Source organism: Dipodomys merriami, unplaced genomic scaffold (assembly GCF_024711535.1).
Source record: "Dipodomys merriami isolate MVZ:Mamm:240054 unplaced genomic scaffold, mDipMer1.0.p SCAF_27, whole genome shotgun sequence".
NCBI lineage: Eukaryota > Metazoa > Chordata > Mammalia > Rodentia > Heteromyidae > Dipodomys > Dipodomys merriami.
In genome coordinates this window covers 9,400,888-9,472,796 of record NW_027204159.1, presented here as the reverse complement: position 1 = coordinate 9,472,796, position 71,909 = coordinate 9,400,888, and the positions used below count along the sequence as shown (strand labels likewise).

At 45.1% G+C, this 71,909-nt stretch overlaps 1 protein-coding gene across 1 annotated transcript; it reads left to right on the top strand.

Moving 5' to 3' along the window:
• The first annotated feature begins 22,212 nt into the window (after positions 1-22,212).
• Spry4 (sprouty RTK signaling antagonist 4) lies at positions 22,213-36,669 on the top strand. The gene is made up of 2 exons (XM_070036286.1): positions 22,213-22,368; positions 32,267-36,669. Exon 2 carries the CDS (start codon positions 32,314-32,316, stop codon positions 33,211-33,213), a length of 900 nt encoding a protein of 299 aa, XP_069892387.1. The 5' UTR covers positions 22,213-22,368; positions 32,267-32,313; the 3' UTR covers positions 33,214-36,669.
• Positions 36,670-71,909: the final 35,240 nt, after the last annotated feature.

Below are 71,909 nucleotides of genomic sequence, written 5' to 3'. Positions count from 1 at the left end.
AGGGGCCTTGTCAAAATGCCTCAGCCTGCAAAAGTACTGTAGGAAGGTACATCAGCAATACACAATCCTAGTAGAAATCATAGCTTGAATTTTGTCTTTCCTTTGAGTAGCAATAAGATCCTCTTCCATGATGCTAGAAATCGGAGCTTCCAGCCAGGGAACCCATCACCATCCCAGACCACCCATGGTATAACACTGGGACTGCCAAACTATGGGCCTGAATTTAGGGTCTTGCGTACTCTCTCTCTCTCTCTCTCTCTCTCTCTCTCTCTCTCTCTCTCTCTCTCTCTCTCTCTCTCCTCTCCCCCTCTCCCCCCCCCCCTTTTCCCCCACTCTATACTGGCACTCTATCACTTGAGCCTTACTTCCACTTCTTACTTATTGGAGGTAAGTATCTCGTGGACTTTCTGCCCTGGATGGCTTCAAACTGACATCTTCTGATATCAACCCCCTGAGTAGCTAGGATTATGAGCATGAGTCACCAGCATCCAAGCTGGTTAGGTATTTGAAATACATCTCTGCTTATAGTGGGTTTTTCGGGATATAACCACATCATGAATCAAGACACATCTGCAGTTTTGTATGTTATTTGATTTTGTGGAGTTTTTGTTTGTTTATTGTTTTGCCAGTCCTGAGGCCTGAACTCAGGGCCTAGGCACTGTGCCTGAGCTTCTTTTGCTCAAGGCTAGCACTCTACCACTTGAGCCACAGTGCCACTACCGGCTTTTTTCTGTTTATGTGGTGTTGAGGAATCGAACCTAGGGCTTCATGCATGCTAAGCAAGCACTGTACCACTGAGCCACATTCCCAGCCCTATTCATTTTTTTTTTTTAGAACAGTGACTTTGACAGTTTTGTTTTTTGAAAAGTAGCAAAACACCTTCTAAAAAGAGGCAGAAAAAAATAGATTAAATAGATTTAAACTATTGCTTTCTTTTCTTTTTCTTTTTTGTCAATTGTGGCATTTGAACTCAGGGGTTGGACACTGTCCCTGAGCTCTTTTGCTCAAAGGTAGCACTCCAGCACTTTGAGCCACAGTGTTGATTTTTGAGGGATTAATTGGAGGTAAGAATTTCATGGGGACACCAGGTGTCCGTGGCTCACGCCGTGATCCTATCTACTCAGGAGGCTGAGATCTGAGGATCGCGGTTCAAAGCCAGCCCAGGCAGGAAAGTCCATGAAATTCTTATCTCCAATAAACACTCAGAAAACCGGAAGTGGCGCTGTGGCTCAAGCGGTAGAGCGCTCACCTTGAGCTGAAGAGCTGAGGGACAGTGCCCAGGCCCAGAGTTCAAGCCCCACAACTGACAAAAAAAAAAAAAAGAATTTCATGGGGACTTTTTTGCCTGGGCTGGCTTCAAACCTCAATCTTCAGATCTCAGCCTCCTTAGCAGGCATGAACCACCAGCACCCAGCTTAATACTATTGATTCTTGTTGAAGTCAGTTATGATGTTGCTCAAAGGAGCCCCAAGGATTCAAATTTGGGAGGGGGGGGGCAGGAATCCTCTATTTTAGAACATCTAACATTGTAGCTGGGTTATCAATCTGTGTTAGAACACTTGTCCTTGAATGTATAAGGCCCTGAACTGATCCAGAGTAAGTCCTATGCCTTCTTCTACCCAGCACTGTAAAAACAAAAATCAGATATTATAATGAAACCCAGACTCTTCACCATGCCAATGCAGCCAATTTTGGTATAGCCCTTGCCTACCTGAGATAGTGTAATTGATCCTGATTAGTTCTTTGCTTTCTTGAGGTCAAGTCTTCCACTCAGTTCCTAGAAAGAAATACAGAGGAAGTAAAATTTTCTGACTGTGCATATCAAAACAGTCTTCACTTGTATTCCTTAGTTACTCTTATTTTCTTGAAAAAGGGTCTCACTATGCCCTCTAGGGTAGGCTCAATCTTGCAAGTATCTAGGACTATAGGTGTGCACTAACACACCTGGAATTCTTCACATTCTTTGACTGATAAGTTTGCTAGGTATAAATTCTAGATTGTATGTTAATTTCCTGACTCTACTTCTGCTCCCCAACAAGCTTGTCTTTCCAACATCTAGGCCTTTGAAATAGAAGTTCCTTCTGTGTGCAACATGAAACATATTCCCCACCCTACCCTACCTCTGTGCCGCTGACACTTGTAAGAATAACTAACTGCCTCATTAGTACATCAGGGACACAGCAGCCAGACCAGCCACCTGCCCCACCAGAGCTGAAGAGGTGTGCTTCCTGGGAACTCCCTCAATACTTAGTACTTCCCTCCTTTCAATACACTAGCTACATCATATTATCACCCCTGGGAAGTGGCACTGTGGCTCAAGTGGTAGAGCGCTGGCCCTGAACTGAAGAGCTTAGGGACAGTGCCCAGGCCCAGAGTTCAGGCCCCATGACTGACACCCCCCCCCAAAAAAAGACATTATCACCACTGTTTAGTTTTCTCTATCCTCTGAGTTTTGGAAGCATGAGGTCCACAGTGCCACTCAATAAATATTTGTAGGAGGGAAAAAAAGAAGGAAGGAATGAATGGCAGTGGATTTGTTTTTCTTTTAATTAAAAGATATGATCCAACACAAAGGCCTCTAATCATATAAAACTATTGATCAAAACGAATTTCGGGGATTGGAATTCTTTGTTGTTGTTTTTCCTGGTTTTTTTTTAATTTGTTTTTGTTTTGTTCATTTATCTAGCTTTGGGAGGGTAAGGGGGCACAAAATGGAGGGACAAAGGGTGAACCAATGCAGCAGTAATACTCACTGGACACTACTATGTTGAAAATGAACTATACAACTTGTGGGTGAGGATGGGAGGGAAAAACTGGAAGAGAGCAAAGGAAGGAGTGATATTTTCCAAAAAGAAATATACTCTTTACCTGACATATAACTGTAATCCCTCTGTACATCACCTTTACAATAAACTTATTAAAATTTTTTTTGCTTTTTAATTTTTTTATTGTGAAAATACTGTACAGAGGGGATACAATTACATGGGCAAGATAATGAGTACATTTCTTATCAAGCATTGTAGTCTCCTCCTTTGTTTCCCCTTCCCATCCTAAATTTTTTTTTTTAAAGATATGAGCTGCACCAGCAGCTGACAACTGTAATTCTAGCTAGTCAGAAAGCTGAGACCTGGAGGCCATCCATGGCAGAAAAATCTATCGTTTATCTCCAATTAGCCAACCAAAAACTAGACTGGTGGCATGGCTTAAGTAGTAGAATGGCAGCTGTAAGAACGTGGAACCACCTAGGGGCCCCAAGTTCAAGTCTTGGAACTAGAAATGAATGAATGAATGAATGAATGAATTTTTCAAAACATGATTAAATGTGAGGTATGATGGCACAATTCTGTAATACTAGCATGAAGAAGCTTAGGCTGGAAAGTTTTGAGTTTGAAGGTAACATAGTAATACTCTTTCCCCGCACCCCCCCCAAAAAAAAAGGTCCAATCCACAATAAAGTATTTTCAAATGCTCTTACCAGTTGGTGCATGCTCCCTCCAGATTTGGGGGGAGAGGGAAAGAAAGGCCACCTTGCTATTAGGAACATAGAAAGAACTCTGGTCATTTCTTGATCATGTCTGTCTTCTCTGAGCACAGAGACTAGTTGTACTCTGCCTACAGCTGGGTTCTAACCATAAAGACCATCTGCCTTGTAGGCACAAGAGGCCCTGGGTTCCATCCATAGCACCACCAAATAGAAAAGCTGTTAAACTGGCCCACACAAAACAAGCAAATCCAAAAAAAGTCCCCACACTGTCTTTATGGAAAGAAGAGAGGTTTAGGATTACAAACACGGAATTTTCTCCCAAGTCCCTATCCCAGAAATGGACATTCCCCTTTGGACACACAGACTTGGTTTATTTGCCTGCCTGCCTCCTTCCCTCCCTCCCTCCCTCCCATCTTCCTTTTTTCCTTTCTTGATAGGTGGACTTGAAGCCCTGGATTTATTGAATCCTGACCAGGTCCTTGACCCTCTCCTCCATATTCTTATCTCTTTTCAGTCTCTAGGTCCTGTGGTCTTCTCTTCCCTATAATGTGGGTCACACGGACACTCCTTTTGCATTTCCATTGTTGCTCTCCCTTTGAGACCTCTCTCACCAGTACCCCATGCTCCCTCCCTCCCAGCCTCTTTCCAAGTCACCTTGACTTTGTACTCAGACTCATCTCTTTGAAACACCACTTGCATTCATATCTTTTGTGCACAGGGTAAAACACTGTCAGAGGCCTTTTCTTTCTCATTAAATTAATTCCTTTCTAGTTTTTACACTCTGGAATGACTCTGTAGGTGTGTGGGTGGGGAGGGAGGGGCACAAGTGTGCACACTAGTACTAAGACTTGAACTCAGGGCCACACTCTCTCACTTGGCTTTTTTGCTCAAGGCTGGTACTTTACCACTGGAGCCAAACTCCACTTCTGGTTTTTTGGTAGTTAAGTGGAGATAAGGATCTCTTGGATTTGTCTGCCTGGGTTGGCTTGAAACAGCTATTTTCAGATCTCAGCCTCTGAGTAACTAGCATTACAGGTGTGAGCCACAGACACCTGGCTCACTCACCGTGTGGGCACAACTTTCCCACCCATCAGACAAGCTGCTTCAGTATCTTAAAAAGAGTACAACAGATTCCATGCATTCCTTGTGTACTCTCTTTTCTAGGACAGTCTCCTCACATCTTTCTTAATCCAGTTCATGCTTCCAGATCTGCTTTAATTTTTTTTTCTCCACTAAGTTACTTTCATTAAAAAAGACTTAAATAGATGAGTGGTGGTTCACACCTGTAATCCCTGCACTCAGGAATTTGAAACAGACTGCCAATTTCAGACCAACCTGGTCTACTTAAGAAGATCTTGTCTCAACAAAACAAAACAAATTCAAAAATCAGAATCAGAGTTTACTGTACTTCGTTTGGGATCAAAGACATGGCTCCATTGGTAGAGAGAGCACCAGCCAATGAGAGAAAGCATCAGGTACCAAGTCTGAGTACTGATCTCCGCCACACACACATAAAGCTACTTTCATCCATAGCAGCCTTGCCAACTGTCCTCAGCTTTAAAATCCCAACAGTTCTCAGCATCTCTGCAGTACAGTTAAACTGTGGTGGGTGTGTTATCTTAGACACTACCCAGTCTATGTAGATTAATGTGCCTCCCACTTTCCCAGCCCAGCAACTAGGCTGGATGCTCCCTCATGGCACTTACAGACAGGAGCATTCTGTAATGAGAGCTGCTTTCAGAGGCCGACAGATCTGGGTTAAACCCAGATCTACTTACTATTAACTGTGTCCATTTGGGTGAGTGATTTAAAGCCTCTGAGCCTCAGAGTTCTCATCTGTCAATTGGGGTTGGTACAGTGCTACCACATGGGGTGGTTGGGGTGGTTACATCATACCACACTGGGAAAGGGGTTCTGCCCAGGCTGGACATACAGGTAAGGAGTTACTAACCAGCAGCTGTTGCTAGAACAGATACCCCAAGCCCTGTTCTAGGAGTTGAACTTTGGCCTTGGCTTTGTTTTATTCTTAGTGTCACTGAGTCAACCTTGCGAATGTGAATTCCTGCCAGTTCCTGCCACTGCATCCACTTTTGTCTGGTCAAAGCATCCTCAGCAAGCAGCGTTCTACTAGGCAAGGCCATCATTTCAAGTCCTGCTTTGTGGTTCCTCCTGCCCTCAGCACTAGTGGATACCAAGTTGAGTGGTTTGGGTGCTTTGCCTGGTGAACCTTCTTATTTTGTTTTGGCAATACTGGGGCTGGACTCAGGGCGTGGTGCTTTCTAGGTAGGTGGGCTAACACTTGGGCCATGCCCCCTTCCCTTTGTGCTTTACTTACTTTTTATGTTAGGCCTTGGGTTTTTGTCCAAGGGCAACCTCAGACTGTAATCTCCTATCTAGGCTTACCTTTGTAGCTGGAGTCATAGGCACATCTACTTCTCAAATATCTGGGATTACAGATATGAGTCTCCATGCCTGATGGGTAAACCTTCTTAAGCGTTTCTTTGTCCCACTTTATCATTATCATAAAGGCAATGGTGCTCATTATTTTTTTTAAATCAAATATAAAAGAATATAAAATACAGTGAAAATTTTACTGCCCACCCAAACCTCCATTCCTGTGGAAGTAACCAGGTAAGAGTTCCTGGAAAGCTGTGTGCTGATGCCTCACACCTGTAATCCTAGCTACTCAGGAAGCTGAGATCTGAGGATCAAAGTTCAAAACCAGCTGGGCAGGAAAGTCTGTGAGACGTTAATTTCCAATTAACAACCAAAAAGCCAGAAGTTAGAACTATGGCTAAAGTCATATGGTACCAGCCTTGAGTACAAAAAGCATAGGAACAACACCCAGTCCATGAGTTTAAGCCACAGGACCAGCACACACACACACACACACACACACACACACACACACACACACACACACACACACACACACACACACACACACACACACACGAAAGTTTTCTGAAATCATCTCTGGCTATAGAAACCTGTGTGCACGCACGCAAACATATACAAAAGCATGCCCTGTTCTGTTTGCTCCAATCACTTCACAATCAGTTTTGAAAGCCTTACTGTGTCTACCCCTAATAGATCTGCTACACCCTACTTAACAGCAGCATTTTTCTTTGCAGAATGTAGCCCTTTACTGCTGGGCATTTAGATTACTGCTAAGAGAACACTGTAAAAACCATCCTTGTTTATATCCCTGATCTGCTAAAGTCTTAGATTAAGTCAAGGCTTAGACTAGTCGGGGCAGTGCCTCAAATGTGCATCTCCTTCCTGGGTCTCTACCTGGACAGTGTTCAGTTCCTGGACTGCTGACTCCCTGGTTGTATGGTCACCTACCCTCTCTCCTCCAAATAGAAGGAAGGGGTCCCTGCACTGCATCTTCATGAGCCCACCCCACAGCAGCTCACAGCAGCAGTTCTGCCTTTTTCTAGAACCACTTGGGAAGTCCTGGGCACTGGGGGATAGGATTGCAGCCCCCAGCTGTGTTTCCAGGTAGCCCCAAGGAAGCCCATAGAAGGGAGGAAACCTATTTTTGGTTCCAGAGACAGTCCCAGCTGTTTTCAATGAGGCCGAGCAGGCTATAAATGTGACAAGAGGGACAGTTGCTGGGACAAGCTTCAGGTGGTGACTGTGAGGAGGGAAACACAGGCTCTTGTCACAGGCGATATAGCTCTATTGTCCCAGCCCACATCCGTCTTCTACACCGTGTTCTTTCTCAGGCCAAGGACAGGATGGACTGCAGGAACTGGGACTGCTCAGCCTGACTCATCCACAACCCCACCCATGGTCTGCACCCTGGAGAAGCCTCAGGAAGAGCAGGAAGAGGGTGGCTCCAAGCTCGGTCTAAGATAGTTAACGATCACTTTGGGACCTGCGGAGAGTTATCAAACCATCCTAGCAGCACAAAAGTCATACCAGTCGTCTCTCACACTGTCCTTGACAGCAGTATGGAGATGACACTGCAGAAGCAGTTACTGGGTATTTGCCTTGCTGGCGTTTTCTTCTGAACTAAAATCCTATTGAACTCAGGCAGTCATTCAATAATATCCATTTATTGGTTTCCTTATTTTTTTGGTGGTACTGAGGACTGCACTTAGGGCTTGGAACTTGCTAGTGTACCACCACTTGAGCCACGATCACAACCTCTTTGCTTTGCTTTTTATATTGCTGAGCTGGCCTCAGATGTTGATCCTCCTAGTTCAGCCTCCTGAGTATCTGAGGATTAAAAATATGTGCCACAACACCCTGAGTTATATTTATTTTCTTTCTTTATTTTTAGCCCTGGGATTAAACCCAGGGCCTCATGCATGTAAAGAACTTCCTTTCTCAATGAGCTACCACTGGTGCTCACACCTGTAAACCAGGACCTGAACACTATCTCTGAGCTTTTGTGCCCAAGGCTAGCATTCAACCACTTGAGCCACAGATCTACTTGTGGCTTTTGCGTGGTTAATTGGAGATAAGAGTCTCATAGAAAGGAGAAACAAAGAATGAACAAATGCAGCAATGGTACTCACTAGACACTATGTGGAAAATGAACTAGATAACTTGTGGGTGGGGATGGGAGGGAAAAACTGGGAGAAAGAAGAGTGACATTTGCCCAAAAGAAATGTATTCATTATCTGACATAATGTAACTGTAACTGCTCTGAAAATATCCTTTATAACATCAATAGAATAATACTAATAATCTCTTTAATTTTCCTGCCCCGGTTGGCTTTGAACCAGGATCTCAGCCTCCTGAGTAGCTAGGATGACAGATGTGAGCACCAGTACCCACCCAGAATGTTGTTTTTTTAAATAAATGAATAAATAAATTGCCTCTTTCTTTCTGGGACACAGGTAAGAAAATTATAAAATAACAGCCCATAGCTTCTCCAACCTCACTATCATCTCATTCTCTTCCATTTTATTTTTCACGGTTGGAGATCAAACAGAGGGCCTTAACACATTAAATAGGCAGGTGCTCTGCCCTCAGACACATGCCCAGCCCTTTCTACTCTCTTCTTCATGGCTATGGCAATCTTAGTGACAAGAGGATTTGGTTTGATCTTCACTTTGTTTTGTGGGTCTTTTTTGAGATAGGTTATCACAATATTGCCCAGATGGACATCAAGCTCTTGCTTTCAAGCAGTCTTCCTGCTTCAGTTCCTGAGTAGCCAAGAATACAGGCGCTTGACTTTATTCTCAAATTAGTTCTTTCTTCCTTTTTTTTCCCCTTTCTCCCTTCCCTTCTTTCCTTTTTTTCTTTTTCTCTCTCTTTATCTTTCAGAATTTCTAGAACTCTCAATAATCCTTCCTCAAACTGCTAGGACTACAGCTATCACCCTCCTGCTGCCATCTTTTCTTCTGCTTTCTCTCTTCTCCTTCATAGCTAATCAGGGAGCTTCAGCTGGCTTATGTCTGCTGGCTTATGCTTTACTTCTATCGTTTACTTCTACCTCCTGCAGATTAAATATGTCAGTATATTCCTATGCTGGTAAGAATAGAATGTCTAGGCCCAGCAGTAGCCATGGTACCTCTCACTTGGATCCACTTCCCACTGTCACCTTGTGACCAAGTTTCCTGACTGATAAAAATGATCATCGGATTATATAGCAAAAACATTTCTCAAAAATAAAACAAATAAGAGGACAATGGAAAAAAATGAATCAGGCCTCTCGAAATTTGAGATAAATAACATGACATATATAGTTTGGGTGAGCAGTATGCATGTGTCCCATTGTAATTTTGTTCAGTGATGTAGCCTACTCCACAATTTTATGTTATAGCTGCTTAGACCTACTGTGCACAGGGAAAACTAGAGTACTTTCAGAATACTGAACCCTGTGTATCCTATCCTGAGCATTAAAGATTCTTCTCAATGGCTGTCTCCTTGGAACCATACAGTCCCAGATGCCAGGATCTGCTATATTCTCTGTGTGAGGGAGAATAAGAAATAAAGCCATGCACAGAAGAGGTGCCAAGGAAAGGAAAGGTGCCAAAGGACACTAGTTTCCTTAGTTTTGATACTTACCGAAGACTGAAAAATCTCCCCTGAAAATTCCAACCTATAAACCAGCCTTTCCATGAGTTTGTAGTTTTATTAATAATATTTGTGTCCCATGTAGTTTGAAACCTTCAAGCAGGAAAAAAAAATATTTTTTAAGTTCTTGCTATGGAGTGTAGGCTAGCCTTGAACTCAAGATCCTCCAGTCTTAGCCTCCTGAGTGAAAATTGAGATGTATTAAAAGGTGATATGTCTTTATTGGCAATTGGGCAGTGCTGTAGGAAATATAAATCAAACATTTACAGTATTCAAGAGAAAGCATGAAATCTAATTTTTGATGAGCAGCATAATGTGTGTACCACTATAGCCAGTCAGAAGTAGAAAATGTAACTAATGCTTTTCTGGTAAGAATAACTCCTAATAACTGATAAAAGCAAATGCAAATGCTTTTGGAGACACTGTAATTTTAACCTATACTACCCTTGCCCACAAGGTTTTAGGAAACTTGAGCCTAGATTAAAATTTACAAATCATTCAAGCCACGTGCTGGTGGCTCACACCTGTAATCCTAGCTACTCAGGAATCTGAGATCTGAGGATCACGGTTAAAGCCAAGCCAGGCAAGAAAGTCTGTGAGACTCTTATCTCCAATTAACCACCAGAAAACCGGAAGTGGCGCTGTGGCTCAAGTGGTGGAGGGCTAGGCTTGAGCTGAAGAGCTGAGGGACAGCGCTCAGGCCCAGAGTTCAAGACACATGAGCCACAAAAAAACAGAAAAAAAAAAACAAAACTTACAAAACATTCAAAGCCAAGAACCACCATGAAAACCAGCAGAAACAGATACACAAAATGTATCATATAGAAATGATGAAGTACAGAATGCATTTTTAATATGGTTCAAGAAATAAATAGAAGATTTCAATATATGAGTTAGGAGAGAAAGATTATAAAAAAAAATTCAAGCTCATTTGGAAAAACTAAGTCAACAACTAGGATATGTTAAATAGTTGATTAAACACTGTTAAAGGCAGACTTCATTAAGTAGAAGATAGATCTGCAGAGATTTACAACATTATCCAGCTACAGAGAGGCTTTTTGTTTTTGTCTTTTAATATAAATTAAGAATAAAATATATGATCAGGTACCAGTAGCTCATGCCTGTAATCCTACCTACTCAGTAGGCTGAGATCTGAGGATGGCAATTCAAAGCCAGTCTGGGCAGGAAAGTATGTGAGACTCTTTGTCTCCACTAAACTACAAAAAAAAGCCAGAAGTAGAGCTGTGGTTCAAGTGGTAGTATGCTAGTCTTGAGCAAAAGAAACTCAAGGACAGCACCCAGGCCCTGAGTTCAAGCCCCAGCCACACACACACACACACAAATAATATATATACTATTGGAAGATAAAAATGTGATCGTACACTTAAGTGTATTTAATAAGAGAAAATAAAGGAAAAATAGGGGAAGTGGTATTTGTAGACAACAGAGAAACTTCAACGGGGTGAGTAAGGCATAAAATTGAGACATAAATGACATGTAGGGTCAATGTTTCATTTGGACAACTCAAGAAAGATAATTTGGAGAAAGTGGGAAAGGAAGAGTGACAGAGAGAGTGAAATTGATTGGAGTATATCGTGTGAAAATGTTAACAATGAGCCCCCTCCCCCTTATAACTAATATAAGCTAATTTAAAAAAGAATGAGCACCTCCATAAATCTTGTACTCTCAATCTTACTAATTTCATACTAGGGCTGGTTCTACCAACAGTTTTCTAAATTGTCATAAAACATCAAACTGGGGTTGTGTGTCCTGAGCCCCAACACTGGTAATATTTTGTTTTGTTCCTTTTTCTTTGGTGCTGGTACTAGGACTTAAACCGAAGGCTTTGCACTAGTTCAGCTTTGTTGCTCAGGGCTGGCATTCTACCAGATAAGTGATACATCCAGGCCTGCTTTTTTGCTGGTTTCTTTGGAGACAGCGTCTCAAGGACTTTTCTACCAGAGTCAACAATGCTCCTGTCTTTTGATCTGCTTCTTCTTTGTCTTTGTCTTTTCTTTTCTTTTTCTTTTGGCAGTAATGAGGTTTGAACTCAGGTCTTGAGCTTGCTAGATAGGTCTTGATCTGTTTCTCAATGTTGGTTACATAGCTGTGCTTGCATTGTAAAAATGCAGTATATGGGCACTTATCTTAATGTACTTAGAGTAAATTACATGAAATTGGCATTTTGTGTGCATTAAAAGTGGTTGAATATTGGAAGCTTCATATGCTTCAACTTACATGTTACACCTCAATGAAGATTAAAGAAAAAACAAACAAATCTTGCTTAGTTAAACTCCTTGGTATTAGGTTCTGTAAACAATGGTTTGGAGAAAATGAGCCCTATACCAAGGGTTTCTTGGCACATGGTAAACAGGCTTGAGGATGGCTGGAAGTCTTTCCGGGAGCCAGGTGCTGGTGGCTCACACCTGTAATCCTAGCTACACAGGAGGCTGAGATCTGAGAATCTCCATCCAACCCTGGCAGACAAATCCATGAAGCTCTTATTTCCAAACGACTATCAAAAAGCTGGGAGTGGAGATGTGGATTAAGTTGCAGAGCACCAGCCTTCAGCAAAAAAGCTAAGCAAGAGCTTGCAGCCCTGAGTTCAAGCCTCAGTATCACAAAAAAAAAAAAAAAAAAAAAATCTTCCCTGGGGATGGACACTAGTGGGCTTGGCTGCCTACTCCATGAAGCTCCAACAAAAAGACCAAGTCCACTGATGGAAACTAAAATGGCCTGGAACACCAATGTTCAGGGACCCAAAGTGTAGGTAGTCTCTGGCCGCAGCAGTATGCCTGACCTGGGGTCTCTCAACCTGTGCCCTCTTTCCCTTGTGTTTGTGGGGCTCCCACTCTTTTGCCTCGAGATTGTGCTCAGAGAAGTTTCTCTTAGCCTACCAGAAGGGCTCATCAACTTCTCCCAGGTGTATTACATCTTTAGGGAATCTGACGATTATCTGAGATAATGGTCAAAAGTTGTTAGGCCGTTCACATCTATACAATGTGCTCGGCTCATTAGACGGTACCCTATGTGGGAGCTCAAGATTCCTCTGACTTAGGCACTGGAGGTCCCTCAGTATCAGGCACAGGATCTGGTACCTGGGTGCTCAATTTTAACTTGGATGAATGAATGAATGAATTAAGTGGAATGAATGAATGAAGTGGCATGAATGGAAGTCGGCTAGAAAAGGCGGAGCCAGCCGGGCGCTGGTGGCTCATGCCTGTAATCCTAGCTACTCAGGAGGCTGAGATCTGAGGATCACGTTCAAAGCCAGCCCGGGCAGGAGAGACCGTGAGACTCCTATCTCCAATAAACCACCAGAAAACCGGAAGTGGCGCTGTAGCTCAAGTGGTAGAGCGCTCGCCTTGAGCTGAAGAGCTGAGGGACAGCGCCCAGGCCCAGAGTTCAAGCCCCACGACCGACAAAAAAGAAAAGCAAAGGTGGAGCCAGCCTTTGCCTTTCCCTGGAGAGTGAGAGTCAAGTGTGGGTCTCCTGAGGGTGGTTGAGATGCTTGTGCCTGTGCAGGAACTGGGCTTCTCCCGAGGAACCTGTGCTGTCGTGTGAAGAGACTGCACTTCTCTAGGGAGCTGGAATCATCATGCCCAGTACACAGGTTGGAAGGGAACTCAAGCGATCAGTGACTCACCTAAGATTCCTCAGCAATCAGGTGGTGGTACCCTGGGCAAAGTCTATCTATGGAGGCTCCAAGCCCCCAAATCATAAATTACTGCAGGTTACTAAGAAGCTTCTGTGATTTGCAAGCAAGGATGAAAGGGACACTCTACCATCGTTTTGTTATTGTTTTTTTAAATTATCTTCTTTTTCTCCTTCTCCTCCAGTGCTATTATTCTATTCTTCTAGTATGCTCTGCTGTGCTATACTATGTTTTCTGATCAAACCCTTTATATTGTCCAGCTTAGCCTTAAACTTGTGGTCCTCCTGATTCAGCCTCCTAAATGGCTGGGATTACAGTGTGTGCCATCACACCCAACTTAATTCTCCTTTTGTTCACTATCTACTGTCAGGTTTAGCCCTCCCATGTGAAACAGTGTGCTTGAATTTTATGTGAATTTTAACTAATGCAAATTTGGACTATGCCCTAACAATATATTCATAAAAATACAGATTCTACTATCAAAGCTAATAGAATATAAATCCAACTACATTCACATCTACAAGAAAATCATTCTTGACTAACAGAGTTCTTCAAGAATGTTTCTTTTTAAACTACGCATGATGCTTCACACCTGTAATTCTAAAGCAAGGTCAAGGACAACCTGGACAATCTAGAGACCCTGTCTCAGGAAAGGGAAGGGAAGGAGAGGGAAAGGAAAAGGGAAAAGGAAAGCAAAAGGGAAAGGAGCTAGTGCTGTTAGCTCACTCTGCCTGTAATTCTAGCTACTCAAGGCTGAGATCTGAAGATCACAGTATGGAGCCAAAAGCACGTGAAACTCTTCTCTACAATTAACCACTAAAAAGCTGGAAGTGAAAGTGTGGCTCAAGTGGTAGAGTACTAGCCTTGAGCAAAAAAAGCTAAGGAACAGTACCCAGCCCCTGAGTTCAATATCCAGTATTGGCATTAAAGAAAACAAACAAACAAGAAAGCTTCTTTCATATAACATTCCACTGTCCTGTTCAGAGAATAAACCAAGTTTGTTTGTTTTGGCCGTTCGTGGGGCTTGAACTCTGGGCTTGGACGCTGTCCCTCAGCTCTTCAGCTCAAGCTCTACCACTTCTGGTTTTCTGGTGGTTTATTGGAGATAGGAGTTGCATGGTCTTTCCTGCCCCGGGTTGGCTTTTTACCGAGATCCTCAGATCTCAGCCTCCTGAGTAGCAGGATTACAGGAGTGAGCCACCAGCACCCGGCTGTTTGTTTTTTAATGGGGCCTGGAGCAGGAAACTGGTGACCTGTCCCTACCAAAAACAAGTTAAGAATCTAACTTTTCACTATGACACACTATTACACACCTCTGATTGCAGAGGATCACAGAAAAAGCTGTGCAGCTGGCTCAGAGCTGTTACTTAAAAATTGTCATGCTATTTGGTGCCCCAAACCATCCTGGACCAAAGGTACAGTATCTGTCTGTCCCCGTCTTAGAGTGGAAGCTTGAAGAGATTAAGAAACAGGCAGGGCTGGGAATATAGCACTTTGGTAGTGCTTGTGCCTAGCATGTGCCAAGCATGCTAGGGTTCAGTCCCTCGAGCACTGAGGAAAAAGAAAAGGAAAGCATTACATGGAGCCACCTCATCTATCAGACACATGTAAGATCCTACTCATCTACCATACAACGGTGTTCACTACTCAGCATTACATCACAGGTTTTTTTTAAGGTATTTATTAATAAGGAAAATTTACTTTGATTTTTGTTTTGAAAGGTATAATGCTGGGATAGACTCTAGGACCTCTTGGCAAGTTAGGCAGATGTTCTAATCCTGAGCTATCCCCCTTCCCACCTTATTATAATAATTAAACCATATTAATTGACTAAATTAATGCAATTCACTGTGATATTTCCATATATGCATACACCCTACACTCGTCATGTCTATTCACCCTTCCATTCTTTTTTTTGGTCAGTTGTAGAGCTTGCACTCAGGGCTGGGCGCCATTCCCTGAGCTTTTCGGCTCAAGGCTAGTACTCTACTACTTTAAGCCATAGCTCTACTTCTGGTTTTCTGGTGGTTAATTGGAGACAAGAATCTTATGGACTTTCCTTCCCTGGGTGGGCTTTGAACCACAATCCTCAGATCTTAGTCACCTTGAGTAGCTAAGGATTACAGATGGGAACCACCAGTGCTTGGATTATTATCCTTCTGTTCTTGAGACTTCTCTTTTCTCTTTTCTATAGCACTGTTCTAAGTCTTGAAGAGTCCCTTCTTGATTTCTTCCCTCACCCCCATAGTATTAGCGATTGAAATCAACTCTCTTGCTAGGCAAGTCTCTATCCTTTGAGCTACACTCCTAGGCCTCTTACCTTATTTGACTTTCAGATATGCAAACTTTGCCCAAGCTGGACTCTAAGAGTGTGGTCCTCCTACCTTTGCTTCCCTGTTTTAGATCTCATTTCATCTTCTGAGTTCTATGGGGGGTTTTGTTTGTTTGTTTGTTTTGTTTTTGCCAGTCCTGAGGACTGAACTCTACTGTCCCTGAGCTTGTTTTGTTCAAAGCTAGCACTCTACCACCTGAGCCACAAAGCCACTTCCAGCTTTTTCTACTTATGTGGTACTGAGGAATTGAACCCAGGATTTCATGCATGCTAGGCAAGCATCGTACCACTAAGCCACATTCCCAGCCCACCTTCTAAGTTTTTTTTTTTTTTTAACACATCTAGATAAAGGCACTCCTCTTAAAATTCCAATTCATCACTTGCATCAAATATGCAGATATGCCTGGAGGCTGAAATCAGGATCAACACCTTGAGATTTCATGTCAACAGAAAGAAGCCAGGTGTAGTGGCACTCATCTGACAATCTTAGTTATAATAAGATGCATAAAATGGACAGACTGCAGTCTAGGCATGGGCAAAAAGTGAGACCTTATTTTAAAAATATGTATATCTACACATATATGTATATATGTATATATGTATGTATGTATGTATGTATGTATGTATGTATGTATCTATCTATCTATCTATCTATCTATATGTATGTATGTATATTATCTTCAGTAAAAAAAAAAATTGAGGCATGGCCCAGTGGTAGAATCCTGTCTAGTAGAGCAAAGCCTCAGAACAAGAAGGAAAAAAGGAAGGAAGCAAAGTAGGTGGATATGTTGGATGAACATCTAGCACATAGCAGTACTTAACATTTCAACACTACACCAGGTGCTGTTCTGAATACTTTATGTACATTACCCCCACCAGAGCTTTACTTGAAACTTTATGGTAAATACCATTCATTTACATATTACAGAGGGGGAAACTGAAGTATACAAAGTTTGGTTAACTTTTCCAAGGATCTGGAGCTGAAGGATGGAATTTAACCCCAGCAATCTGTAATCAGTGTGTGTGCATCTATTTTACAAGCTCTCTAACCCCCAGAGCTGAAAGAGGTGAACACTCTGAGCCACAAAACTTTAGGAGTACAGCTCTTCTCAGCCTGACAGTCCAACTCTGCAACTCTGAGACCCTCACCTGGACTCTGTACTTGGTCTGCATCATTGATATTAATAATAATTAGATCTTTTTTGATCAATGATTCATTTAACATCTGTCCTGTTCCACCCCCTCCCCCTTGCCTGTCTTTTTTTGTGCCAGTACCGGGGCTTGAAATCAGGACCTCAATTGATTCAGCTTTCTTGTTCATGGCAGGCATACTACCACTTCAGCCATTATCTCCAGCCAAGCTTTTTGCTGGCAGATTGGAGTTAGGGACTCATCGTCTTTTCTGCCTGGGTTGTCCTTGAATTTCAATCCTGTAGGATATCAGTTCCTGAATAGCTAGGGTTATAGGTATGAGCCACCAGTGCTTGGCTGTCCCCCTTCTTAACTAGAAACAGCAGTTCCAAAATTTCCATATAGGGGAGACAGGTGAGATGACTGCATCTGTTTGGCTGGGGAGGCTTTGCTTCATTCCTCATTTCAACATAGAAATAAGGGTGTGAGTGGATATTGTAGGGATGCATACCCATGTTCCCACTCTATGATTACTGCTGTTTCCCACAGAGCCATACATACATTGTCTCTTTTGTCATTGTACCCTCAGCACTTGGCACTGTTACCTGATTCACAGGATATACAAAGTGATTTTTGTGTGCAATTAATACATAAGGGAAATGGAGCCTTGGAATTCTTCTTCTCCTGCTGCTGCTGCTTCTTTTTTTTTTTTTTTTTTTTCAGTACTGGGGGTCAAACACAGGTCCTTGTGCATGCTAGCCAAAAGCTTTATTAATGAACTACACTCAGGACACAGCTTTTAAAGTAATATTACAAGGGCTGTAGCTTGGTGGTAGAGCTCTTACCTACCATTCACAAAGCTGTGCATTCAGTCCTCAACATTACAAACGTTTTTATTTTTAAATTTTTAATTTAATTTTTTTGTTGGTGGTAGGGCTTGAACTTAGGGTGTAGGTGCTGCCCCTGAGCTCTTTTGCTCAAGGCTAGCACTCTACCATTTTGAGCTACAGCTCCACTTCTGGTTTGTGAGTGGAATTGGAGATAAGAGTCTTTTCTTTCTGGGCTGGCTTCAAACCACGAGCCTCAGATCTCAGCCTCCTGAATAGTAAGGGTTACAGGTGTGAGCCACAAGAACCCCGCAAATTCAAGCAAAATTATAGCCAGGCAACACAACTAATGCCTCTAATCTCTGCACCCAGTCGGCATGGATGCAAGAGGGCTGATAACTGAAAACTACCGTAGGCTACATAATAAGTTCTATGTCAGTCTGGGTAGGTAGTGAAACCTTGGAAATAAATAATAAATAAGAAGGGACAAGGCATATTGGCACATTCCTTTAATCCCAGCCAGGAAAACAAAAAGCAAATAAGAAAAAACAAAAAAGCAGTATTACCTATGAAACTGTGAGCACAAAGGATTGGCAGAGTAAGTACTCTAAAATGTGTTGTCAAATTGGAATTCTTGCCCCTCCTTACTCACACTAACTCCAATCCCAGAACTGAACCTATGGTCCTCCTATGGCCACCCTCAGGAGGGAGGTAACATCTATATGGGGATTAGGGGGACTAGACTGTCATCAGCATGGGTGGGAATGCAAGGTTGTTAGGGTCAACATTACACTTAGGGAGGACAGCCAGTAGCTTTGGAATTAACACTCAGGTGAAGCCGGGCGCTGGTGGCTCACGCCTGTAATCCTAGCTACTCAGGAGGCTGAGATCTGAGGATCGCGGTTCAAAGCCAGCCCGGGCAGGAGAGACCGTGAGACTCCTATCTCCAATAAACCACCAGAAAACCGGAAGTGGCGCTATAGCTCAAGTGGTAGAGTGCTCGCCTTGAGCTGAAGAGCTGAGGGACAGCGCCCAGGCCCAGAGTTCAAGCCCCACGACCGACAAAAAAAAAAAAAAAAAAAAAAGTAGAAAAAAACAACAACAAAAAACCCCAAAAGCTGGCACTGCCTGTTCTACCAGCGGCCTAACTCATAACAGTGACAGTGCTGTGTTCCACTTGCTAGAAGCAAATGTCTTCCATCACCCCTATCATCTTTCATTCTGCTCCCTCTCCCCCCCCAAAAAAAAAACACAGGCCCCGAGAGGTTTAAAGCTGTGTGTCCCATTCTGCTTAAAACCCTTTGGATGATACCTAAACTCCTCCCTCTCTTACTCATCAGGCTGTGGATGCAGAGTCCTCAGCACAGTTACCCACCCCCTCCCCCCAACTAGGCTTTTCTCCATGTAGGGCTGGGCCTCTAGCCCTGCTTCTGAGTGTTCGTGTGTGTGTGTGTGTGTGTGTGTGTGTTTGTGCGCGCACCCAAGCACATGCAGTGCCTAAACTTTTTGCTTTGACTCTAGTTGACTTTTCTGCCCTGGCTGGCTTCAAATTGTGATCCTTAGAGCTCAGCCTTCTGAGTAGCTAGGATGATAGGTATGACCCACCAATGCCCAGAGTTGAGCTGTCTCGTCTCTAATCTTTCAAGTTCACTTCTCAAGTCACAAGCACAAATTCCTATCTGATGCTTCCTGAAGCCCAAATCAAAATCCTTCTCCACTTACTGGCCTGAACCCCATCCACTCATACATAGCCTGGTTACTTTTATCTCTGGCACCTTATCCTAGCTCAAACAGCACAATCTTGTTGCCTAACAAAATAGCTTCACAAAGGCAAGGAGGGACATTTGTTCCTCAACCCCAGCCCCAATCAATGCAAGCCCCAGCACAAGACTGATATGTGTTTCCTCACTGCTAGTGGCTCACAACTGTAATCCTAGCAATTCAGGACTTGGAGAGGTAAGACAGCAGGAACTGGAAAGTCTATGATATTCTTATCTCCAATCAACCACCAAAAATGCTGGAAGTGTAGCTGTGGCTCAAGAGTACTAGCCTTGCCGGGCGCTGGTGGCTCACGCCTGTAATCCTAGCTACTCAGGAGGCTGAGATCTGAGGATCGCGGTTCAAAGCCAGCCCGGGCAGGAGAGACCGTGAGACTCCTATCTCCAATAAACCACCAGAAAACCGGAAGTGGCGCTGTAGCTCAAGTGGTAGAGCGCTCGCCTTGAGCTGAAGAGCTGAGGGACAGTGCCCAGGCCCAGAGTTCAAGCCCCATGACCGACCAAAAAAAAAAAAGAGTACTAGCCTTGAACAGAAAAAACTAAGGGACAGAGTCCAGGCCCCTGAGTTCAAGCCCCAGCATGCAGGAACACAGATACACTGATGAGTAAATTAATTTCTCCTAATTACTGCTCCAAACCAGTGCATCACTTAGGTTCCAAGCAGGAAGAGTCCAGATACACTGATTACACACTACTTAGGGCACCAGGAACAATTCCTTCTCACCTTAGAGAGGAGTTTCCTCATCTCTTCTTTCTGGTAATCAGAAAAAGGCTTCGAAGTGTCTGCCATCTCTTGGCTAATTCATGATAAAGGAAACAGAACAGCACCCCCACCCCCCATCCTCCAAATTTAAGAAAAGGATTTATTTATTCTCATCCTTTCCTTGTGACTGAGCAAGGACCATGGGAACGCACCAGCTGAAAAACTGCCATTGTTTAACTGCTTAAACGACATGCAAGAGATGGGCTTTTAGATCTGTGATGCTGGGATGGATCTGGAGTGGAGAGAACCGGGTTGCAGTCCTAGAAAATCAGCATTCCATTCACCAGATTCGGGCCTTGGCTTTGATTTCTATGTCTGACAAATGGTGACAGTGAAACCGAGCCTCAGTACCCTTACAGAGAAGTCCTGAACCATTATAAACCTTCCCTCCCTTTTACCCCCTCTCCCCTCTAAAAAGTTGTTCTTGGCTTTACAGAGAAATCTTGGCCAGGGAGGAAGCCTGAGGTCCTCTGTTTTCCTGAGTCTGCTCGGCCCTCCGAGGCTGGATAAGAATCACAGGCAGAGGTGGGTCTGAATGGTGAGAAGGTATCTGGGACTAGGACATTGTGACCTTGGTTTCTGCTCAGCGTTGCCGTCTCTGTCAGCCCCAGGCCAAACCTTAGCGTGGACTGGGAACCTTTTATTGGTTCCTCAGACAACAGCTAAACGCTGTGCAACTGTGGCGTAGTAAGAAAAAGCCAGCCTCGTAACCTTCCTGGGAAGCCCCAAACAGTGGATTCAGACTTGGGCCCAGCTCTTATCCCCTCATCAAAGCCACCCTTTACCCCAGGATCCCGGGAGGCTGGTGGCTCCTCGGTTCCTGGGCGGAGCAGCGCCTGCTGCGAGGGCTCCCAGCCTTCCAAGAGTCAGGCCTAATGGCGGGGGCTTTTCCTTTCGCCAGCTTGGGTTTACTCCCTTCCCCCACCCCTCCCCACCCCACCCCCGCTCCACCCTATTAACGCAAAGAAAGGCTTCTTGGCCATTTCCATTTCCTCCACCGCTGAAGAGCCCTGTTATTTAATCCCGCGGCCACCCCAGCAGCATCCTAGGCGCGCCCGGCTCCACCCATCCACCTGGCCAATTCACCGCAGCTCTCGCTTCCCTTTAGGGGAGGGGAGGAAAACTGGGTGTTGGGGGGAAATCGCTTACAGCAGCCAAGGGCCGAAAGCCTGCGATGGGCAGAGGTTACTCAGGCCAGCGTCCTAGGACGGCTGGAATTGGGATCAGAATAGAGGGGAGGGCACCAAGCGAGGGCAGTTAGAGGGCGGGAAGAAGCACACCGCATTGGGAACATTGCTTTGGGGAAGGGGGGGGGGGGGAAGGCGGGGCGCCGGGAGGTAAGGGTCAGGTCTCCAGCTCTTAAAGACAGAATCGCCCTGGGGGGGGGGGGGGAGGGATGCAGGAGCCGGAAGGGGCCTCAGCCAGTCTCTGTCCACACCCAAGAAGTGGGTGGGGGAAGGGTGGGTCTACACTCCCGAAAGACAACTCTGGGAGCCAGATTCACTCAGCCACCCCCTACCCGCCCCCTTTGATATATACATTTTCTTAATTTTTGGCTAATGCAATTTGAAGGTCCCTACCCCACGACGTCCCGGGGCGCCACTGATTTAAAGGAGGAGAAGGTCCCCAGGAGGGTTCCTCCCGTCCCCTCCCTCCCCCCCCCTTGCCTGCGGCAGCCAGAGATACAGTTAGGTGTGTCCTCCTCCACTCTGCTCTGGACTGGAGGCCGCAACGCCCCCCCACCCTCTAGCGACACCGACGGTCCTGGCCTAGGCCCGCAGCGGCGTGAAGGTGGCCTTTACCTCCTCTCGCAGGCTGGGAGGGGGTGCAGCCCGCGCAGCTGAGCCAGCTGCAGTAGTCGCCGCCGCCCTCCATTCATTAAAAAGAAAAAAACACACACACCAAAAAAAAAAAAAAAAAGAAAGAAAAAAAAACCCAACAACACCCTCCACCCCTCTTTGTAAAAGAACGACGGCCCCTGGAGGAGCAAGAACCAGCCCCAGCAATCACGGGTTAAGTTCTTTTCCGGCCCCCCATTCATAAAAAAAAAAAAAAAAGCGCAGCGCATGCGCGCACAGGGTCTCTTGTGCCCACCCATTCATAGAATCGCAGAAGGCGCGCATGCGCAATGAGGCTCTCTTCCCTCCCATTCATAAAAAAGCCATTTTCCCAGGCAGTGGTTGCAACACCGCCGGGGAGGCAGCGAGCGGAGCTGACAGCGCGGAGCTGGCGCTGCGGAACCCAAGGAACCTTGCCGGTTCCTCTGACTGGCGTCTGCGAGTACAACGGCGGCTGACCCGCCCGGGTTGGAGGAGTTTCCCCGGACCGTGGAGCGATGCTTGTGATTCTGCAGCTCCTCAAAGTAAGTCTACGGCCGGTTTGGGGATCCGAAACTGCCCCTCGGGCTGAGGTAAATGGTGCGCTATTTCTAGCCGCGCCTCCGTGTTCTTTCCCTCGGCCCGAGCCTCCCGGAGTCTCTGCGGAGCGCCGCAGCTCCCTGGCGCCCTCGGCCCTCGGGGTAAGGTGCTGGCGGTGTTCGCGCTCTGGCACCTCCGTGTCGGACCCCTGGGCACTGCCAAGCCTGTGTTCCCCGCCCTCTGCTACTCGGGAAGCCCCGTGCGTGTCCCGGGAGTTTGCCTCTGGCCTGGCCTCTTTTCCTTCTGCCACTACTCGCCTCGGGCGCTGGAACTGGAGGCTCTGGGTTTGGTCCGCAGCCACCGCTAGGTTCTGGGGTGGCGCCCTCGCCTTGGGCAATTCGCCCACCCTGAGGTTCCGTGCCCACCGTGCCAGCTTTGCCGTGGGTCTCCCCTACCCGCCGCAGCGGCCTATGCTCGACGTAGACGTCTCATTCCCCTTCTAGCCTGGACCGACTGGGATTCTTCTTTCTGCTTCCCCTTCGATGGTCAGCGCGGAGCCGGCCAAGGACTGGGCATTTCTGCTCCTTCTCCTTGGCGAGGCGGCTCTTGGCAGTCTGACCTTTGCTCGGCTGCAGCATTCTAAGCTGTGCAACTACCTTGCAGTTCCCTTTTCCTTCCTCGGCCTCTGCGGGGTCCGAGGCTTCTCGGCCATCTCGTCCCTCTCCATCCCTGGGCATCGAACTGTGTCAGGCTCCAGGGCCCCTGGGCCTGGCTAGGGCTGTGGTGGGGGCTGAAGGTGCGTTTACATAACGCCGGGCGTGTGGGAGCTGGAGGAAGAGGTTGCCTGCGTAGGAGAGGTAAGGCTCCTACTTTCCCTCCTTCCTTCTTGGTGGTACCAGGCTTGACAACACGGAGAGGCGAGGATAGAGAAGGTATGAACATTTTTGAATCTGTGAGGCCACGGGGGGGCATTGGGGAGGGGTGAGAGGATTTGGCCAGCCACGGCAGCTGGCGCTTGGCTCCATCACTGAGGCCAGGGCTGTGTCCAGTTACCCCTCCATGCAGACGATCAAAAAGCATTTAGACAGTAGCTGCTCTTGTGCAAGATGACGGTTTCTCAATTCTTTTGGTTGGGGGCTGGGGGTTGTGGGCAGGGGAGGCAAAAGAGGTGGGAAATGGTTGCGTGGCTCGAAGAGCTGAAGGATGGAGGTATCCGTGAGCTTGAGAGTCTGGACGGCGAGCAGAGGGGAGAGCTGCTGATTGCCTTTCACAGCTGTTGACCGGGTGTCCATGTTACCAGGCTTGGGTTGAAAGCAGGAGGCCTCCTTATGGCGCAGAGAAGGCTCCCTGGTAACCCCTACCATGGTGTGCTCCAAGGAAAGGGTAGATTCGGTGGGGTCCCCAGATCCAGTGGCAGCGCTCCCTCTTTTCGGCCTCGAAATTAGTGGCGTGATTCTCTCCATTGCGGGGGAGAGGTCAGGGAACCTGCAACGGTTGGAGGGGTGGAAGCCGGCGTTGTCTGTCTGGTTAGCCAGCCGACCCAATGCTCTAACCCTTCCTGACCAGCCTCTTAGGGATACGAAGATGGAAGGTAAGAGACTCAGAGAGGTCAGGAAATAGAGGTTTATCAATCTCTTAATAAGGTCCTCTCTGGCCTTAGGCCCTGCTCAATATTGCACTGGTAGATTTCACAATGTTTAGAGTTCTCCCAATCTTCACACAAATGGAACATAAACATCTAAAACTTTCAGCTTCTCGCCCTCCCCCAACCCCCATTAGTGTGGAGCCCTGGCCGTCTAAGAAAGGAAGAGCTGTAGCCTAATCTCCCTCTTTTTCTCTGAAGGGTGAGAAAGCAGCAGAGATAGCCAGACATTGAGAAATACATTTCCTCTGTTTCCCATTCTTAGGGAGAGGTATTCACATGGTGGCTAGAACCTGGAGAGTTCTAGCCTAATCCACACAACTGAGCTGTGTGGGTGGAGGACAGGGAGGGGGCATTTTGATAGCACATTTCTGAAATGTGGAGGAGCACATATTGGCTAGCTAAGATGAAAGAAACTTTTAATGACACTAGTGGCCTTCCATTGTAGATTGTGAACTTGGGAGTCCACTCCCTTTCTTATTGGATGGACATGGCCCTGCCCTTACTCTTCCTGTTCTTGCTCACTACCTTTCCCAGATTTCCTTTCACAGGAGCTTTGGTTGGGCCTAATGGGAAGAGACAACATGTAAGAGTAGATTAGTTCCAGACTAAACTTGGTCAGTCTGGGCAAAGGTAGGCATTTTTTGTCCAGTTATCCTTCCAGAACTGGTAAGAAATGGAACATTCTTGAAATCACCCTCCACCCAATTCATACCCCCTGTCCACAGTTTAATGGGCTTGATATACTCTGATACTCTGTGTTTGGCTAGCTTTTTTGAATAATACCAAATAATAAATGAAGCAAAATGTGAAAGCTATTTATGAAAAATAAGGGGATTACTCACTGGTACTTTCTAAAGTGGTCCTTGAAAGACCTGGGATTCAATACTTTTGGGTCACATACAGATATTTTAATTCCAGTTGTTGATGCTAAATTTTAATTCTAGTTGTTGATGTCCCTTAGTGTTAGGTGGCATCTTCCAGCCCCAAGTTTTGGACTCCCCATCAGCATTTGTGTGTGTGTGTGTGCATGCACGCGGGTGTGTGCTTGTGCATGCTCACACGCATAGGCACTGCAAGAGTGTGCATCCAGTACTAAGACTTGTACTTGACCTAGGCACTGTTCTTTACCTTTTTACTCCAAGGCAGGTATCCAACCTGTATCACTTGAGCTATACATCCACTTCTGGCTTTTTACTGTTATTTGGAGATAAGAGTCTCATGGACTTTTCCTGCCCATTACTGATTTCTAACTATGATCCTCAGATCTCAGCTTCCTGGCTAAGGATTAGTCTTGAGTCACCAGTGTTGGGCAGCACTTTTCTTAAATCAGACCAGGAGAGGTCTGGATGTAAGTATGCAGGTCTTGGAATGAGCAGCCTTTTTTTAGGGAAGCTCAGAATTAAGAGTTGCAGCATTTGATTTGGTTCTGAATCTCGTGTTTTCTGGCCTCTACAGAGGTGAATGTTACCTTGTGGCCTGAGGGAGAATTCTGGATAAAGCTTCTGGATGTGCTTGAAAATTTCAGGCTTGGGATGTGGCTTGTTTGTTTGTTTTGCCAGTATTGGGGCTTGAACTCAGGCCCTGGGTGCTGACCCTGAGCTTTATTTATCTATTTATTTTGGCTCAATTTTAGTACTCTACCACTTGAGTATAGCTCCTTCTGGCTTTTTGGTAGTTATTTTGGAGATGAGAGTCTCACAGACTTTACTGCCCTGACTGGCTTTGAACCGCTATCCTCAGATCTCAGCCTCCTGAGTAGCTAAGATTACAGGTGTGAACCACCAGGCACCCAGCTCACAGCAGGGATTTTAAAGGAGAATGGCTAGAGTAGATCAAGTCCCATCTCATGGCCAACCTGGATTTTCCAAATAGAGGGAAAACAGATTCTCATTGGGATAGCATTTTACTATTGAAGATCAACATACATAAAACTGCTTCCTTCCTTCAGACCAAACTAACAGCAAATGAGTGGCCACACAGACCCAATCAGAACAAAGTAACCTAGGGGCCAGCAAGGGTGCTTGTGAATTGCCAGTATTGAGGTGAGCTAGGAGAGGGCTGAGTTTTAAGGGCAATTCTAATGAACACTGCAAGAGTTGTGGGGTGCTGTTAATGGGAAAGACACAGGGTTTTCTTGGCTCTTAGGGGTCTGGGGCCACCGTGCAGATCCGGACAGCTGACAAGGGGGGAATGTATCCGGGACATGTGGCTGGGCTTAAGAGGCTCCACGGTTCAGCTGTGATCATGATTGTTCTTTCCAAGGACAGGCCCTAGTCAGTGGAGGAAGCTGGGAGCTGGGGAGGGAGCACAGATGGGCCCTTTAGGGCAGGTGGCCACTTGCAGATGAGTGGATTCCCTTGTTGGGTAGTCTGTCTGTTTCAGACTGGGGGAAGGGGAAGTCATTTCCTGCCTTGTCCCAAGAGTAAGCTGAAATCTATTCTTGTCAGTTCATATCTTGGATTTCTTAGTGGAGAATAGGGAGACAAGATCTTGATGTCCATCTGTGGGAAGAATTCTTTCCAGCTAGGTGTCTGGTTCCAACGTAAGTTCCCAGTAAGTTACTCAGTGGTTACCAGTGGTTCTCTTCATTTCTCACTCTTAGCTTCTGACCCCTCTTTCTGCTGCTTCTTGCAGACAATTAAGGGGGGGAGGGGTTATCCAGTGACACATAAAGTTGAAGCTGATTAGAATAGTTCAAAGTCAAAGTACCTCAAGATTCCCACCTGTGGTGTGGTATGTTGAGGCTTTGGGATTTTAGCTGATGGGTTGGAAAAGAAGGAAGAGAAAAGAAAAGGGCTGGTAAGTGGACAAGTGATGATCTTTAGCAGCTTATGTGTATGGCCAGACGTGATCTTAAGTGCCATGTTAGGAGCAGGAAGATAAGGGAGGGGGATGAATTCCCAGACAAATCCAGCTGCTCCAAGGCCGCCTTTTTTCATGTGGGCCATTCCCAGTAGATTGTCTTCTGGGTTTGGGAAAGGATGAGTCCCTGTCTTCATTTACCCCTTTTTAATAGTCTTTTTAAGGCAATAAGTCATCATTTGGATTGTAGCTTAATTAACTAAACTGGGATATTGTCACAAAGGACCAAGCAGGGTGGTAGAGAGTGGTGGGCGGGCTCTCTGGCAACGGGAGAGACCTCTATTCTGAGTTGTGAAAGGGTTAAACAATGCTTGCCTGAGACTGAATGGGGAAGTGCAGAAAATGCCCATTCATCCAGAGCCTCTTGCCAGTATGTCATTAGCCGACCTGTAGTTTTCATAGTACAATAGTCAGGTTTTCCCAGTATTTCTTGGCTGCTCTTTCTAGGATGAGTTAAGCGGAAGGGTGCAGGTGGGTAAGAAGCATCATCCACCCCAGTTTGGATAGTTAACATGGCCCTTGATTTTTTTTTCAGTAAGCCCCTATATAGGGACAAGTGGTACTGGGGGTCAGACAAGGATGACTGCTCTAGGGTTTTTGAAATCCTGCTGAGTCAATATTGTGGGATTCCTCTCTTGTACCTGACACCTCTCTCACAGGTCTGTCCTAGAAACCTATCAATAAAGTTGCCCTAGGGACCTGGAAGTTCCACTTGATAGGTGGGAAGGTGAGGGGATTCCTGAAGTTTCCCTTTGAAGACTGCTTTGCAGTGAAATTCTACAAGTGAGAGACCAGTCTGATATGAAGGACAAAATGTCAGAAGGGATGGCAAAGAAACCAGAAGTGAGAGTGAAGATAACTTGGGCTCTGAGTCTTCCTTAAGTGACAGAAGTTACAAACGTAGCCTTCATTTCCCTGCTGGTTGAGTGGCTCAGTCCCAAGGGTTTGGGGAGGAGGCTGTCTTTGGGCTGGTGGCACACTGAGGGAAACTGGCTCTGAAATTCTTGGCTCTGAAAATCATCGGTGCTTGTGTCCCTTCTCAGGAGTACCCAGGGTTATAGGGGCCTCTGTGCCAGCCAATCTCTGCCTCTGCTGTCTGGGATTCAATCCTGCTCCAGCGATCACTTGCTATCACTCTCCCATCCCTTGTGCTTTTGTTTCTAACTCTGCCAAATGGGTACTGTCCTCCACGTTGATGGAAGGATTAAATGCCAAGTCGGTACTGTCCTCCAAGTTGATGGAAGGATTAAAGGAGAAAACAAATCATTGTCAACTTCTGTAGCAGAGTGGCACAAAGGGAAATGTTCCCTAAATATTAGCTGCTTCCATAATTATTCTTTATTATTAGAAGGTTAAGTGGAGGTGAAAGTTCTCTTGCTTCCTACCAATCCATGTGCCACCACCTAAAATGTGGCAGAGGTGCTTCCTTAGCTAAGTGCAATGCTGGCTGCATTTTTGTCCAGAGCCTTCCAAATTGGCCATCAGGCTCTTCCCTACAGCCTGCATAGGAGACATAGCCTCCACTCCTGCTGCAGTTATAAATCTCTTCCTTCCCTGAAGGGGAAGCAGAGGTATATATTAAACTGCACTTAAGATCCACAGGGGGCTGGGAATGTGGCTTAGTGGTAGAGTGCTTGCCTTGCATGCATGAAGCCCTGGGTTCCATTACTCAGCATCACATAAACAGAAAAAGCCGGAAGTGGTGCTATGGCTCAAGTGGTAAGAGTGCTAGCCTTGAGCACAGAGAAGCTCAAGGACAGTGCCCAGGCCCTGAGTTCAAGCTCCAGGACTGGCAAAAAAAAGATTTATAGGAGTTCTCAGCCTGGAGAGGTGGGCAGGTCTCAATGAGTGGAGGGTGATCTTTTAAGCCAACTGACACTTGGGTTGTTTTTTTTGTTTTTGAGACACAGAGCTATGCTGAGGGTTTATCAAATAGGCAGCACCAGAAGTTGTTTTTTCTTCATCAGACAAAAAATTCAATAAAGGTTCTTAGAGGGCTGTCTTGTGGAGGGTCTGTGTAGATTAGGCAACTGGCCTAATAGGCCCTGGGCCAGCCACTGGTTTTTGCTGAGCTGGTAACCAGAAGAAGCATTGTACAAGATGCCTTCTGCTGCTGTGTGTCCCGAGGGAGCTGACTCATTGTAGGCCAAGCTCCCACCCCCAACTACATGGCTGGCCTCACTTGCAGGTTCAGATGTTGACAGCTGCCTGTGGGAAGGGAGATGGGAACCTGCTAATGTCAGGAACCCCAGTGTCTGCAGTGGCTGCTTCTTACTGGCTTCCTAGTGAGACTTTTCTAGGACTTGAGGAATCTGCCCACTGATTCCAGAGCCTGTTAATTTAGAGTTGCCCCTGCTTCTTTGTTTCATTGGCTGGAAAAGTGGCTGTTTAAAGAGCCTCAGATATGGAATTACTAAAGCAGAATGGATAGTCTGCTTGGGTGATAGAGAGTACCTTCACTTTTTCTATAGCATAACCAATCTTAGTCCTAGTTCTGAGACAAAAACCCTAGCTACTTGGGTAGCATATAGCTCCTTGAAACTGCCGCTGACATTTTGTTGGCAGGACCCACAGTGTTCCTAACTTGCACATCTGCAATGAAAGACTTAAGTGGTCTTAGAGCAAGGATGAGCATTCTGGCTGAGGTACCTTCTGACTGTTGTCAGTCTTATCCGTGGCATTATTCATTCTTATTTGGGGGTGGGGAAATGTTGCTGGGACTTGAATCTAGGGCCTGGCCCTTGCTAGGCAAGCCCCCTTCCCCTTGAGCCATGCCTTCAACCTCAATTTTCCATTCTTGTACCACATCCCAGCTTTTTCTCTAGCCAAAGACCCTTCCCAGGACTGGGAACTGGGACTCCTAGCCCTGGTCTGTTGACTCCAGACTCATTTTTTTTTTAAAGTAATGCCTTGGAACCCTCAGTATGTGAACAGAATGAGAAAGGATTCCCTGGAACTTCCCCTCCCCCTATACTTTCTACCTTCTGTCAAGTTCTGACCACATGATCTTCACTAGAAGCCACCTTGGCAAATGAGTACTCATTGGTGGCAGACCTGCCAGATACTTAAGGTAAACTCTGGCACAAGGCAGGCTCCCAAATCACAGATGATGCTCAGGTTTCATCTGAAGAGAACTTTAGGGCAGGAGCTGCCAACTAGGTAAAAGATGCGAAGACACTGTAAAGAACTCAGCACCTTTTAAGTAGGCAGAGCCTTGGGAGCAGAGCCAATGGTGGTGCCCCGTGTGACTAGGAAACATCCATTGGCTGTGTCTTAAGCCTTGTAAAAAACAACTTACTTTATTCTTTGCATTTAGCAATATAGATAATACACAGATAAGAGCCCTGTGGATAACTCCCCTCCCCCTTAATACTTTTCAGTATTTTTCATTTAGGTTAACTATCTAAGGAAGGTCTTCCCCAGCAATTTGAACTATTTCTGATTCAACTATTGTCTCCTAGCAGAGGAAATACAATATTGAGTCCTGGGGATGAGTCCTAGGGAGCTAGTGATTGGAATATTGTGATGGGCCACTGGTGCCCAGAAATCTGGGGGTAAACTAGAGGTGGAAACCTTTGATATGAGATGCATTTAACAGATTCAAGGCAGGGGCAGTTCTTCTAATTATAGCATCATTAGCATCTTGAAAAAGCACTTAATGGCATTACCACCCAAAGCATATAACCCAGTGGTTTTGACTTCCCTACACACACACACACACACACACACACACACACACACACACACACACACACACACACACACACACACACACACACACACACACACACACACACACACACAAAAAGATTGTCATCTTCCCCTTCTCCAGCCTCCCTTCTCTAATCCCCTGGAGATATTTAGGTTTCAGGGTAGAATCTTCTTAGAGTCTAATCTTTTCCCTGGATTCCAAATTGTGTCCCCCTTGAGCGGAGGTCTTGGCCTTCTGCTGCTATTTCTTTAAATTGATCTCCATCCGAATTCCAAATGTAAAGGTCAGCAGGCAAGGAAATGGCACTTCTAATAGAAAACAATGTGCACTTTCTAAATTTGAACCAAGTCGTTTCCGCTCTTTGATTGAAGTGACTTCCTGGGGTTCGTGTCAGGCACTGCAGTTGAATCTCTGGCCGGATGCCAGCTTCAAATTGCACTCTCTCAGTGAAATTAGAAACTGATCCAGGGTTGGCTTCGCTATTCTAGTAAATAGCATTTAGGCTGAATGTTCAGCTCAGCACTTGGAAATAGGTGATGTGAGCGCCCCTTGAGAGGATTTCCCATCCAAGTCGTCAGAAGCTCACCTACCCAGTGGTTATTAGTTGCTAGAGGTTGCTGCACTTGGAAGTGGTAGTGATAAGTTAATATCCTGGATGTACAGGCATCCCATGCAGCCCTTCCTTCTCTTCTGAATGTTTGGAATCAAGGCTTTTGTTTAGTTTATCCAACTGATAAACTCCATGGAGCACATAGGGCAATCCACGTTCACCACATTGTTGTGGTACCCAGTACAATGTTTGGCACCAGGGCTTACAAGTTTTCAAGATATCTAAACTACTTTATGCTGAGGTCAGGATAAACTGTTTGAGTACTTGCTGTATGCCAGGAAACGTGCTATGCACCAGATATGTATAGTTTCATTCAATCCTTTTTACAGATGGAAAAAAGATGAGGCCTCAAGAATACTCATTCATGCTACGTGCTGGCAGCCCACATCTATTATGATCCTATAAACAGGAGGCTGAAATAGTAGGATCCATGAGGATCCTTCCAGTCCAGCAGGAAAGTCTGTGAAACTTTTATCTCTGACTAGCAAAAAAAAAAAAGGCTGACAATGGAGCTGTAGTTCAAGTGTTAGAGCATAGCCTTGGGTGAAAGTTTAGGGAGAGCTGGGTGTTGAGATTTGAGGATCGCAGTTCCAAACCAGCCCTGGCAGGAAAGTCCTAAAGACCCTTATCTTCTATGAACCACCTAAAAAAGCTAGAAGTGGCACTATGGCTTAAGTAGTAGAGTGCTAGCATTAAGCAAAAGCTTAGGGATAGCACCTAGGCCTAGAGTTCAATCCCCCAGGACCAGTGAAAAAAGAAAAAAAGGGAACCAGTACTCAGGCCTGGAGTTCAACCCCTAGTACTGGCAAAAACTAGCAATAGTGGGCCTTATGTTTTGTTTTATTTTGTTTGTAGTGTTGGGGAATCAAACCTACACCCTTGCTTATGTTAGGCAAACTAAGCTACATCCCCATCCCAAAGTGTTATTTCTATCTGTAGTATTACTGCTGTTATCAGGTTAATCATTTAATACCTTCTCACCAGATGGGATGTGTGTAGGGGTATATTAGGACTCTATTAACATAACCACATTACTGGAACCCATTCTCTCTTCTTTTCTCTCCCCTCCCCCAGGATCCCTAGTAGCCTGTTTCTCCAAGCAGTCCAGGACCTCCAGCCCCATGGAGCCCCCGATCCCGCAGAGTGTCCCCTTGACTCCCAGCTCAGTCATGGTGCAGCCCCTTCTTGACAGCCGGATGCCCCACAGCCGGCTGCAGCACCCGCTCACCATCCTACCCATTGACCAGATGAAGACCAGCCATGTGGAGAATGACTACATAGACAACCCTGGCCTGGCTCCCCCAACTGGTCCCAAGAGGACCAGGGGTGGGGCCCTGGAACTGGCCCCCACACCTGCCCGCTGTGACCAGGATGTCACCCATCACTGGATCTCCTTCAGTGGGCGCCCCAGCTCCGTGAGCAGCAGCAGCAGCACCTCCTCTGACCAACGGCTCTTAGATCACATGGCTCCACCGCCTGTGGCTGAGCAGGCTTCACCTAGAGCTGTGCGTCTGCAGCCAAAGGTCGTCCACTGCAAGCCTCTGGACCTCAAGGGTCCAGCCCTCCCACCAGAGCTGGACAAGCACTTCTTGCTGTGTGAGGCCTGTGGGAAGTGTAAATGTAAGGAGTGTGCGTCCCCTCGGACGTTGCCCTCCTGCTGGGTCTGTAACCAGGAGTGCCTGTGTTCCGCCCAGACCTTGGTCAACTATGGCACCTGCATGTGCCTGGTGCAGGGCATCTTCTACCATTGCACCAATGAGGACGATGAGGGCTCCTGTGCTGATCACCCATGCTCCTGCTCCCGCTCCAACTGCTGTGCCCGCTGGTCCTTCATGGGTGCCCTCTCCGTGGTGCTGCCCTGCCTACTCTGTTATCTACCTGCCACAGGCTGCGTGAAGCTGGCCCAACGTGGCTATGACCGCCTGCGCCGCCCGGGTTGCCGCTGCAAGCACACGAATAGCGTCATCTGTAAGACAGCCAGCGTGGATGCGGTGGCTAGCAGGCCTGACAAGCCTTTCTGACACTTTGGGTCGAAGCCTCGATGTTGCCCCTGGAAATGTGGGTCCCTCTTGCCAGCCTCCTGAGGCTGACCCTGCTCATCTGTTCTCCTTCCTCGATTGGGAAGAAGCAGGCAGAGACCACACCACCCACTCTCTGTTTTTCCCCCAAAAGGATGAAGGAACACATGGGGACAGTGGGGGAATTCAGGGTCCTGGAACTTTGTGTCAAGTAGACCATGCAGGGTGTGATGAGGAGGGGTGGAGCGGGGTGGTTGATTCTGTTTTAGAAGAGGGTGCACAGATGCGGACATAATCTTGGAAGTTGCAGCTGCTTGATGGCCTTCCCAGTCCCTCCTCCTTCCTTTCTCCCACTCTGCGTTTGTCTTTGGCTTTCATAGGAGTTGGACTCCTGGGAGGAGTTGGCTAACTGAATGCCAGGGTACTTTGAAGATGACCCTGGGATCCTGGACTTCTCTATCTTCTCCTCCATCCATGCCTAGTGTCCGCTGCCTCCCTGGGGAAGGTGTAGAGCATCCTAGGGATCCCTACTGTATATACTTGGGAGCTGCTGAGAACAGAGGATAGCTGGTGAGTGGAAGCCTTGGTCCTGCGCCTGCCTTCCCAGAGCCAGTCACATGATGGATTTGGGAGCCACTGTGCAGTGATACCTTCCTCCCAGCCTGCTCATTAACTCGGGGGGTGTTCTGCTCATCATCACACCGTCCTCTGATTCTTGCCACCAAGTCACAGACTCGCCTGCCTGCTGTGTGTCCTGAGTTCTCTCTCCTCAAACATTCTTTCCAGAAACTTGATGGGCAGAGAAGGCCAGGGTGGCACATGCGAGACCAAATATCATTTTGCCAATGAGTCTGGGGCTGTGGTCTCTGGATCCAGTCGTGATGTTTTATAGAATAATTAAACCAGATGTTAACAGTGTTCTCAACATCCACAGTGATAATAACAACTTGCTTCCTTTTGGACCACCCCCAGGAAGGGCTGATTTCAAAATCTGGGGGCAAATAAACCTCAAGGAGCACAATTTCCCTGCCCACCAAGAAGAGTTGAACGGCGAAGAAGAGGCCGCGTCTCCCATTGGCAGAATGACAGCTGAGCCAAACTGGGCTGGGTTACCTTCTTTGATTCTGCTGCTTGCTGTCATAGCCTTTTGTGTATAGCGATGCATCTGTATCTTTATGTAAATAGAGATGATGAACAGAGTCTATTTTAGTGTGTTAGGAAGCCCTGGCGGCAGGGGGAGTCAGAAAAGCTTGAGAGGGTGGGGAAATGATTCTCCAGGGGCCACTGAGATTGAGCCCTGCTTTTGTGCACAGCACACACTTCCCCCAACAGCCCCCAAAGACGTAGCAACTCTTTCTCTCAAGGTGCTAAAGGACTCAGAAAGTGCAGCACGTCCAGTGGGTAGGTACTTGTTGCATGCAAAAGCTGTAATGTGTCTGGTCCTTTCCCCTAACCCTTATGTGAGGTTTTTGCTTTGTGTGGTAGTGTCCCTCTCCTCTAATGAGAGGAAGTGGCCTGTGTCAGAAAACATGGCCCAGGTGAAATGGGGAGCAATTAGGCAGAGCATAGCATTTTGATTTGAGCTGTCTCCAGGAAGGAGGCCAGGCCAAGGAGGCAGGTAGCTGTAAGTGGCATGTACCTAATGCTTCTCAAGGACACCCTTCCCCATACTTTCTTGGAAGCTAGAAGTAACATCTTATGATTTAGGATAAATTAATTGTAACCATAGATATTTATTGATTGGAGGAAGGGAGGGTCTTATTATTTTTGGCTTTATTTATGTAACATTTGCTGGTTTGTAAAAGGCAAGTACAAAATAATGCATCTTCAGTCTCTAAAGCGAATTCATATAGCTACCCTGGCCACAGATGGTGATGGATGTATAGATAATTCTCGCACAAATAGGAGAGAATGGTAGAAAAACACGTTTCAGCCAACCACTTTTATACTAATTGAATGTATTGGAAATGTACTGAAGGGGGCTGGAGATGTTTTCCTTAGATGAGGTGTGCAGATGTGACCCCTCCAAATGATAGCACGCATGTGTGTGCACTCTTTTCCAGAAGGCCTTGGAATATTGCCCTGGGCCCTCCCTCAAATCATCTCCAGGAAATTTGATACAGTGGCAAGTTACACTTTCGTGATCTTGATCTACATACCTATTCTATGGAGAATTGATTTATATAAGCTGTGTTGCACACGTTGCACATGTTACACACACACACAACACACACACACACAGACCCTCTACCAGTAGACCCTCTTTCCTAGTAGAGGCCTCCTGAACCCTGACTTTTTGTGTACATAGTTGTAAACACGGATTTTTGTGGGTTTTGGTTTGCTTTTTTATTTTCCTCTCCCACCTGTTTGACTTGCATTTAACCTGCCAGATGTCTGCAGAACTCCTCCCCAAGAATCACCTTGGTACCCACATGCTCTGTGGTAAGAGAAGGAGTAAAGCAAGCATCCTTTCTTCTCCAGCTCTGTTGGGTAGCATGCTCCTTCAGCATCATGGTTTGGTTTTGTTTTTTTCTCTCTGGCTCCTTGACAAAAGAGGAAGAGGCCCTGTAGGCCCTCTATTCCTTCCCATGAGTCGCCGAGGGAACAAGTACGCAGAAACAGGACACATTTCTGTAGATACTTCTGGCTGGCTGGCTGTTTTCCTGTCACCTGCAGCTTGCTTGGCTGGGTTATGCTTATGTCGAAAAGTCAGCTAGTTCTTGCTTCTCTGCAGTTCTGGGGTTGGTGGTAGTTGTGCCTGGGGCTGATAATAGTTTTTGGTTCTCACCCCACCAGTGGTGTTTGTGGAGGCCAATAGTTCCGTGAGCCCCCTGGGACTGGGTCCAAGCTAACAAAGGCTTCCCCGGTAAATGACAGGGTGTACAACGGAGGCGCTCCTCAGAGACTCCAGAAGGAAGACCAGTCCCTATTGGGAATGGACCCTTTGAACCCAGGTGGCTGCCACTTTGAAGCATCACATTCTCCTGTGCTGCCCCAGGAAGTGTCTAGTGGTGTGCTGGCAGCACAACTTAGTACTGTCCATCACTAGGGCACTCCATCTGCAAGCTCCACCAGCTTTCTGGCTCATGCCTTTGGTGAGCATTTCCCTGTCCTTTCTGCTTACTGTCATAGTGGAAGTCAAACCTTGCATTGCCATTTTTTTTTTGCTGTGGGTAACTGCGTGCGATGTCTTATATTGCTTTTCCTTCTCCTTGTCCTACGGTTTGGTTACGTGTTACAAAAGGTAAAGTTTTTTCCAGCTCCCTTGCCCTCACATTCCTATTTTATTTTCACCTTTCACTATAGTTCCCCTGTTACCCCACCACAAAAGTTACCACAGAAGGTTTCCTTTGTATAGAATATTTATTTTGAAGCTCTATTTTAATAGTATTTATTTTAGAAAGTCTACTATTGTAAGAGTTCTTCTGTTTGTGAAGAAAAAAACAAGTTAAAACTGAATGTACTGATCTAGAAAATATCTATAAATATATATTGTTAAATATATACAGATCTGCTGTTTTCTCCTGTGTTTGCGTGTTTTACTCTGGTGATAACCCCCAGCAAAGTCCCAGGGATGTTAAAAAACCAAAAACAAACCCAACAACAAAAATAAACTGGGCTATCGGCAGACCCTTGTTCCCACTCTAGGATGACCTAAGACTATTGAAGGAAAACTCGACTTTATTGGGAAGCTAAATACCACTTCCTAATATTAGGTGCTGTGAAGCTCTTCCTGGGTCAGCTATCCTCTCCGATGAATGTAACACAGATAAAGCTTGAGAACTAGGAAGAGCTAGAGGTAGAAAACTAGTAATCTGTCTCTTCTAAAATTTCTGTAACTCTTTCTTTTGGGTCTTGGTACCCCCAAATCTACCATCTTCAAAAAGCCAACCAGAAATAAAATATCCAGTCAGAAAAGCCTTAGACAGTTTTCCTGGTTTGATAGTCATTGGCTAAAAATGGTTTGTTTGACTCCTATAAAGTGTTCCATCTATTGATTTTTCACAAAGCTACCATTGAAGACCCTGTCCTCGTAGGTCTTTCCATATGATTCCTGTTTTCCCCTCCCCCTTGTACTCAAATTTAGTTAAAATCAACCACTTTGGTGGAGGGGGGGCAGTTCTGGGACTCGAACTTGGCCTGGGCACTGTCTCTGAGCTGTTGTCCTCAGGCTAGCACTCATCAGCTATAGCTCCACTTCTGGCTTTTTATACTTAGTTGGAGATGAGTCTCACAGACTTTCCTGCTCAGGCTGGCTTTGAACGGTGACACTCAGATCTCAGTTTCTGGATTAGCAAGGATGACCAGTAGGAGCCACTGGCATCCAACCCAGTGATTTAGTTGACATAGTTGTGAGTACATTTTCATTTCCTCAGAGAAATTCAGTTTACTAGCAATGGTATTGAGGGATTTGAAGGGAGAGATCAGTCACTATCTTGTGATCATCAGTTATGGTATTTGAAGATTCTTATGAAATCTAAGCCTTGGCAATAGCCAAAGAATGCCAAGTATCCCCTGGTTACTTCCAAAGAGGCACAAAGGAAACTTCTAGAATAAAGTCAGGTTTGGGTTGCCCTCTTTTACACCTGACCATCCAACAGGGATGGATAAAGAAAGGTTGATTAGTCTTTTTTCACCAACAAGGCAGCACATTTTAGTCAACTTAGTCCCAAGTGTCTATAATTCTTAGATTACAAGTGACAAGTAGGCCTACCTCTGGTTTTTATTTTAACTGTAAGTTTTTTTTGTTTTTTTTTGGTTGGTCTTGGGGCCTGAACTCTGGGCCTGGGCACTGTCCCTCAGCTCTTCAGCTCAAGGCTAGTGTTCTACCACTTGAGCTGCAGTGCCACTACTGGCCTTTTCTGCTTATGTGGTGCTGAGGAATCGAACCCAGAGCTTCATGCATGCAAGGCAAGCACTCTACCACTGAGCCACCTTCCCAGCCCCTAACTGTAAGGCTCTGAAGATTACACACACACCTACCCAAATGCTTGTGGGGAGTTGAGGACTACATTGGTATCTAGAGAAAGAGTATGTCCTTTATCTTCATCCCTGTGGCCGCGATCTTCCTGATTTCCAGTCATGAAATGGCTTGGCTGTGACCATAATGGCCGCTGGCTGAGTATGTGTGCCACATGTCATAGTTCTCTATTTATTTATTTATTTATTTTGGACTGGCACGTGAATGCTTTTAATTCCTATGGCCAGGCTGGTCTGAGGTGTGGCAGGGTGATATGTCACCAGCAGGTGAAGGGAGCAATGGGGTTAGTCCCTCAGGAGGGGCCTCAGAAAGAGCAGAGTCCCGACTTAGCTGCTACCTGACCATGTAGTCGGGACACTTGGCTTTGATCTCCGTTGAGACAGTGCTGCACAGGACCATAGAGTAGCCATACACATGGACCTCTTGTCCTGACCTGGGAGATGCCGCCACCGCCCAGGCATTCACAGTCATAACCCTCCTTTTGCAGCTCGACAGACACTCATAAATATATCGGCGTGGTACTCGGCCCACTTGTAGCCGCACATGATTTCCTTGCCCTCCTTGGCCTGAGCCCTGGAGGGTGGCCTCGAGTGGACTCGAATCAGCATGTCCTTGAAGATGCCCTTGGGATCGATATCCACATCAGGAATCTGAGTGAGGTCTTCCACTGCCATGTTCTCTGGCGCGCCTGGCCTCTGTCATAGTTCTTTTAAAAGACAGAAAACTGAAGGGTCAGAGATGTCTAATGTGCGCACACACACACAATCTGAGGGAGAAGGTAAAAATATAAGCTGAAGTAATTAACAACTATGAGAATAACAGGCTGTAGTAGATAAAAGGATTTCCACCGATCATATGTAACAAGGAGAAGGATGTGACAATTCAACCTTTGTGTCCCTAACCATGTATCCTCTCCATGAAGAGGGGCTTGCTTGGGGGCAGACAGCCTCGTCACCTGGTCAGAAGGCCCCCGTACACTGTAAGTGACTCCCACACTGGGAATCCAGCATTTGAAGTAAGCTCACTTTTCCAAAGAACTAAGATGAACCCAGGCAGCCAGCTTCGTGCTGGAGGTGTTGCCAGATGAAAGCTGGGAGGACATTTTTAAGAGACATGAAGTTTATTCATCAGAACTTTAATAAAACAATATGTCCATGGCCTGGGGCAGGTATAATTTTCATAATTTATGGGTCTCTGAGACAGGAAGAGAACTCAGGGTTTTATTGTGTTTCGCACGATAAATGGCATTCCAATTGTCTGCATGGTGTCCTTTAAGGACTCTTGTCTGGCGGCAGCACAGGCCTTCTGGAGCCCACCTGGGCCTGAAGGCCTGAGGCAAGGGGTAATTATGAATACATCTGTATGTGTTAAGCAGGAGATGACTGAAAAACTCCCTGGGATCCACCTCCTCTGTTCACATGTTTATTAACATTAAGTAATTTTGTAAGGTTTGGAACTCTTCCCCTTGTCTTGTTTTCTCATCATCTCCCTCAGACCTGGCCCCTCTACCTAGAGGGCCTCAGGTAAATTTTTTCCTGGCTGGCTTCCCTATATTGGGCATGGTGGACAGGATGGCTTAAGATTCTAAACAAAAACTCTACCATACAGAGACAAGGAGCTCTAGGTGAGTTTCTGATTGGAATCACTAGTTGGACACAAGCCAACTTTCCTTAGGAAATAATAACTACTTAAAGGTATTGCTTATGAGCATAGATGTAGTATTATTGTTTGCAAGCTTGAAAAAAATTAAGTTTATGATCAGCCTCATTTTACAGATGAGAAAATCAAGTCTAGTGAAGTTAATTTACTCCTTAAAAGGCATAGTGCTGATAAGTAACAGACATGAGATTTTAACCCAGAGTGTATCTGTCTTCAAAGCTAGTACAATAAACACTAAGCCCCCTTTGTAAGTTTTAGGCCCAGTTGAAGAATTATGTCCACGGAATGCCTTTGTTTCCCCAGAAAGGGGCTTCCTTCCTACTTGTGTGCATCTGTAGAAACTGGTAGAGTACATAGTTTGTTTTCACCAACTTAACTTGGACCCTAACTGAGATGACACTTGAACCCAGGTGTCACAGTGAACCACAACACCCTATATAAAATATTCAGCTTCCTTCATTAAGTTCTTTCTGAGCACACAACCACCTACCCTTCCTGATTACTAAGGCCCTCAACCCCATTTCCTCTGCAATGGGAAGAGACATTATTTGGTCTATTATGATCAGGGGCAGTGTTTGGGGAAAGGAATCTGAATCTTAAGGAGAAGAGAATGAGCTGTAGATTGTTTTAGATAATTCAGAAAGCAGGGCCTGGGAATTCATGGGTGGTCAAGGAGAGATGTATACTGAAGGTAAAGGGCATAGACCATGCCTCTGCATCTCCAAGACAAAACTATGTTCTCTTGGGGATCATAAAGCCAAAGCAGTTGGGGTGGGAGTGGATGGCAGTAGGGTCAGGGTCACCATGTTAAAAATAACACCCATCTAAATCTGATCATTTCCCAGGCACTGTTCCCAGCCAGCCTCGGGTCACTAAAGCACTCTGCTGGCATCTAATTGAGTTAGAGAACAAGTGTCAGTGGTTCTGTGGCTCAAGTGGTAGAGCACTAGCCTTGAGTTGAAGAGCTCAGCGACAGCGCCTAGGCCCAGAGTTCAAGCACCGCAAGTGACAAAAATAAAAAATAAAAAAATTCTCAAACTCTGAGAACAAGTGTCTAGCAAAGCAGTTTGCAACCCTGGAGCTCTGAGAAGTGACTGCCATTTCCACAGGCCACTGCTTAGGTTGTATGTTGTATGTGTTATATGTGTTGTGTTGTATGTGTTGTATGTTGTATGTGTTGCCTGTCCCCTGCCCCTGGCTGACTTTTGGGGAGTGTGTGCTGGCAATAGAACCCAAGGCCTCAGGTGTGCTAGCCAAGCATTGTACCACTGAGCTGCCTCCCCAGACCCTAATATAGTTACAACACTAGACAGGACTACACACAGCATGTAGTCCAGCACAGATGTCCAAGATTAACATCTTAGACAGGAGAGCAGAGAACACAAGGCTTCATCTCTCTTCTTAGTCTATTTCTCTATCTTTAGCCTGGAAATCTGAACCAGTAGACAAGAAGACAAAACTGTCAACCCCAATATATTTTCCAAAACTGTTGGATTATCATCATTTGAAAATAAAGGCTTCCAGGCCCAGATCTAAAACTGCTCACAAAAAATAAAAAGCTGGCTCCTCCTGGCCCTTGTTCCCATGGCAATGATTGGCTTCAGCCCCCTCTCTTCCTCAGTTTCTTCCTTTCACTATCTGATCCCCCTGGACCGAAAGCTAGGTGCCATCCATCACTGCTTGTACCAGATATCCATGTGCTGAGCCTTTTTCTCCTATTTATATTATCTGCCTGGTTCTCTGCTCTTTTTTTTTTTTTTTTTTTTTTTTGGCTCCGGTCGTGGGGACTGAACTCTGGGCCTGGGCGCTGTCCCTCAGCTCTTCAGCTCAAGGCCAGTGCTCTACCACTTGAGCCACAGCTCCACTTCTGGCTTTTTTCTTTTTGCTTATGTGGTGCTGAGGAATCGAACCCAGAGCCTCGAGCATGCAAGGCAAGTGCTCTACCACTGAGCCACCTTCCCAGCCCTGGTTCTCTGCTCTTGATGCTGGCTGCTCCCATGTCTGATTGGCCACCTTGGGCAGTTGAAACCAACATGTCATAATAGCCCATTCCTGTGTAGGAGCTTCCTAAAAACGCCATCCCTGAAGGCATGTCATTCAGATGCAGATTTTGGAGTCATGGAATCCAGAAATGATTTGAGAATTTGTGGTGTAGCTAAGGGAGGGAGCCTGGGAACAATTTGACACTGCAGATAAAGTTCTCTGTGTGTTTTTCTTTTCCTTTGAGAAACACACATTTTCTGGACTCTCAGAAGGTTGGTGACCTTGCTAACAGGTTGAAACTTGGTTCAACTCACTGGTTCCCTGGCCTGAACAGAGCTAGAAGACCCTGAGAGGACAGACTTGCCCAGGGTCACACAGAGATTTAGCTGTAAAGCCAAGAATAGGAACAAGGCTTCTTGTCTCTTTAGGAAACTGGGTTTCAAGTATTATGAACCAATTTATAGTGTTTCCTCAACTCCGACAATTTCTATAGTTTGGATCTGGCTTATTCCTTCTGAGACTGTGCAGTGTTGAAAGGTGAAGCCTTCAGGAGGGAATTGATTGTGAAGACTCTGCCCTCGTGAAAGGATCAATCCATCCATGAATTAAGAGATGGATGGCTTAATGGGTTATTGAGGGTTGGTTTTGTTATACATGTGAGCATTCTCCATTTTATATGTCCTGCCTGGTTATGTGATGCATCCCATAATATGATGCACCAGGAAGTCCTTGCTTGATACCAGTACAATGTTCTTGGACTTTAGAGCCTCTGGAACTGTGAGCTGAATAAAACTTTTCTTTAGAAGTTAGCCATTCACAGGTGTTTAGTTACAGTAGCAGAAAATAGCCTAAGACAATGATATACCATTAAGTGTTGCTCTTGGTCTCACGCTTATTTTCTTCTTCTCTGTTCTTCCAACATCCCATGACTTAATATGTTGCTCACACTCTAGTTATCATTTCAGGATAAATTCTAAGAGCAGGTAATCTTACTAACTTCCTTCCTTCCTTCCTTCCTTTCATCCTTCCTTCCTAACTTCCTTCCTTCCTTCCTTCCTTCATTCCTTCCTTCCTTCCTTCCTTCCTTCCTTCCTTCCTTCCTTCCTTCCTTCCTTTCATCCTTCCTTCCTTCTTTCCTCCTTCCTTCCTTTTATTTTTCTTTCTTTTGTCAAGATCTTTCTATATATTCCAGGCCAGCCAAAAACTTGAGATTCCTCCTGCCTTAGCTTCCTGAATGATAGGATTCCAGGTTGACAACACCATGCGTGGTGAAATTTGTTTTCTTTCGTTCATGATTTCAGGGTTTCCTGGCCTTCGTATGACATAGTATTTGAATTGTACACTGAGGTAATTGTTCATTGTACCTCAATTGTACATTGAGGTAATTGAATTGTACACTGAGGGATCAAAATTTCAATAGATCTCACACATCTTTTGGGAAGCTTCCACAACAATATGTAGTATATGAGTGGCATTAAATAAATAGTTGTTAAATATGTGAATTATGAATATATTGATAGCCAGGTACTGGTGGCCACTCTTATAATCCTAGCTACTCAGGAAGCTGAGATCTGAGATCTGGGGATTATGGTTCTGCCCAGGCAGAAAAGTCAGTGAGACTCTTTTCTCCAATTAACCACTGAAAACCAGAAGTGGAGCTGTGGCTCAAAGTGGTAGAGTACTAGCCTTGAGCAAAAGAGCTCAGAGACAATACCTCAGCCCTGAGTTTCAGTCCCACAACCAATAAAAGATGATATTGAGAAGACACTCAAAGCTCAGAGAAGTAGCTTTAGATTTTATTTCTGTCCTGAAACTAGCCAAGCATTCCACCATATACTCATAATGATATAAATGTCAATAACTGCTACAATCTTGTGTTAGACTTCTAACTGTGACAAATATTGACAGAAACAACATAAGGGAGGAAGGATTTATTCTGGCTCACAGTTGCAGGCATTTCTGTCCTCATGATGGGGAGGGTGTGGTAGAGAAGAGCAACTCACCTCATGATGGCCAGGAAGGGGAGAAAAAGGGAGAAAGGGAGGCAGAGAGAAAATATCTGCATGCTAATGGACTTTCTTCTTTCCTCTTTAATTCCATCTGGACCCTGAGCCTAGGAAAAGTGCATCCCACATTCAGGATGAGACTCTTTCTCTGAAAACATCTTTATTGACACTCCCAGAGATATGTTTTACTCAACTACAGACACTTCTCAATCCAATCAAGTTGACAACCAAGATTAACTATCATAAGTATTTACCACATACCATCATACTAGGCACAAGGTGACTGATTAGCTTTTTAGAGAGATAATGGAGTTTGAATCCAAGGATCTTATGCATGCTAAGCACACATTCTACCACTGAGCTACACCTTCAACCCACCCCCACTCCCACCCCTGCCCCATCATTTCCTTGAGTTCTCATACTAAATCAATATTTTATTATTCCTATTTTAAAGTGGAAAAACAGCCCTAGATGCTATAGTCCTAAACTCAAGTTTTCACAGGCTTAACCACAGAGCCCCTGCTTTCTACAGAAGCACCCAGGTATGGATGCTAGCCAGCTGTGGAATGACTGGTATGTGGGAGGAGCCTGATTCTGATGTACTCACCGCCTTGCTATAGAATCACTGTTAGACTATGAAGACTTTTGGGAATCTGTAGTTCATAAAATGGAATCTGGAAAATTCCCTTCCCTCTCCTTCCCTAAGACAGAACAATCCCAAAGAGTGTAAGAAGGAGGTCAACACTGGTACTGACCAAGGTGGCTCATGCCTGTAATCCTAGTTACTCAGGAGGCCGAGATCTGAGAATCACAGTTCAAAGTCAGCCCAGGCAGAAACATCAGTAAGACTCTTATCCCAATTAACCAGTAAGATGCTGGAAGTGGTTCAAGTAGTAGAATACTAACCTTGATTGAGAAAGCCAGGCAAGAGGGCAAGGCCCAGAGTTCAAGCTCCAGCACCAGCAAAAATAGATACCTATGGATTTGTGCACTCTACTTCCCTTATCCTCCCCCAGATACCTCTCAACACACTAACATGGCTCTCTCACATACTCAGAAGCCTCTTGCTATTTCTGAGCCCTGTTACCAACCCTTGAGGCTAGCGAGGGGGATGGAGAAAGGGGAACACTAGATCTGTATTCCTCTATCTACATCTGGGCACCTTGATGTTTTCAAAGTAGCCTTTCTCCTTCATGTGCTTATTTCAATTTGCAATTATAAACCTGTGAATATGCAATTATAAACCTGTACTAATTTATTTTATTTACTATCTGCCTTTCTCCCTTTAAAGACTGTTTCATTCACTGCTCTATCTTCAAGTTCTAGACATTGCATGCTAGTGTAGTCATCAAATTGTTGTTTGTTTGGTTTGGGTTTGGGTCTTAAGAATGAAGTTATCTCCCATTGATGGACATTTATATTGCCTCCCAATTTTTGTTCTCATAGCCAATTTTTTTTTGTTTTCTAGTCCAACTTTGTTACAGAGTTTACCCTTGTGCTATATGACTCAGGAAAAGAGTAATTCTATTTACAGCTTCAGGGATAAACCTGGAAGAGTCTAATCAAATCACAGCTGGCCCTATTATCCTTGCTCATAATTGGTTTGTGATATGGTTTGTGTATGATGCAGTGCCGACCAATACAATGTGAAGAGAAATCTGCTGGGGACTGCTGAGAAAAGTTTCTTCACTCTTAAGAAACTAAAAGGGAATGAACACATGTAATGTCTCCTTGTGAAATTGGGGCTGCAGCACTCTTTTTTTGTTGTTGTTGTTGTTTTTTTTTTTGGGGGGGGGTCCGGTCCTGGGGCCTGAACTCTGGGCCTCGGCCCGCTGTCCCTCCACTCTTCAGCTCAAGGCTAGCACTCTACCACTTGAGCCACAGCGCCACTTCCGGCTTTTTCCTTTTTGCTTATGTGGTGCTGAGGAATCGAACCCAGGGCCTCAGGCATGCAAGGCAAGTGCTCTACCACTGAGCCACCTTCCCAGCCCAGGCTGCAGCACTCTTAACATCACATAGGAGCTGGTCATTAGAGGGTAGAGGCCAGAGTCACAATAGCTTATAGACTCCTTGTTACATAAAGGAATAAAACATCCTTATAATTTAAGCAAGTCTGATAGATACTTTTTGTGACTTGTAGTCAAAGTTTGACTTGTAGCCAAACTGATAAAGCTGGCTCAGTCTCTACTTCTTTATAAGATGGTGTTGAGAAATACAATGTTGCTGGGATGGGCCTTAAGAATTTGTTTCATTTTATCAAGCTGAGTTTATTAAGTATGTATAGCTTTTATTTATGTTAATTATACCTGGACAAAGTTATTGAAAAAATCACTCTGACGATAAAACCTCAATAGATTTTCCTTGGAACCAGTGTCCTAAGGTCATCCCTGGAATATGTCATGGTTGTTTTTGTTGTGTGTGTATGTGTGCCAGTACAAGGCCTAGTCACTATTGCTTAGCTTTTCACTCAAGACTGGCACTCTACCAGTTAAATCATAGTTCCACTTCTGGCTTTTTTTTTTTTTTTTTTTTGGCAGGGATGCTTAATTGGAGATAAGAGACTCACAGATTTGTCTGTCTGGGATGACTTTGAATGGCGATCTTCAGATCTTAGCTTCCTGAGTAACTAGGATTATAGACATGAACCACCAGCACACAGCTTTCATGATTGCTTTGTACAGAGCCATGTGCATCTGTGTACAACAGTCCACATCATTTACAGTATTTGGTTATTAGCCTGCCCATTGGTAGTGGTTATTTCCACCCTCAGGCAGACACAAGGGAGGAGGTCTTGAGTTTCTCAAAGCGTATCCTATTGCTTTAACAACCCTCTTTTTCCTCAAAGATGAGTGGGAGGGGACAAAGCTCCCACTCTTAAAAATCCTCCAAAGTACATCACACAGAACATTGTTTCTAAACTCAAAATCATGCTCTCTTTGTCATTCCAGGAAAGGGGGGTGATCAGATCTTAAATAGATCCCAGATTAGAAACAGTCTTTCTCCCCTCCCGCCCCCCCAGCAAAGTGACACAGCCCAACAAATCTGTCTCTTGTGGACTTTCAGACTGGAGCCCTGCCAAAAATGTGAGCAAGAATTTGGTCCATTGTTACTTTAAATATCCTGTGTCGCAGGCCATCTAGGAATGTCTAAGTATGGGAATTTTCCTTCTGAGGTCTGGGATGTAGATATAAATAACTCATTTGTTAGATTCTGACTCCATCCTGCCTCTCTGAGCTTCAGTGACCATGAATAAGCCAGCCTTGTAAATAACAGTTACCAGCCACCCAGTGGTGAGAACAGCATTGGGAACAGTCTCTTGTTCTGTAACCATCACTTCCTGCCAGGCCAGCAGGGGAGTCGCTCTTCCCTAGGGACTCCAAACTTCTCTTGTGAGGACCGTTTGGTAGATCATGGTACAGGTGGCATACTCTAGATCCTGCTACTCTGTGACAGTCTGACCAAGTTGGTACTTCCATCCAGCTGAGTAAGAAGAGAGCTCTGTGCCAGTCCTCCTTGTCACCTCCTCCCTAAGAAGGGATGCAGTCCATCTCTGCACTGATATATTCAAAGCTCTCTGACCTCAAGATGACAAACCAAACAGCCTACAAGCTATAGCAGGGCTAGGACCAAACAAGCTTCTCATCAAGTAGGATTTAAAGAGGCAGAGGCAGCATATTCACAGAGGGTGACTGCTTGCTATGATCTCACAAGTCCACTGACCCACCCACCCTCTCTGATTGCCCTGGTTGGTCTTCACCTTCCTCTTCCTCCTCCTTCGTACTACTGAGAAACAAGTCAGAGAGGTACACCCGAGAGGCTCTGGTCCTGAAGAGATACTTAATATTTCTTTCTTTTTTGAACTCTGGGCCTGGGCACTGTCCCTTCAGCTCTTCAGCTCAAGGCAAATGCCCTACCACTTGAGCTACAGTGCCACTTCCAGTTTTCTGGTGGTTAATTGGAGATAAGAATCTCACAGATTTTCCTGCCTGTGCTGGCTTTGAACTGCGGTCCTCAGATCTCAACCCCATGAGTAGTTAGGATTGTAAGCGTGAGCCACCGGTGCATGGCATACTTTTATATTTCTGTGAGGATCATGGATAAGCATAGAGATGAAGTATTGGAGGAGCTGGGTTCAAATATCAGCTAGACTACACACTGAAACAATATGACCTATGTTGCTTGGGCTTTTAATTACCAGTGGTCAGCAAGAGTCTATGTACAGAGCCTTTACTCAGTTAATCACTCAGTAAATGAAAAGACAGAGAACAGGGAGAAGAGGAGAAGTTGGTGGATACTGAGAAACAGAGCAAATGGGAACAGAACCTCAGAGAGATGGCAAGTGACTAAGGCGGGTGTGGGCAAATGGCACAGGTCATGAGAGACAGGAAGGTAGAGCATGGGGTGATTTGGGAAGCTCCTGAGAGGATGGGGAGTGGAGGAGGCTGCCATGCCAGGTATGGGGTTGATAAAAAGTTCTTCATGTGTCTTGTTCTGGACTTCGGCTGAATGTTCAACCCCTACTGCCTGTTGATAAATGGTGACAGAGGTGCTGTCATCTGGAGAGGCTAAATCTTATTCTGAGTCCTTATAGGAAGCAGATTCAAACAAAGAGCAAAGGCCACAGGTGCTGACTACCTACTAGACTTCTAGGGGCTTTACTGCTCACAGCTCATCAGAATGTTCTAAGCCCAGGCCTGGACTCTAGGGCAATGTAGTGAGCAAGACCATGGCAGATAAAGGGCACATTCTAGATGAAAGGAAGCAGATGAGATCTACATAAGAGGTAGAAGTTCAGGGTAATTTAAACAGTGACAAGAGGAACAGGGAAATTGAATCAAGTGACAGGGCAGATAGAGAATGGCAGGAAGGGTGGTCAGGGCAGACCTCTCTGAGGAAGTGATGTTTAAGCAAAATCTCAATAAGACATATGAGGTCTGAGCCTCCTGGTTGTCCCCAGCAAGGCTCCAGGACCCATATTCATGCACATACGCGCATGCACACACACATGCATATGCTCATACCATAAAAGGTGGTCAAAGAAAAATCTGGCCAGGCACCAGGGGCTCATGCCTATAATCCTAGCTACTCAGGAGGCTGAAATCTAAGGATCACAGTTCAAAGCCAGCCCAGGCAGGAAAGTCCATGAGACTTTTATCTCCAATTAACCACCAGAAAACCAGGAGATGTGCTGTGGTAGAATGTTCATCTTGAGCTGAAGAGCTGAGGGACAGCACCCAGACCCAGAGTTCAAGCCCCACGACTGATTAAAAAAAAGAAACTGTAGGAACTGTTCACAAAACAAACAAAGACCACCCAGGCACTTGTGAATCTTGCCTATAGTTCCAGCTACTCAGGAGGCTGAGTTCTGAGGACCATTGTTCGAAGCCAGCCTGGGCAGGAAAGTCTATTAGACTCTTCAATAAAAACTACTCAGAAAAAGCTAGAAGTGGCACTGTGGTTCAAGTGGTAGAGCACTAGCTTTGAGCACAAAGAGGCTCAGAGACAGCACCCATGCCCTGAGTTTAAGTCCCAGGACATATCTGAGATGAATTGGAGCAAGATTAACATTTTTTTCAGAACTAAAGATACCTCCTTCATGGCAGAGGCCAGAGCAGGAAGGAGCTGCTGGGCCCCTGGGAAGAGCACAGACAAATGGCTCAAATAGAGATCTGTCTGGTGAGTGTTGTTTTCCTTCCTAATGACAGCACCTCAGCTCCCCCAGTCAGCTTTACGCGAACTACCACTGGCCTTTACTGGCCATGAGGCTGCCCCCTCCCCCTCCCATAGGGCCAGGACTATAACCTATATACAAAGAAATGATTTGGGGGTGAGGGTGGGAGTCAAGGGGAAACAGTTCTAGGCAGGATGCCTCCTTTTGACCTGGGAACAAAACTGAAGTTGAAATTGCCGTCTGCCTGTCAAAGCTGCCCAAACAAAGTTTAAGGTTAAAACAAAACAACAACAACAAAACCCCAGTTTCTTTCTATAACACCAGGGCTGGGGTGGGTTGTGAAAAAGACTTGGCTAAAAAGTACCTTTCAGCCATTGTCGCTACAGATGCTGTCAGTTACTGGAATGGATGAAAAAATCAGGCTTAATGATACATGCCTGTAATGCCAGCCTCAGGAGGGTGAGGTGGAAAATGGAGAATCTGAGACCAAAATGGGCTGACTCAAGAGTGTGAGAAGGACAGACATACAATCTGTGCTAGCCAGTTTCATCCATTCATAAGCATGTGTTTGCTTTTTTTGTTTGTTTTTGGCAGTACTAAGGAGCGTGTGTGTGTGTGTGTGTGTGTGTGTGTGTGTGTGTGTGTGTTTGCGCGTGCGCCTGCGCGTGCACACGCGCTCCTCGTTGTGTATTTGAACTTGGGGCCTGGTTGCTGTCTTTGAGTTTTTCTGGTCAAGGCTAGTACTCTGCCACCTGAGACAGAGCTCTACTCCTGACTTTTTGGTGGTTAATTGGGGATAAAAGTCTCATGAACTTTCTTGCCGTACCTGGCTTTGAGTTGTGGATCATCAGATCTCAGTCTCCTGAGTAGCTAGGATTACAGGCAAGAACTACCAGGGCCTGGTTAGTGCTAAGGTTTGAACTCAGGATCCTGCCTTTGCCAGGCAGGCAAACAAATCACCGCTGTAGCCATACCCTTCACCCTTTTGGGTTTAGGTACTTTTTGCATAGGGTCTTGAATTTATGCCCTGAACCTGGCTCCTCCTATTTATGCTTCCTGTGTTTATGTGTGGCTACTTCCATGTGTAGCATTTATTGGTTGAGATGGGGCCTTATAATTTTTTCTGCCAAGGCTGTCCTTGAACTGTGATCTCCTGATCTTTGGATCCCAAGTTGCTAGACTACAAACCTAAAACACAACACCTAGCTGTTTTTATTTATTTATTTGTCTAGTAAGTACCACTGCTGTATTTGTTCATCCTTTGTCCCACCTTTTTTTTTTGGGGGGGGGGTTCCGGTCGTAGGGCCTGAACTCTGGGCCTGGGCGCTGTCCCTCAGCTCTTCAACTCAAGGCTAGCACTCTACCACTTGAGCCACAGTGCCACTTCCGGCTTTTTTCTTTTTTGCTTATGTGGTGCTGAGGAATTGAACCCAGGGCCTCAGGCATGCAAGGCTAGCGCTCTACCACTGAGCCACCTTCCCAGCCCCCAGGCCAAAAATCTTGGGTTTATTCTTGGCATCTCTCTTTATTTCCCACTCATACATAATCTAACAGCAAAGTAATACTGAAAATTAAAGGTGTACATTCCAACACATCTAGCATCAATCTAATCTTACCACTTCTGCCCACATAGATCTGAATCCAATCAGTTCCCACCTCTCTCCATCCTCTCTCCTCTCCCAAACAATGGCCTCCAATTCCTGCAGACAAGGTACAAGCCAGCTACCCACTGTGTGGTCTTTAGTTTATTTACTTATTTATTTATTTTTGGTTTTGAGCCACACCTTTGCACTCCAGTCTCTGCAACTGAATAAGGGACAAAATACTAGGAAGTTCTTCATGGGACATAGTGTGAAGATTAAGTGAAATGAGGTAAGTCCCAGAGTGCTGTCACTTCCTAGGAGATTGGTTTTACTGGAAAGCAAGAACCATACCTCAGCCAGCACAATAAAAAGTCACTCTCCTGCTCAAATATCCATCCCCCACTCCCTCTCTTTTCCACGAAAACACTATCTAAAGTCCTTGTTAAAACCCACTATCTAAAATCCTGATTGTGGCTCCCAAAGATCTGTCCCTGCCAGTATCTCTTCACCTCCCTTTCCTCTTTATTCACTTCCTTCCTACCACAGTACCTTCCTTCCCACCCTTCGTTCACACCAAGCATCTGACTCATGACCTTTGTATCTGCTGGTTGCTTGATTCCATCGCTTCTTCTCTCACATCATTTGGGACTTTGTCTCCGCCTCAAAAGGATGTTACTGGACCTTTTTTGCCACTATCATCTTCATCATCTCCATCCCCCTTAACCTATTCAATATTTCATCTTTATCTGCTTTTGGGTTCCATAGACATTTCTTTGGTGGGGCTTGATGAACTCAAGGTCCTCCATTTGCTAGGCAGGTGCTTTACTACTTGAGCCACACACCCCTAGTCTGACATTTCTTTTGTTTTCTTATATATTGTCTAGTTTCATCTCAAAGATGAAAGTTTTATTTTACTTATTTTTGTTTCAGTACTAGAGCTTCAACTGGGGGCCTGAACATTGTCCCTTAACGCCTTAACTTTTTTCACTCAAGACTGGAGCCATAGCTCCAATTCCACATTTTTGGTGGTTGACTGGGGATAAGAATGCCATGAATTTTCCTGCAGGGATTGGCTTTGAATAGTGATCCTCAGATCTCAGCCTCCTGAGTAGCTAGGATGAAGGCATGAGCCACCAACCCCTGATGGATGGAAACACTGTGAGGGGAGAGACATTGTCTTACTCATCACCATATTCCCAGTGGCCACCACAGTGCCTGGCTCATGGCAGGTGTATAATATAGGTATGTTGGAGGAATGAATGTATGGATGAATGAATGAATGAATCAGGCACTCCTGCTCTGGGACCCTGTTTAAATCACTTTGTTATATATGCATTTGCTCAGTCACAATCATTATCATGTTAAATGTGACTCTTATCTTAAAGGCAAAGGAAGCCAGTTCAAGCTCTGAGCCTTCCATATGGAAGAAGTGTGCGGAAGAAATGCCCTATGCTGTTCTCAAATGGCTTACCTCCTCATTCCTTGGCTTTCAGGCCAACTGGGACAGGCTTCCCTCCATGTTGCCCCTCCTATCCCAGGCTGCTCAGGTACCGCTCAAGTACCTAGTCTGGGCTACCTGACTTCTCATCCTATTTCCAGCAGCATCTGAGTGCTCTTGGAAGGGGATGTCCCTTCACTCTTCTTTATTTCAGTCACTGCCTATAAACACACTTGACCCTGCTTCATTCTCGGATTACACATGGTTTTAACCAAGCATGGTCAAAAAATTATAAATATATAAAAACAAAAAAAATTCATCTCAGTGGATGCTGAGAAGTTCTTGATCAGTTATTACCTTTATTGCTAGTTGTGCTTAAATCACATGTGATCTGCTGTTTTCTTTTTTTCTCTTTCTCCTTCCTTCCTTGTTTTCTTTTTTAATGTGCTGTTTTCTTATCCTTAATTTTGTGAAAAATCTTTCTTCCTTCCTTCCTTGCTTTCTTTTTTAATGTGCTGTTTTCTTGTCCTTAATTTTGTGAAAAATCTTCTTCCTCAAAAGGAAATGGTGTGGGGCTGGGAAGGTGGCTCAATGGTAGAGTGCTTGCCTTGCATGCATGAGGCCCTGGGTTTGATTCCTCAGCACCACATAAACAGGAAAAGCCAGAAGTGGTGCTGTGGCTCAATTGGTAGAGCGCTAGCTCTGAGCTGAAGAGCTGAGGGACAGCACCTAGACCCAGAATTCAAGCCCCATGACCACCAACAACAACAAAAAGGGAAATGGTGTCAATAAAGAAAGTATAAGTGAATGTGCTTAACTGAAATGATATGGTAAAAACTTAAGACTGGTTGAAAGGTAGCATGTGTTTTGCAAGTGCAGTGAAATTAGGAAGGCAAAAGAATCAAGCATCCGCAGTACCATGCTGAACTGTGTATCTTGAGCATGCGCAATTTTTCTTCACTATCAGTCTCCTTAGAACCATGGACCCTCAATACCAAAGGTTTATTGTACTTGCCTCCTGAGACTAGTGTGCAAATTAAATGAAAATTGTTTCTTCCGGTTACTAATGACCTTTGGAGAGTATCTGGCTTTTACTAAGTCCCCATACTAGGATTTGTCTGTCATGTTGTAATCGCTTTTTATTGGCCCATGTCTCTTGCCACAGATTGAATGCTTGTGTTCCCTCCAAAATTCCTGTTGAAACTTAATTCTCAATGCAATAGTACAGGAGGTGGGGCCTCTAGGTGGGGCCTCAGGAATGGGATTAAGGCCTGAAGAAAAAGAAGCTGAAAACCAGGCATGGTGGCCTCTCATACCTGTTATCCCAACACTCAGGAGGCTGAGGCAGGAGGCTCACAAGATCCAGGCCAGCCTAAACTAGATAGTGAACTGGTCCCCTAAACAAACAAACAATACACTTCACCCAGTATTTGTTTCTTTTTGCCTTTCCACTAACACGATGTTACAGGGCATCTCCTACAGAGGACACAACATTCAAGACACCATCTTGAAAGAAGAGATTGAGCCCTCATCAGACACCTCCTGTCCTTGGCTTTCTTCTGCTGGAGGATGTGAGCCAGGCCTCCAGATTGGCTTGCTGGTTATTTTGGAGAGATGGAGTATGAGAACTTTTCTACCTGGGCTGGTCAGCCTTCTGAGTAGCTAGTATTTACAGCATCACTTTGTACATGCTAAACATTTGAAATGGATTTACTCAGTCAAGTCTCATGACAAACCCATAAGGTGCTATTATTTTTGCCATTTTAACTGACGAAGAAACTGAGGCTTTCAAAGTTCAAGCAAATGGCTACAGGAAGAGTAAACTAGCATTTAAATGAAATGGAAGGGAAGGAAGGAAGGAATGAAACAAATCAACTTGACCTTACTATTGGCTTAGCTAACCCAGGGCTCAAGGGGATTAGTGTACACTTGTGTGTAAAAGGGCAGGAGAGAGCTAATAAACTTGCAAATCTCCCACCAATCCCTAACCTCCCTCTGGCTTCAGTCTAAATAATACAATGGCAGCTAATTGTTTCCTGCTGCCCTGATGCTATCTCTTTGGCAATCAAGCACCCAGCATGGGGGGGGGGGTAGGGAGCAGATCTCATTTTCCTCAGGAGAATTGTCATTGTTCACTTCTAGGTGAGGGTTGCGGGGAGGGGGGAAGGGATAAGAGCCCCATGGGTTTCTTTGAGTTTCTACTTCCATCTACCCAAATTCTGGCAGAGGAATGTCCATAGCAAAGCCCTCTGATGAATAAACCATCAAGCCCCCCTGAGCATGACCCAGACTGCTACCCAGATTCGGACTGTTTCAAAAACTCAGGAGGGAAGGAGGGAGAGAGAGAAAAAGGGAGAGGGGGAGGGAGGAAGGAGATAGGAAGGGAGGGAGAGAGGGAGAAAGAATTCCATCTGTGAACACCACAAGGGGGGAAGTTTCCACTTGCCCTGAGTTTCAACCCCCTTCAGGGACTGTGGGAAATGCAGGGCCGAGAGCTGCCAGCACCTAGTACACAGAGTGGTTTGGGCTTGTCCAGGGCTGCAAACAAACCCAGAATCATTCTGGCCTTTCCAACATGGTCCTGCTAGAAGCAGGAGAGATGGATTGGAGAGCCACAGCAGGAAGTATGGGGCCTTCCTAGCAACATGAGTTCAGATCCCATTCATACCAACTACTGAGTGGGTGAACTTAGGCTGATCATTTGACCTTTTGTCACTTTAGTTTCCTCATCTGTAATTCTCACCTTCCGTGACTGGTGCTGGGGTTGAGACAGATGGCTGCATAGAGGTTGTGGCCTCCACACTGTAACACTCAGGAAGCTGGGGAGAGCTGCTCAAACAAGGTATACTCTGATGCAAATCTGCTCTTAGGCTGTCATTATCCAGCATGCACAGCTTCAACTTCCCTGTGGATCATAATCACACTTTAGAAGCAGATTACTCTCAAAGGCGTTTGAGGTTCTCAGGTCAGTTTCACAGCAGCTGTCGGGACACAGAGTATGGTACTCAAGGTTCCTCTCCAAAGTGTCTCCACTAAATGTTTATTAAGCCTTGATGATGTGTTGGGCCTAGGAGCTGACATGAACATGACCAGGGTAGAGCCTGGCTTAGGAAGACAAGATACATGCTTGCAGGAAAGGCTGAAAGCAAAGGGACAGTGTTGGTTACATAGGCCAGCCCCTAGATGATGGTGGGTCTTAGCAGAATCCCTCAATATAGAAATTATTGTTTGCTAAGCATACTTTGTTGAGTTGGAAAAAGAAAACACGAGAAGCCACGATGCTCCAGGAGGTGAAGCCTGTCCTAGGATGAATCTGTCTCAGAGCTTTGGGACAGGAGAGGACCTGGTCTCCCAGGCAGAGATAGAGAGATGCAGAGATTCACGAAGGCTAGCGCCTCCTGACACAGGATCACTGCCAGACCTTGGCTTTGACATGGCTTTTCCTGACTCCCCAGGGAGTTAACACCAGACTTTCTTGTTCCCCTGATGATTTCAGATCCTGAACTGAATGAGGTAACTGAGGACTGGGGTAGGGCAGAGGAAGTTTAGGATCAGACTTTCAATGGCCTTGAATATCATAATAATAGTTCGTCTTTTAAAAAATTATTCATTTCTATTGTTTTGTTTTTTTTTTTTTGAGCTGGGCAAATGACAAGCCAGGAGTTGTGCTGGAGCAGGGGAAGAATGCAGTGTCAGCTTGGATTGCTAAGCCTTGGGCCAGTCTCAGTCCTCTTTTTTACGAAGTCCTCGAGAGATAAGATGGAGGAGTTAAGCTAATGATCAGGTCACAGGGATTTGGACTCACATCCTATGCACCTGGACAAGAGAAAATGGACAGGAAGAGGCTGACAGGTTTGTGTCTCCCAACCCTTCTCCAGATCTCAGCGACCCTCTCTCCCAGCATACCTTTCCTCTTCTATGTCCTCTTTCAGCGCACCTTTCTTTTTCTGTGTCCTTGCCTGAGGCCTGATGGCCCTTCCCTCTTTGCAGTGCTCTGAGAGAGCAGATCCAGCCATGCCAAAGGTGCCTCTCTTTCTTCCCCTCCCCTTCCTTTAAGTACATCTGGCTCCATCCTACATTCAGATCAGGATCCAGATCTAAAGCTGTCTCCTCTAGGCCAACTTGCAGCCTAGGGTAGTCTCTGGGCCTTGGTTTCCTCATCCATCATCAGGATTTCATAAGACCATCTTACTGGGTTCTAGGAGCTAAATGAGAGGTCACAAGGAATATACATATGCTCTAAAAAATGAAAGGTGCTTTTTTTTCTTCCTTCTGTCACTCCTCTTCTGGGGCTCCACTGGGGACTGTAGCATCCAGCCTCCACTCTGAGTTTCTTGCTAGGAAAAGGTTCTGGAAGGTCAAAGAGCCAGTCATGGCCAAGGGGGGCAGGTTGTGAGGCCTTCCCTACCACCCTGCAGCCTCTTCCTGAGTCTGGGGTGGCCTCTGGCTTCCGAGGCAGCTGCGGCCACACAATCTCACAATTGGTCTCCTTCCCTTCCCGAGAAACCCATTTTGGGATTAGGCAGCCAGGAGGTCATAAAATGCAAAAAGGAAGCAGGAGCATCCCACAATTGTAGGAACTGGGTCTCTAGGGGAAGTAACCTGTCTGTAGATCTGCCTGCCTTCAGGGAAAGGGGCCATAAATCCCTGCCTTAAGGGCTGGTGAAAGGATGCAAGCTATTTATGAAAAGTCCTGGGCTTTTGAACTCTTAAAAGAGGCAATAGCCTTCACTCAGGTAATTGGGGCTTGGTATGATGAACTCAAATGTTTCTGCAAACAAAGCCTCTGGGTACACTCCCTGAGACACAGAGCTTGGCCTGGCCACTGGGTGACAGTCCTGTTGCTTGTCCCCTGCCCACATATGACTTAACTCCAACATGAAGATGGTTGGAAGAGTGGGGAGATGCGAACCATGTGAGGGTCCCTGTGGAGATTTATATAACCCGCATTACATCTGCATACTCTCTGTCCTAGTCCCTTTTAAAATGTCATCTCCTCCTCCCTTATCAGCCATCACGTTACTCAGCTTTGCTTACTTAGTTCTGGTGCTGGGAATGGGATGTAGGGCCTCACACATGCTAAACATGCACTAGGCCTCCAAACTGCCCCTCTAGGCCCCAGTTGGTTTAGTGTATGTATGTGTGTGTTTGTGGGTGCACGCATGTGAGCGCACATGTGCCGATACTAGAGCTTGAAACTTAGGGTCTCAAAAGCTCTCCCTTAGCTTTTTCTTTTTTTTGCTCAAGACTAACACTCTACCACTTGAGCCATATCTCCACTTCTGTCTTTTTTACTCACTAATTGGAGATAAGAGACTCTTGGATTTGTCTGCTGCTGTTGGCTTTGAAATGGAATCTCAGATCTCAGCCTCTTGAGTAGCTAGCCCGGTTTTATTTTCTTCAAGGACCTTCCAGCCATCTGAGACGTGGGCTTCCTGGACCCATGCAACCTCCCCTCTCCAGCTATTCAGCTCCAGTGCCTAGCTTGGCATATGGATGGTATTGCATGATGAAGAAATAAACACAAGGACAACACAGGGGGGTATCTGGGCTCCACTGGAGAAGCTGGGGAAACTGAATGTGGGCAGCTTCAGAGAAGGTAGATTTTGGGCTTTGCCTGCAGCCAAGAAGGGTTCCTTTGGGCCTTGCTGCAGCCTGGGTGCCTTACAGTAAGAAACAGCATCCTGGGTCTCAGAGACCATAAGCCACATGGTGTGGCCAAGAGTACAGGTGAGCAGAAACTAGTAAGTCTCTGGCCAGGTTTGGAAAGGACTGATAGTCTTTGTTGGAAAAAACTGCCTCTTACCAGCAATTTCAGTGGGGGAGGAGAAGGAAGGAAAGAGTGGTAAGAAGGCTTTGGGAGGGTGGGGTGGCTTAGAGCAGTAAAACTATTCTGTATAAGATCATAATGGTGTATATAATTTTGTCAAATATCATAAAATACACAGTATAAGCTACAGTTAATAATAATGATCAATATTGACTCATCGATTGTTACATTTAAAGCACACTAACACAAAAATAGAGTGAGAAAGGAAATGGTGGAGGAGAGAGAAGTGTGAGGGATTTTGACTTACCACTCATCTTTTTGTGAACCTAAACTGCTCTTAAAAATAATAATAATAATAAAAGAAGAAAAACCCTACAACTGTTGGGCTCTGGTTGTTCACACCTGTAATCCTAGCCTCTCAGGAGGTTGAGATCTGAAGATCATGGTGCAAAGCCAGCTCAGGCAGGAAAGTCTGTGAGACTCTTATCTCCAATAAACTATCAAAAAGAAGCTGTGGTTTCTTTTGGAATTATGGTTCAAGTGGTAAAGCACTAGCCTTGACATAGTGTCTAAGCCCTGAGTTCAAGCCCCAGGACCAGCATTAAAAAACAAAAAAACAAAAAAAACCCTACAGATCCAACAGCCAAGATAATGATGAGATGAACTGTGATTGAGCCATAAAGGGCAGGGAGGTAAATGATGGAACAAAGGCCAAGTAAAAGGAAGTACTAACCAGGGTGAACTACATTCTCCCAAGGATGCAATTATACACACATTCAGTGAGCAAGCAGCCTGACCATCTTGGGATAGATAACAGAAGGAAACGGAACATTGCTGCCTCTGGGGACTGACTTTTTACTCCACCCTTTGCTCTTTTTTTTTTTACTTTGTGTAAATTAGATTCTTAGCCAGTGCCAGTCACACCCTGGACACTTTATAGGTCTGTCTTGCTGTCTGTCCAGTCTTTGCTTCTGTTTCCACCCCTTACCCTCATTTGACTATACGTCAGCTCCACAAAGAACTTTGAACATTCCTTGTTCCTAGTACACGTTGAACTACATGCTTGTTCCAACCAATTGAGTTAATATAAATAGCCAGCGCTGATTTCCCCACAGCAAGCCAGTAAGACCAGCACATTTTTGCAGGTGGGGAAACAGGCTAGTGACTTGGTCAGGGTTACACAGCTACTAAGTGGAGCCTAGGTTCTATCCCTGGGATCCTACAGAGGAAAGAAGTGATGAATTACCTTTCTGCCCAGGCTCTGGGTCACATGTCTGAGAAGGTCCTGAGGTTACATATTCAAGTGGCTTTACAGTCACCAGTAACATCCTGGGACCTCAAACTCAAGATCCTCCATCCTCTTAGCCTCCTGAGTGCTGGGATTACAGGTGTGTGCTACATCTAAGGACATAATTTTTTTTTTTTTTTTTACCAGTCCTGGTGCTTGAACTCAGGGCCTGGGTACTGTCCCTGGTTAGCGCTCTACCACTTGAGCCACAGAACCACATCTGGCCTTTTCTGTGTATATGATACTGAGGAATCAAACCCAGGGCTTCATGCATGCTAGGCAAGCACTCTACCACTAAGCCACATTCCCAGGTCATACCTTTTTAAAAAATTTTAATTGTTATTATAAAGGTGATGTACAGGGGGAATATAGTTATATGTCAGGTAATGAGTACATTTCTTTTTGGAAAATTGTCACACCTTCCTTCACCCTCTCCTAGTTTTTTCCTCCTGTCCCCATCCACAAGTTGTATAGTTCATTTTTAACAAGGATACACTTTTAAAGGGATCACTTTGATGACCATAGTTCTGTGTGATAATGGTTCGGTCTAAACACCGGCAAAGCTACACCACATAGGTAGGTATCACAGAAACCAAAGGTTGGGTGCCAGAACCTGGGGCAGGCATATTCCCACAGGAGAGGAAGATGGAGGAGCAAGGTAGGGAGTAAGGAGTGAGGGAAAAAAATCTAGGAATATAAATGGAGCTCTCCAAGCCTGTGAAGGCCACACAGAGCCCTGTCATTCAAGTGGTAAAACCAGCACACACACTCTATCCTAAAACCCAGCAAGCCATGTCAGAGAAGGGACAGGCATGGACAGGGCTGGCAGAGCAGAGAGATGGCTCTGAGCTGGGGGACATGGGAACTTTCAGAGTTTAGTCAGGAGTAGCACCACAGAGTTGGAAAGTAGAATACCACAATGGGATACAGAGAGACCAGAGGGCTTAGATGTTAGGACTAGAGAATAAAGCTGGGGCTGAGAATGTGGCCTAGTGGTAGAGTGCTTGCCTAGCATGCATGAAGCTCTGGTTCAATTCCTCAGCACCACATGCACAGAAAAGGCCAGAAGTGGCACTGTGGCTCAAGTGGTAGAATGCTAGGCTTGAGCAAAAGAAGTTCAGGGACAAGCCTAGGGCAGGTGGCTCATGCTTGTAATCCTAGCTACTCAGGAGGCTGAGATCTGAGGATCGAGGTTCAAAGCCAGCTGGCGGGGCAGGAAAGTCTGTGAGACTCTTATCTCCAATAAATCACCAGAAAACTGGAAGTGGCGCTGTAGATCAAGTGGTAGAGTGCTAGCCTTGAGCTGAAGAGCTGAAGGAGACAACGCTCAGGCGCAGAGTTCAAGCCCCACGATCGACCAAAAAAAAAAAAGTTTAGGGACAGTGCCCAGGCCTTGAATTCAAGCCCCAGGACCAGGAAAAAAAAAAAGAACGAATGAACAAATGAGAAAGAAAGAAAGAAAGAAAGAAAGAAAGAAAGAAAGAAAGAAAGAAAGAAAGAAAGAAAGAAAGAAAGAAAGAAAGAAAGAAAGAAGAGAAAGAAAGGAAGGAAGGAATGAAGGAAGGAAGGAAGGAAGGAAGCTGAGTTTTTACCCCAATGTCTAATGAAACTTTTTTTTTTGTCAGTTGTGGGGTCTGAACTCTGGGCCTGGGTGCCTCAGCTCTTCAGCTCAAGGCTAGTGCTCTACCACTTGAGCCACAGTGCTGTTTCCGGCCTTTTCTGCTTATGTGGTGCTCAGGAATCAAACCCAGGGCTTCATACATGCGAGGCAAGCACTCTACCACTGAGCCACCTTCCCAGCCCCAATGAAACATGTTTTAAAATATCTGCAAGCATAATAATTTACCCAGGAATGCCTAGTGCCAGTGGCTTAAGCCTGTAATCCCAGCTGCTCAGAAAGGTGAGATCTGAGGACCAAGGTTCAAAACCAGTTCAGGTAGAAAAATCCATGAGATTCTTATCTTAAACTAGCCAGCAAAAAGCTGAAAGTGGAAATGTGGCTCAAGTAAAAGGGAGCCAGCCATGAGTGAAAAAGCCAAGAGAGAACATAAGGCCCTGAATTCAAGCCCCAGTACTAACATGTGTGTACTCCATTCACAAATAAGGAGACACTTGCTCCAGGCTCCTAGCTGCTAAGTATAGAGCAGGTGTTCAGGTTTAGCTCTGCCTCACCCCCAAACACAGGCCTTAAGCCCCAAGACTCTAAGAGTCTGGCAGAAGTGTGCTAAACACATGCATTTCCTTGTGCAATCCTAATATCTTTCTTGGGGCCAGGACGAGGCAGGTGAAGGAAAAGAGTTTATCTTATCTAAAAGACAGGATCAGTGTTACCAATTTTTCCTTTTGCCTCTGGCTCCAATATAACTTGGCATGACTTCTCTCTAAAGTTTTGTTATTTTGCTCATCATGGAAGATTTACATTGACTTTGTAAACATATTGTAATTAAGTATTATTAACCTTGATGATGGAGGTTTTTTTTTAAGGAGGATTCTGCTTAAATTTTGTACTCACAACACGTGCCTTCCTCACCATCTTTAGTTCTAGCCCAGAATATACTCACAGACTGAGTAAAAAGCTGGAACGGAATGAGAACCCAGGAGGTCCAGAGCTCACTGTCTTCAATTTTGTGCACATCAAAGATTAATGGCTTGTGGTCAGGGTATGTTTATCTTGGTTCTGGTCCTTTTACCCTTCATCCTGCAGGTCTTGGGCATCAGACCATTCTGTTTGCTCTTTTTAGGTCCTCCCCCCGCCCTCCAATCCTATCTTTCCTTCCAAACCATCCTCCACCCAACAGCCTTCCTGGAATTCTTCCTGGCTTTGATTCTCCCAGGCCGGATGTGGTTTCTCGTGCTCTGTGTGTGTACTCTTCCTGCACGTACTCTGCTTCTCTGGCACTGGGTCATTTCTGGACTTGTCTTTGCCTTTCCAACTTGCTAGTGGCAACTCCCTGAGGCCAGAGGGCAGGAGGGAGCTAGTTTCATCCACATCCTCTGCCTAGCCTGGCACTTTCTTTGTAGCAAACCAGTAGAAACATTACTTAAAAATTTGTTTTAAATTATATATAATTTGTTATTAACTCTGCACAGGGAAAATAGGATATGACACATGGCAACATGTGCCAGGGCATAAAAAAATTTTTTTTGAGCAGGGTGCTGTTAGCTCACACCTATAATCCTAGCTACTCAGGAGGCTGAGATCTGAGGATGGAAGTTTGAAGCCAGCCCAGGTAGGAAAGTCTGTGAGACTCTTATGTCCAATTAACCACAAAAAAAGACTGGAAGTGGACCCGTAGCTCAAGTGGTAGAGCGCTAGCTTTAAGCACAAAAGCTCAGGGACAATGCTCATACTCAGAGTTCAAACCCCAGTAACCAGGAAAACATGTTTGGTTAGTGAAAGGTGTGTTCAAATCCTGCCACTTACTAGTTACACGATGTTGGGCAAATTACCCAACCCATTTCTTCAATTGTAATGTGGAGGTGATACTGGAGACCTCAATACAAGTTTCTAGTACATTTGATTCACCACACATGTAATTACTAGGTACTCAATAAAGACAGCAATTACTATTAGGAAAATTAATGTGCTAGCCATTTATACAATAGATTAGAGAGGCAGAAGGCAGATTAGACTAGTCAAGTGGCTATGGAGCCAAGTGTGGCAATGAGAACAGAAGGCAAGAAAGCATACAAAGGGGTGCCATGACAGGAAGTGAGCAGATATAAAGAAGACTGTGTGTGTGTGTGTGTGTGTGTGTGTGTGTGTGTGTGTGTGTACTGTGTAGTGGTAGATCAGGCGCCCCTGTTGACACCAATACTGCTTTATAGAAACCATGGACTGGCCATCTTGTCCTGACCAAATGAGGCTGACAACATAGCACGTGCACAGAGGGTAGGCTGGGACTGGATAGATACCAAACCACCACAGAGACAAAGGCCTCTCCTGGGGATGGTGAGTCACACAAGCTTCCTGTGCCTTCCCACAAAATTGCTGGTGAGAATGCCTGGCACATCAAGTCTTGTCTTTGAGTCCTGAGGTGCTAGTTTCTTCACAGGGATGGGGAGGGGCGTGGGGCACTCACACCCCACAGGAAGGACATTTGGTCAAGGGGCTGGAAGGAAGGTCCACTAGAAGGCCATAAAGGAGGCCAGCCTCCTCAACCAAGGCGTCACATGGTTTCATGACAGAAAGACTAGCAGAAAGCTAAGGGTTGATGTTCCATTTTCTTCCCATTGCTCTCTGATCAAAACCCCTTTTCCTCACTGAGCCTCAAGCTCCTTCTTCCTAAACAGCCTTTATCGCTGGAAGGACTACAGCAATGGGGCTACAGAAATCCTCACAAATAAAAGGATCCACTTCCAGGGCACTGGGGTGACTTGAGAAGCCAAAAGGCCATCTCCATTTGGTGCCAGAAGTTCCCACCCTTAAAGACCACCTGGGTTCCAGCGTTGGGGAAGGGGGGCGGGGTGTCATTATCACCTATCAGTATCTTAAGTAAGCTTCAATGTTAGGGGAGGAGCCTCTTGGAGGTGGGCTGGGAAGGTTGAGGCCTTAGGAGGTGGGGGGGAGGGGAAGAAAGGGGACCCAGACCTGGCCACCCTGGGAGCACGGTGAGAAAGGGAAGAGGTCTTGGGCTGGAGCTGAGATTCCTTATCCTGTCCTTACTCCTGGACAGCTAGGATATGGTGATTCCTCAGGTTCTGGGTCCAAGGCTGTTGTACCCAAATACAGAAAAAGCCCTGGGCTCCTTGTGAAGCATTTCCCTCTCTTACTGTTTGTTTTTTAATTTTTTTATTGCGGTATTATTTATGTATTTATTATCTTTAAGTAGTTGTACAAAGGCGTTGCCACTTAACAAAGCAGTTAATGAATACAACAGACTTTGATCAATGTCACCCCTTTCAACATTCTTACCCATCCCTCCCTTCCCCACCTCTTCCCTCACTCTTCTTAATTCTATAGGATATGCATTCGATTCATGTCTGTATTTTCCCCCTCTCCAGCAAAATGAAAAGTAGAGTTTCTCCTCAGCGCAGCAAGGGCTGAGAATGGACACCGCTGTGGGATTCAAATGCTCTTCAAATCCAACGGAAGTAAATGTCTTTACTCCAATCAAACTGAGTTAGTGAAAAGGGCCTCAGGTGGGTTGTCCTGCAGAAAAAGACCCAAATAGAGGGCTCTTTCCAACAAACAGTAGGAAGGAGAGGCTGGGCAGACATGCAGGGGTCAGTGCTGTCATCAATCACACAGCAGGTGGCTGCCCCAGGCCTGAAGGGTGCTAGCAATGCTAAGCTACACTGGCTGATGCTCTGCCACTGATGGAGCTGGTGACCCTGGACAAGTGGCTTAATCATTCTGAGCCTGTGTTTCCTAAGAAACCATCCACTGACAAATGAAGTGATAATGGCAGCTACTCTATAAGATTTCTGAGAAACCAAAATACCACATGGGGAGCCTAGTGGCCCTCTTGCTTAGACCTCCCACAGCCAGTATGACAGCTCCCTGGAAAATCTCCACTATTCAGCAACTTTTTGTTTGTTTGTTTGTTTGAGACTGGGAATTGAACTGGGTTTCTGATGTTTTCACTCATTGGCTGGTGCTCTACCACCTGAATCATGCCTTTAAACCCCCTTCAGCAATTTTTGTCATGACTCTCCCACCTCATCCAAACTAGGCCCCTGTTCTAATCCCTGCCACACCCACCTCTCCCTTCAGAGAATAGTTCATCCATCACTGGGTGTTGTTTTGTGTGGTTCTAGTGTTGATGTGTGTGTGTGTGTGTGTGTGTGTGTGTGTGTGTGTGTGTGTGTGTGTTTCTAGTATTGATGTTTGAACCCAGGGCCTCTCCCATTCTTCACTTTTTTGCTCAAGGCTAGCCCTCTACCTCTTGAGCCACACCTCTACTTTCATCCTTTTGCTGGTTGAGATAGTCTGATTAGTGTGTTCAGCCTTGCTTAGAACCTTGATCTCCAAATCTCAGCCTCCTGAGTAGCTCAGAATATAGGCAGGAATCATCTGTTCCCTCGGGTAGTATGTTTGAAGCTGGCTCCTTTTGCTACCCTAGAAGCTCTTCCCTTACTCACTGTAGAACCTTAGTGCTGAGCCCACACTAGCTCTTCTATAAATTTTGGCTGAAGTGAAAGAAGAAATAAGACAAAATGGGAAGGGGCAGGTAACATGCTGGGCATATGCCACTCATTAGCAGTAATGGCCATTATGGCTGTTGGTCAGAGTGGCTGATTCAAGACCCTTGGGGGAGAAAGCAAAGGAAACAGTCACTACCTAGATCTATGCAAAGACCATCTAGGAAGACAAAAGGTGGTGGACAGTACTGAAAGGATTTGTGGGTATAATGGTGGCAGTCAGAAAGAAAGAAAGGAGTTAATACAGAAAAGTATAACAGAAACAAACAGAAGCTGAGTGCTTGTGGCTCAAGCCTGTAATCCCTGCTACTCAGGAGACGGAGATCTGAGATTGCGGTTTAAAATCAACCTGGCAGGAAAGTCAGTGAGACTCTATCTCCAGTTAGCCACCAGAAAAACTGCTATGGCTCAAAGTAGTAAAGCAATAGCCTTAAGCAAAAAAGCTCAGGAACAGTAACCAGGCTCTGAGTTCAAGTTCCATAACCACTACCACCACCACCAGCAAAAAAAAAAAAAAAAAAAAAACCCATACCCCCAAACCAAAAATCAGAAGTAAAGCTGAGGAGAAATGACAGTAGCCAAAGGGAGGTAGATGCTATATGGGAGAAAAACTCTCCTGTCCAAAGGACCATTCAGCATGTATACTCAACCAACGTTACCACCATTGAACTGCCAAGGGCCTCAGCATTTATGAATTTACTATAGAGCAAGTCCATATACCACTTTTTTGGGGGGTGCTCATTCTGGAGCTACCAAATGGTGCCATCCACGATCAAAAGGCAGCAGATCAGAGCAGTGGCAGAGCCAACAGCAGAGTGAGGTTAGGAGACTCTGGAAGACAGCAACAGGAGACCCTGTGAGAGCGGATGTGCTTGAGGACAGGACCAATCGAAAAGACTGATGGACAGTGACTCCTCAGAGATGACCTAGGTACTGGTGAAGGGATGCCTGTGGATTTCTGTGTATTAAAATGGGACTTAACAATGAGGGAACTTTGAGTTGAATTTATTATGACAGAAAATATTTAACAAACACACACAAAAATTAGGGTTGGGGATTGGTGGCAGTTTGCAGTTCTAAGCCAGCCTGGGCATGAAAGTCTGTGAAACTCTTATCTCCACTAAACTACAAAAAAAAAAAAAAAAAAAGCTGGAAGTAAAGTTATGGCTCAAGGGGTTGAGTATTGAACAAAGTAGTTCAAGGACATTACCCAGGCTCTGAGTTCAAGCCCAAGGATCAGCACAAAAAGAAGAAGAAAAAATAGGATAGGTATTATGTACCTCCAGAGAAAACAAAAATTGTACAGGAAAAAAATGTATAGAAGACCAGTTGGCTCCCTTGTGAATATCGTCCCATGGTGAAAATGTAAATACTACATATTAAACTAGTATATATTAGATATAACTCTTACTGGGAGCCAGGGAGGGGGCAGAGAATACCCATTGGGTATGAATAGAGATGCCAAAGGAGCCAGCCCTATGTCCCAGCCTAGACTTCTAAGAAAGCTATTTAAAAAATATATTCCTGTGAAAGTATGAAATGTAGTTCTGTGTTAGAGCACTGCTGGGCAGGTGTAAAGCCCTGGGTTCAATCCCCAGCACTAAAACAAAAAGCATTCTCTAATTTAAAAAATACATATAATTTTCATAATGACATACATGGTCATGTTCCACAGAGGAAAGCCATCGATAATGCTTAAAACTTAAAAAATCAGGAAGCATCAACCCAATCATGTTATTTACATATACAGAGGTAATTACCCAAAGAAAGAACTAACCGACTTCAAAGTGGTTGCTTCTGGGGAGGAGAAAAGTGGGATTGGGAAAGAGTAGGAAGGGACTTGTTATTTAAAAATAAGTTTCACAGAAGTATTTGACTTTAAGTTATGTGTACTTGATACATTGATTTAAATAAGATAGAAACATAAGATATAGCTACCAACTCTTTAAGAGAAGGCAAAAAGAAAGCCAAAAGGAAGGAGAAAAGTGAAAGAAGTTTTAAAGTACAGTCATAAATAAGCCATGCCCAAGTAGCTCACACCTATAAGCCCAGCTACTCATGAGGCTGAGATTCAAAGGATCACAGTTTGAAGCCAACCCAGGCAGATAAGCCTGAAAGACTTTAATTATCCAGCAAAAGTCAGTCTGGAGGCCTGGCTCAAGTGGTAGAGCACCAGCTGAGTAAGCAAGATGAACTAACTCAAGGCCCTGAGTTCAAACCTCAATAACAAACCCTTGAAAATAAAAACAAAAATAAATCCAGCCATGGAATGGTTGATGATAGGGAAACATTCTGTAAATGCTTCATTGGGTGATTCCATTGTTGTAAGAGTGACATGGAGTGTATTTATGTAAGCCAGGTGAGTTAGTCTATCACATACCTAGGCTACGTGGTGTAGCTTATTCTTCCTTCCTAAACCTGTACACAGTGTTATAGCGCTAAATTCCATCGGCAACAGCAAACATCTAAATGTATCTACACAGAGAAAAGGCTCAATAAAAATACGAAGCAGTAAAAATTCTTCAGCTCATCATACCACAAGCTATCATCCACATAATTCATCCCTGAGCCAACTGTGACACATTAGTGTGGTTGACTGCCCTGCCCCACATTCACACAGCTGATACATGACACCTGAGGTCTGTGCTCAGGTTCATCTGAATCAACACCACTTGGTATCATCCTGTAATCACACTGCGTGGGTCCCCTGACAAGGTCTTCTCTGGATCTGTACTAGGCCCAAATGTCTTCTAGGTGGCATGGTATCCTAAAGCAAGGTGAGGAACCAACCTCTGGTCTGGTTACCAGATACTCAGATAAGCATGAGGATATCATCTAAGGCCAACCTCCTCGGGAGCTGGGAAGGGCAGCTTTGTGTTTGGAGCACACACTAACAAGGGCACACTAAAGCTACCAGCATACCCAAGATACGGAACCAACCCAGATGCCCCTCAGTGGATGAATGGATCAAGACAATGTGGTATATATACACTACTAAATTCTACTCATCCATCAGAAAGAATGAAGCTGTAGTATTCATAAAGAAACAGAAAGACCTGGGGAAAAATTATACTAAGTCAAATAAGCCAGACTCAGAGAAACACGGTTTCCCTCATTTGTGGTAGCTACAAGGCACCTATGAATCTACAAATAAACACACTGGGTGGTAAAAAAAATATACTAGGACATGATAAATTATACAAGTCTTTGGGCATCCACATACAGTGGATGCTTGAGTAAAGAATGCTTGAGTAAAAGTTGCAGAGCTTTTCAAGGGTTCAGATTTGCCTTCCTAAGCACTGAGCAGGGTGCAGGTGGGTGGATTTTGAGGTTCCCATTAGAGCTCTGGGACCTCAGATTTCCCACAAAGATATCCAAGTAATACCAGCCCTCAGGAGCTCTAGGGTTAGATGCGGAGATGTGACTCAGGTTGTAGAGTGCCATTCCTGAGTGCAAAAGCTAAGCAAGAGTATGAGTTCAATCATCATTGGATTCACAAGCCAGTCATCACATTGGTGGCTTGAAATTGGCCAGGATGGGAGAATTAACACTATGGAAATCTCTAAAACTACACACTCAGCTTAAAAAAAGTTTTCTGAAAGCAAGATTGTTGAACACTATAGCAGCCCACAAACTTCCTACATGTGTTACAAGACAGAAAAATAGATATGAACAGAGTGACTAGGGAAAGTGGAGGGATAATGTGAATGTGCATGTATGGAGGAAGTACAATAAAACCCACATGGCTTTCATGGAGTATGTCACTTAATCTTGCAAAATCTTGATGAAGTAGACCATTATGTTTAACCATTTTAACATGCATTGGAAGCCAATGAAAATAGGTCACTTGTGCAAGTATAGAAGGTAGGAAATAGGACTCAAGCCTCATGTCATAGATTTAAAATCTAAGTACTTGATCCTTATTTTCACAGGGAGGTGATATTGCAGAGTGGTTGGGTATGAGGTCTCCAACCAGTAAACCTGGATCTTACACTGCTCTGCCACAAACCACTGTGTGACCTTGAGGGAGATACTTAGCTACACTGTTCTTCAGTGTCCCATCCACAAAATGGGTGGGGTAGTAATACCTTCCACATAAAATTGTCTTTCCCCTATGGCATAGTACTCTACTATGTACTAAGAACAAAGTTAGCTATTATTATAGGTCCCATGGTTTCCCTTATTTGCAATATCTAGTATAGGTATGAGTCAAGCGGAAAAGGTCAGATAATGTGATGTTAGGAAAATGAACCCTTAAATATGTATTTTAATGTTTTCGTTTCTTTCATGCATGTGTTTCTAACGCATTTATAAGATTATTTCTTTGTTGCTTTGTATGTCCCTCCCCCACAGTGTAACCCCCGCTTTCACTATATTTGATGTCAGTATAACATGTGGAGGAGATGGGGACAAACAAGTCGTTTAAGGATTCAGGTGGACCTGTTGCAACAATGAGAAGTACAAAATGTCATGTCAAAACCAACTTTACAATGTCGGTGTGGGGGGGGGAGGGGGGTATAATTGGGTGGGGGGAGGGGGGAGGCTGGGAAGGGAGGTGAAGGGTAAACAAAGGAGGAGGCTGCAATGCTTGGTAAGAAATGTATGCATTATCCTGCCCATGTAATTGTAGCCCCTCTGTACAGTATGTTCTCAAATAAAATAAAATTAAATTAAAAAAAAAGTTAGCTATTATTACTGAAGTAATTGACAGTATCTGGTGGTTTCTCTCTTCTTCCATATTTCATGAAATTGTTTAACTTAAAAAAGAAGCAGCAAACAAACTAGCATTTAGCCGCTGGAGGAAGCTAACTAAATTTATTTGTTGGTGTTCCAGGGAGAGAAAAGTGAACAGTTGTAGGGAGGAGTCTGAAGTAGCAAAGGTCTACTCAGGAGATAGGAATTATACCAGTCATTTTAATGGCAAGAATTTAATACACAACAGGCTCTGGTGGAGGCTGAGGTTTAAGGCTCATGGTTCAACGCCAGCCCAGGCAGGAAAGTCCATGAGATTCTTAACCCCAATTAATCAGGAAAAAACATAGCCAGAAGTGGAGCTATGGCTCAAGTGGTAGCCTTGAGTGAAAAAGCTAAGGTTTGGCTCCCAGCATTTGATTTCATGCCCCAGGACTGGCACCAAAAAATAAATAAATAAATAAAAGGAAGCTTGATGCTGTTCACTAAGCTTAGTTGCTTGTCACAATGTAAATGCTAAATTAACATTCAATTATCAAGTGAATAAGCGAATGAAAGAAGGCAATTCATACATACACACATTTACAATCAATTGTCAAAAATTACTTGTGCCTTGTTCTAGAACATTGGGCAGCTGGAAACACCACAAACATACTCACTACTTCCTTGGTGGTAGTTGGGAACAGATTAAATAAATAAGTGTGATAAAGGCTATGAAGGGTATTGACATGAAACAGAGTTTGTTTACATATTGAGTAATTGGCTCTCTTATTGTTTGGGGTGGGGGCAGAGACTGTAACTCAGACAGTTATCCTACTGTGTCTGTTTCGACCTTGCCTTCTCAGCCTTCTGAGTACTGACCAGGTGGCCTTCTAACCTCTTAACCCTTTTCTGGTCTTATAGATCAGCTTCATAGTTCGCTACAGATATAAACACAATGAATGAATGGTTACATAGGGGTGTGGTTGAAGAGCATTTGTGGGCAGAACAGGTTGGTATTTGTAATATTAATCTTTAATGAAACCTGTAGGATGACAAAGTATCAACCCCATGAAATCTGGCAGCTCTCACCTGTAATCCTAGCTACTCAGGAAACTGAGATCTGAAAATCACAAATTCAGAGCTAGCCCTTGAGACATATCTAATTACGCAGCATAAATATACAAGTACCCACCTCACCTCAGTTAGTATGGCCATTATCAAGAAAACTAATAATAACAGATGCTGGCAGGCATGTGGCCAAAAGGGAACACTACTACATTGTTGATGGGAATGTAAACTTGTTCAACTCTGAAAAGCAGTATGGAAGTTCCTCAAAAGACTAACCATAGAGCTTCCCTATGACCCAGCAGTCCCACTTCTGGGCATTTACCCAAATGACCGTAAACAAGACCATACTAAAGCTACCAGCACAATCATGTTCATTGTAGCATTATTTACTATAGCTAAAATATAAGGGAACCAACCCAGATGCCCCTCAGTGG

Excerpts from the sequence above, each read along its gene's own strand:
- Spry4 (XM_070036286.1), top strand. The coding sequence starts at position 32,314 with ATGGAGCCCCCGATCCCGCAGAGTGTCCCCTTGACTCCCAGCTCAGTC.